General features: G+C 42.6%; 1 protein-coding gene across 1 annotated transcript; it reads left to right on the top strand.

Moving 5' to 3' along the window:
* Positions 1-38,439: 38,439 nt before the first annotated feature.
* Positions 38,440-47,775, top strand: LOC308094393 (Krueppel-like factor 6). The gene is made up of 4 exons (XM_080441019.1): positions 38,440-38,805; positions 42,255-42,921; positions 44,061-44,184; positions 44,819-47,775. The coding sequence occupies exons 1-4, from the start codon at positions 38,704-38,706 to the stop codon at positions 44,868-44,870; spliced, it is 945 nt and encodes a 314-aa protein (XP_080297145.1). The 5' UTR covers positions 38,440-38,703; the 3' UTR covers positions 44,871-47,775.
* The last annotated feature ends 24,314 nt before the right edge of the window (positions 47,776-72,089 follow it).

Raw genomic sequence — 72,089 nt, 5'->3', positions numbered from 1 at the left:
TCTCTCCGCAGTCCTGGGTAAATAAAGCGAAAACGTGCATATAAAGGAAAATGATAACAGACATTGAAAGGAGAGATCGAAAGAGGAGACAATTGGGAACGAAAGACAGATAGAGTGAGGAAGACAAAGAGAGAGCTTGACATGGTGGTGGTGGGGGGGGGGGGGTCGGGAGAGCAAACACTAACACTACAAAATGTGTGAATGGGTCCGTTTCAAAGAACCTTTGCAAAGAAAACGGGCCCATTTGACTCTGTGAACCGTGAAGAACAGCATCTGCCTCATTTGCTCTGAACCGACACGCTGTATGGCGTCCAATAAGAAGGTTACAGTGCAAATACAGTACGGACAAAAGAGAAGAGGAAAACTCAGTAGGCTGTGATAATGCTCTCTAATTTCATTTTACTGTTTTTTTAAACAGAGCTACAGTAGAATGTCTTCAAATGGATGTGGTTCCCATGTTCGTGCAGCACACTCTAATGCCCTCGTGTAGAGGAGACAGGTGGTAGGAAAGCTTAGAGGGAGATAGTGTAGTGGAGACAGACAGTAGGGATGCTGAGAGGGAGACATTGTAAAGGTGGCTCTCCAGCTGCACCGATGTCGGCGGCGGTAAGAGTTGGAAAGCGGCTGTTGCCGAAAATCTGCTGTTGAATGGGCGGTGGGTACACTGTCGCGTCTGGTTGCAAGTTGTAGAGAAGCGTTGAATAGCAGCGGGTTTGTTGTTGAAAAAGACATCAAGCCATAGGCATTTTAGCACCATAGTAGCCGTCTGTCGGTGTCGGCTCTCAGGTGCATTCGGCAACTTTTTTCCCACCTTCCAACCGACTGATCTCCCGACTTCATTCGACTGCCAGTCTGTAGTAATAGTAGTAGTCTGTTTGGTGGAGAGCTACTTTAAGAGAGACAGACAGTATGGATGCTGAGAGGAAGACAGTGTAGGCAGGGGTGTAAGAACGATGCACATAATGCAGTTGCATTGGGGCCAGTGACAGTTGAGGCCGGCTCTGTGCTGCTCGTCAAAAAGAAAAAGAAAAAACCTCCATGGACGTTTAAGAAATGTTTTTTAATTCCAAGAGCTAACAAAGATGCTGATTGTTGAGAACAACTGCATCACTGGGGAAGTCTGCACGTTTTCAATGCTTTTCTTAGCAATCCCCGGTGACAGTGTTATCTTCTAAAGTGAAGCTGGTTAAAAGGGACAGCGCTCTTTCCTTGCCATACTATCCATCGGGAATGCGTGTGCGTGCCAGCTGTGCACAATTGCGCTGTGGGGGGGACCCACATTGCATCCATCCCGCATTGGGGCCTGAGAGGGAGAAAGTGTAGGAGAGACAGACAGTAGGAAATCTGAGAGGCATTTTCTCAATGTGTTTCATAATCTATGTTTATGTCATGAATAGAATAGGCCTTAGTTCACAGCAAGTCATTCTTCAGCAAATTAATTAAAGATGTATTTTTCCTCGATACACATGGCCACAAAATGTTTTGAGTCATTTACCCTAAAAACACACACGTGCACCACGTGTGGAAAACAATACAATCTCTGCATGGTCCTTTTACAGTGCGTTGTGTGATCACGCGCCAGGCTGTTATCACGCCACCACAAACAGCACACGCCCTCTCTGACTCTCTTCGTGTTAAAACCAACCCCATAATGAATGAATGTGTATGACAGGTCATTAGCGAGGGTCTCTGGAACCATCGTCCCAGCGGGGGTTTGTGTGCGTTTCCGAGCACCCAGCGGAAGGATCCAGAGCTCCCCTGAGGCCTGGATGACAGTGATATCGGTGTATAGGATAACCACCCAGTGACACTGACTGACAGACGGCACCACAGGGCATGGTGGTATATGGCAGATAGGGGAGTCAGCCCTGTTGCATGATGGGAAACTACAGCAGGGGTAATGTCTTAAACCGTGAATCACTGCTGGCTTCTTGCTTGGGATACTTTGTGTTTGTATGGTATTGTATGTATTATATGTAATACTGATGAATACTGTATGAATGAGTACAATGGACCACACAGGAAACAAGGCCCCTGGGGCTTTTTGTGTCATAGTTTTAGCATAATCTTAGAGTTTACTACCTGTACTGTTAACAATCGTGTTAATAAGGTAATCAATAAATCAATCGATAAAATTTCATTGTATCTTTGTCTACTTTGGATCATATTTTATTCTCTTCTTTACTGTGGCATATCTGAAGATAGTTGTTTGTTTGTTTGTCTGTCTGTCTGTCTGTCTGTCTGCATACTGCATCTATCTATAAAAAAAACATTGCCATCCTAGAAGCCAGTTTGTGGTCAGTGGCTACGTGTGTTTCTTTCCCAAAGCTGTGTCGCATCCTGTGACATCAATATTATCCTGCCAGAACAACAGCTGTTTCAGGGCGGCTTGTTAAGAAACACTGTGGAAACTGTTTCCTATTGATTTCTGGCTTGTAGGATTGAACGATGTACAAATATCGCCCCTGGAGTTTCACCCTCCTTTGGGCTTGTCCAATGTATCCGCCTGCATTTAGCTTAACTCAATTATTATGTGAACAGAGCTTTCAGAGCACTGATGCAATAAAAAAGGCTATAGTGTCCCTCGAAAACACACACACCCATACACATTGCTTAAAGAGGCCCCATTTCTGAATCCTTGCAGCTATTTCTGATAGCACCGCGCTCTGGTGCGTTGTCCTAATAAACCGTTCAACAAAACATCAAACGAAGGGTCACACTCAGAAATAAAAAGTCAATTGAATGAGGCATATGGAGTAATAAAAGAGAAAATGACTTTTTATTTCTGAGTGCGACCCTTCCTTCGCTTGATGTTTTGTTGAATCCTTGCAGTTGAAAAAAACAAAACACAATTCTGGGGAAACAGGTTTGGTCGGCCACTGCTTTGATTAGATCTACTATGAATGAAAGCAGACATTGAAATGACTGGGAAATCCAAAGATCTTTTGGTTGTATTGACTCAGACGCCCACATGTGACCAAATTACTTCAGTTGGAAATGAGCAGAGAATCCAAAGTCCCCCAGGGCAAAGAGATGACAAGTTGGTGCAGATCTCAGCGAGGCCGTAAAAAAGGAATCAATCGTCCCATGTTGATGCAACCTCACCTGCACAGACATTTTCCCAGGTTGCTGCAGTGACAGTAATTAACTCCCGAAGCACAGTTCACACACAGCAACAGCACCTTTATGTGCTCTAAGGAATGTGAATGTTAACACGTCCTTTTAATAAGCAACTGCACCTCGGTAAAAGTGTTGTTTTTGTAAAAAAAAATGTGTGAAAGACAGGGGCAGAAATTTTCCCCGGGAATGAAGAAGATGATGAAATAATAACTCATTTTAACCCACAGGTGGATTTTCTTACTGAAATAAATAAATAAGAAATGAAATTCGGTACAAATTTAGATTACGTTTTCCTGGCACTGTTTCCAGGTTTGTATGCAACGGCAGGAGGAAGATGGTGATGCTTGTGACTCATACTGCCTTGGGCCAGACTTTCCTTTTTTGGCGAAATATCACAGAACAATCCAGCGTGCTTTATAACATCTAAATTCAAGACACTGGAGAGCAATTAGAGGTATTGATTGGGTGCCAGAGTCTAAAGTGATACGCCCGCAAAACAAAATCAAGTTTCATTCCGCTTGATTCAGTGTAGCTTGGAACTGGGGTATTATTAGGGGCTTATAAAAGGTTGTCTCGGGTGAATGGAAGAGCTCACCTCATATGATGTATTTTACTGGTGAAATTGCTTTGATTTGAGTGGTGAATGTGTGTACAGAAGGAACTTAACATCAATGAAAACAAATTGCCACAATACGAAAAGACATGCAGTGCGTATATGATGATAGAATGAGAGAAGAGATAAATAGAAAGATAGAACAATACACAAATCGATGGATGGAGAAATAACAGGTACCCAAGTCTCACACCACCAGAGGCAGTCAGGTCTGTAGCTTTACACAGTATGTCCTCTGTAGACTCAAAGTACTCCCTCCCTTGTTACCGCTGGCTAAAACTTTCCGCAAAAAAGCCATGAAACTATGTGACTATCAGGCAGTGGTGGAAGAAGTATTCAAATTGTTTACTTAAATTAAAGTATCAATACTGCAGTGAAGAAATACTCTGTTACAAGTAAAAGTTCGGTATTCAAACTTGAATACTAAGTTGAGTAATACTTGAGTAATACTTGAGTAAAAGTATAAAAGTATTGGCATCAAAATATACTTAAAGTACCAAAAGTAAAAGTACTCATTATGCAGAATGTCCCATTTCACAAGTTTTCAAATGTATAAAATATGTACAAATCTTTTGAAAGTAGCAGATCTATAAGCTCACAACGCGTTGCATCACGACGTGTAGCAAGCTTGTAGATCGTCTATTTTTAAATAGCCTAAGTTTAAATAGGGCTGAAGTGGTTAATGCATGTTTTGTAACTATAATCACAATCCACAAAGTAACTAGTAACTCAAATTGTCAAATAATTGTAATGGAGTAAAAAGTACAATATTTGCCTCTATGCAACGTAGTGGAGTAGAGGTAAAGGATGTGGAGTAGAAGTATTGAAATTTGGAAATACTCCAGTTAAGTAAAAAATACTTCAAAAATGTACTTTCCACCACTGCTATCAGGGAATGAGAATGTGCATGCAAGCACACAGCAGCCCCTCACAGCACATGATGCAGACATCACTGGCTCACAGCCTCACCACAAAGTAGACCATCCCACCGTGGTTGAGGATCAGCTGATGAGGTCAGGGTTAGGTTGGTCCACGAGACGTATACGAGACGTATTTGTATGAGAATCAAAGCTTTCCAGTCAGCCAGCCACCCACAGGAGCCAGCCTCATCACTCCACAACATGTGAACTCACCAACATGGTATGCATGGAAGGCAGGGCTTCTACACCGTGTCTAACGTTGTTTGAGGGTTTTATTTTTACAGCGTGGCACCTAATGCGGCGAGCTGCCTAGAGGAGGGTCTGTGAGTGCATGCGAGCGAGCGTGCGTGTGTGCGCGCGTGCGTCTGGATCTGGGTCTCTGGGTCTGTGGGTCTCTCTCTGTCCCCGGCTAATCTTGCAAACGAATGGACAGATCAGCGCCAGATTTCTTGTGCACGCTGACAGTAGGCCAGGAAAGTAAATCCCCCAAATATTTTTTTCACATATTGTGAATATTCTTCATATTTAGCTAATTCATAATCTCAGATTACCATCACTCCGTATTTGGGCAAGACTAATGTCATCAATACTGTTTGTCAAGTCAATAACATGACTTGACAATCATAGTTCGGGAAGCCACACAGATATTGGGACAGTCTTTTTTTAGGGGAGGGGGTGGCAATGTGGAGGCAACGTGCAATTATGAGAACAAAAACGGGTTTACGGCATGGCTCTGTAGGACGCTAGCCGTCTGTAAGAGGGTCGGTCTTTGTGTCTGAGTTTCCCTGTGTTAGTTGAATTAGGGACGCTCCAACTTGACATGATCTGGAAATGTCCAAAGCCGTTCCTTCCTTATATTATTATTTCAAATACTTTTAAAAATAGTGAAAACATTTTCTCTACTTTTGCGCGACACTCGTGTATGATGAAGTACGGCATTAAGTTATGAAAAAAATAAAAACGTTGAAATATGGAGATACAAGGTTTCTGCCCGACAGCAACGATATAATAAGCTAAACATCACGGGTTATCACACTGGAGAGAGTCACATCTTGGCCATTGGTTCTGCATGCGGACACAGTGCATTAAATGTATTGGATGTAGCAGTCCCCTGTTTCGACCCACTGGAGCTCATATCGTCAACGCAAAGTGACATAATCATAGTCTATAAATGGAATGTAGGTAGCAATGTGGGTTCAGCTTTTTAGGCTCACCCAAGAGCTAGTTGTTGCCTAGTTTGAGAAGCCTACGTCAAATCAAGGCAAAGCTGTCACGTCCCCTCATGTCTGTATGTGTGACTTGACCTATAGAGGCCTACAGTTTGTTTTATGTAATAAGTCACATAGCAGAACTTATGCACTGATGGGTGATTTCTGACACCTTCTCTCTGGTCTCACAGTCTTTTCATGTGATGTCCTGACAGCATAAGTTACTGTCAATAATGTATGATGCTATGCATTTATGCATTATCGTTGTGTGATGATTGTACTGTATATCTAGTTTCAGACTGACTGCGAAGTGTCTCATGCTGGAAACAAATTGAACTAAACCGAATTGAATTGATATTAACTGAATTCAGCTCAGTTTCAATGAACATGGAATTGCACATAATTGACTTTCGCTGAACCTTAATTTGGTTGAATCTCCCCACACTTCATCTCTGAGCGATCTGCGCCAAGCGCGACTACGTGCACACGCGTCAAGAGGGGATGGAGGGCGCCGGCGTGTGTGTGTGTGTGTGTGTGTGTGTGTGTGTGTGTGTGTGTGTGTGTGTGTGTGTGTGTGTGTGTGTGTGTGTGTGTGTGTGTGTGTGTGTGTGTGTGTGTGTGTGTGTGTGTGTGTGTGTGTGTGACGGTTGTTGAGGGACGGTGAGAAGGGATGACAGCACCAGCATAATGGCCCCGGAGCGCTCCTCTCTCAGCTCTGCTCAGCTCATCTCAGTACAAGTGAGGCAGACATGAATTAGCTCGCTTCGCAAGTCTACACAGGAAAACCGGTTCTCGCTATCTGAAGTCAGGGCACAGTGGACCCCCGCCTCTCTTACACACACACACACACACACACACACGTTTGTATTACTATACTTGTGGGGACATCAACATTTGAGAACGTTGATTTTATTAATGCAATTGCAAAAAATAAAATAAACTAAAGAACCGTAAAAAACCCTGATCGTAAAACCTAAAATAGTCGATCTACAAGCTCACAACGCGTCGCAGCGGAACACATTGTGAGCTTTTAGATACAGTATGTTAATGTCGGTGCGTGACACCGATGCGACATAACTCTAACCCTAACACACCTAAACCTAAAATATAACCTGAATCTTTTACTAAATGTAAGCCTATCGCTAAAAAAAAAGGTTTTAACTTTAGGACAACCATTTTTCTTGTGAGGACCAGGAAAATGGTCCTCGCAATGTGTATTTCTCAAATTCTACTATGCTTGTGGGGACGTTTGGCCCGCACACGCACGCACGCACGCACACACACACACACACACACACACACACACACACACACACACACACACACACACACACACACACACACACACACACACACACACACACACACACACACACACACACACACACACACACACACACACACACACACACACACACACACACACACACACACACACACACACACACGCACCCCCACCAACCCTGAGGTGACAAGTTGATTTGTTTCAGGCAATCCAGATGACCTGGTTTGGTGAATACCATTGCTGACATATCCCCCTGTGTCCTGGTAGAGAGAGTGCATTTTGTCATGTTGTGCAGCAGGATAAGGGTTTAATGAGGTAACGCACACGACAGATTTGCAACGTTTTATAAGCTGATCTGCAGATAGGAGAAGTCATTCACAATGTTCTGTTATTTAAAGTCTTATGTAAAGCAGGGGTTGTCAAACATTTTCATGTCAAGAACCCCAGATTAAATTATGTATTTGGTCACGGACTCCCATCTGAAAACATTTTGTGCCAGGGAGGGAAGCCCTGCACAAGATTTGTGTTGGGAAAATGCTTCAAAGATATTCCAAATTTGTGCATTTTTTTCCTGAAAATACCAGGTGTACAAGCTCACAACGCGTCATATCGCGAAGCTTTGCGAGCTTGTAGATCTGCTATTTTCAAATAGTACAGTATATTATCGGGTTAAAGTGTTTAAACTAATTTTGCTGGGGACCCCATGGAACCCCCTCAAGGTCCCCGGACCCCACTTTGAGAACAGCCGAAGTGAAGTGTATCAGGGATGTACTGTAAAGGGAATGCACGTACAATAGCATATACTGTATAAATATTCTGGTGTAGGCTACTACCAAACTGCCAGTTGTCAATAATATGTCTCCGCACAATAAATATTGAATGTAAGGCATATTGTAGTGATATAGTCGACTCTACTGTCTGTTATGTTTATTGCAGTCTTTCCACTGTACTGTACTGTACTGCACTGTATGTGAGGTCCATTTGCTCTGGCACTGTGCATGTCAGTGTGCACTATGAAATTCGGTAAGTTGTCAAAGTGTCTGCACTAATGAATGTTGAATGTATACATGTACCATGATATGCCGAGCCTAGTAGCCTACTGTTCATAACATGTCTTGCACTGTCCCGCGTTGTGAGATTCTGTTGTCCGTGTGCTGCAGTATGTCAGTGAGTTGTAGTAGGGAAGTCTGTAAGCTTTTGGTATGTCTCTGCAGCAGTTATAGTGACACTGTTCTTGTGCAATTTGTTTGAGCTTTGCACCAATTAAGGCGCGGGGGAAATAGCTTGCTTTTAGCTTGAAAATACACGCTCATAACGCGTTGCAACTCATTGTGAGCTTGTAGATAAGCTATGTTCGCTGTCTATTCTAACTCAAGTGTCACTCTATCCAAACACATGCTTTATTGTACCTGCCAAATAAAGCCATAACCAGTTCTGAGTGAGTGAGTGCGATTCTGATGAGAAGCTGTATCGCTGCTCTGCAATATAGCATCTAAAATAGGCATGCAGCCAATCACAACAGTGTGAAGCAAACAGTACAATAGGGGAGCCATCATCACTGCTGGCTTATTGAGCCAAATCTCCAAATCTCAGGCATGTCGCAAAAGCAGTGGCATGTCAGCTCCTGCTCGGTGCCCCTTACCAACTGTTTTCTCTCTCTCTCTTTCCCCCCCCACAGCAACACCTCGTATAGAGTTTCTCAGGCACAAGTGGGCACAGTCAGACAGGCCCGCGTATTACGCCATCTCTAATGAGTGGTGCTGGAAATGGGCCATGGGAAAAACAAATGTAACCAAAAAAAAAAAGAAAACACATCTCACTTGGCCTTGAGGGAACCCTGCTGGCTAGCTTTAGCTGGCGTAGCTATAGCCAGCTACCACGGCGAGCTAATCACAGACACATGGTGGAGGATACTTAGTTACGACCGCAATTCCCTGGCACGGAATTTGGCTCTTTTCTTGACATTTTTGAACAATGCACACAGTGCATGTGAGGACAGGCGGAGGAGTGAGTAGTAGGTATGGGAGTCATGTTGGACACCTTCCCACGTTCATGGTTGATTGAGAGTCTTCATGTTTGCGCGTATGACGTATCCTAATGGTGGATTTGAGAGGGATTTAGTGCAGAGTGTGTGTGTGTGTGTGTGTGTGTGTGTGTGTGTGTGTGTGTGTGAGTGTGTGAGTGTGTGAGTGTGTGTGTGTGTGTGTATGTGTGTGTGAGAAAGCTTTATTTACCAGGCTTCGCCTTGGCGCTACACCAACCCCACCCATAGCTTTACCTGGAATCCACTTCACACTGTTGGCACATCTCCTCGTAATTTGTCACATACCTGTCCCACATTATTACAAGAGCTACAGTTACACGTGTTGTTGTTGTTTCATAAGATCACAAATAGATGGTAAGTCAGTGGTTCCCAAACAGTGTGCCGAGGCACACTGGTGTGCCATGAGACAAGTACAGGTGTGCCTTGGGATTTTGTGACAACCACACATTATTATTGCATATTGTGCGTACTTTGTGCGCACTCATTTCCCAATAATAGTCACATTCTAGACCCATACAGGTGAACCCTTTTCATTCTCTTTTTTTTCCCACAAAATAATTGTTGTAGATCCGTTATTGCGCTATGAATACAGGTTTCCCATTGGTGTACTTTTGGCACAATAAACCGTTTTAAAACCCCCGATGTAAGTGACACGTTTGATCATGGTCAAGCTGACAAAATGACATAATAACCATAACCACAGGGACATGACAGCTAAATTTGCACTCAGACACTGTTATGGGATATGGAGGTATGTGAAGTCGTCAGATTTGACCTCCAGCCTACATTACTGCAGTGTTAGAAAGCTTAACAGCCTGGACACAATCCAGCCACAATGCATATTTATGACATGATCTAATTGGAGCTCCCCACTGGAATGCATTGAAGTTCTGTGTTGTATAGTGACTATACCCCATGGCTACACTAGGTTTTGGTTAGCAACATAATATTTTGAACAGAAGGAAAGGGCGTCTACACAAGAATGCTATGAATGGCACTGGGTATCACATGGGAGGGCCACATCAGAAACATGGACCTCTACGTGGACCTACCAGGGGTCGCAGACAAGGTCAGATAGAGAAGGATGAGGCTGGCTGGGCACTGCATCAGGCACCCGGAACTGTTAGCGAGCAGACTGACACCCCAGAGCCAACCCAGGGCAAAGGAAAGGAAAGAGGCGCACCACCTATGTATGTAGACACACTGCGGTGCAACAGCAGAGCTAACAACACAGCAGAGCTCAAGACCCTGATGTTAGACAGGAGGGTGTGGAGGGCAGCGATTCAGGAGTCCCAAGTTGGTGAATTGAGGGTGAAATGTGCTGTTAATCACTGATTTCATAACACTAACCATGTTATAAAAGCAATAATACACTCAAGGCTATGAGCATTTAAGGCATTGTTCTTCTCGGTGTGCCAATAATAGCCATAGCCATCATCACAGTGTATACCACGGCCGATCTCGTCTGATTGCTTAAGCGAGAAAAATAGTTTTAAGAGTGATGCACAAGTTGAGATGTATGTGAAGCAAAAGAAGAGAATAAATTGTGCCTGGAAACACATTTACTGTAAATAATTACATTCATGGGTGAGAGGCATTCATTTATGGCAGACTCAGAGAATAATGCAGCTTTGTTGTTGTTGTTTTTTTAGCTGGCAGTTTGAGAGACTCTTTACATCGCAATACAATGATTCTCCTTCATAATGTTTACATAACTGCCTGTAATACTATAGAAACAGGAGAAACACAACACTCTGACAATGGCTGGCACTGTAAATCGCCGTGCTATTTATTACACACCTTTGATAATTTACACTTGACACACGTGAAATTGAATAATGCTACCAGAGGATGAGCGCAGCGGGATTCAGAGGATAGCAGAGATGCTCCTGTTATGAGTAACAGGCTGCTCATTGTTGAGACCTTGTACTCAATGCGTGCGTGCGTGCGCGCGCGCGCGCGTGTGTGTGTGTGTGTGTGTGTGTGTGTGTGTGTGTGTGTGAATTCACGTAGTCTATGTTTGTGTGTGAGCTGTATGTTTATTTGCAGAGCAGGTGTCAACTCAGTGTGTGCATGTGTGCCTGGGGAATGCGCATTTTTGTGGTTAGCTCTGTCCATCAGCCTACGACTGCGTGCACATGAACCTGTGCATGTGCAGTGCACATTCGTGCATGTGTGTGTGTGTGTGTGTGTGTGTGTGTGTGTGTGTGTGTGTGTGACTGTGTGCGTGTATGTGTGTGTGTGTGTGTGTGTGTGTGTGTGCACTTGCGTTGTTGTGTGTATTTATTTCTTTGCATGTGTGTGTCTGCGTGTGTGTTTGTGTGTATGCGCGTGTGTTTGTGTGTGCGTGCGTGTGTCCCTCTGTTTCTGTGTCAGTGTGTGTATCTGAGCCCTAATTGGCCCTTGCTGGCAGAGGCACCTGTGAGGGATGCATTTCCTTCCCAGGCAGAGGGGACACCGTGCCGCCACATTGCCCACACAGATGGACCTCACATCGGGGACCCCTCATCCACCAAGACCCCTGGTCCCTCCGTCAAACCAACAACATATCAGAGCGGGAGCAGTGTTGTTCACACAACAGCCGTTGTAATAAAAGGCCTGCCTCGCTTCTGCGGTGACATTTAGAGTCGTGATGTTTCGTTGGGAGAGAGACAGAAACAGAGCGAGTTTTATTTGTGTATTTGTTTTGGCGGTGGGGGAACAAGCTTATTGTGCCAACAAAGCTTTTTGGAATTTTGGATTTGTGGTTGCGAGTGCGTGCATGTACATGTACATGTGCATGTACATGTGCATGTGCATGTGCGTGTGCGTGTGCGTGCGTGTGCGTGTGCGTGTGCGTGTGTGTCGACGTGCACACGCGCATATGCACGTGTCTGTGTCCATGCACACAAGTATGAGTGTGCCAGAAAAAGTGTCAGTGCAATTACTCAACACCCATGAACAATGCATCTATGTTACTGCAAACATATTTCATGTATCACTCACCAGATGGTTTCCATTCGACATGAATGGAAATCAACCCAACAGCCCGTCTTACTTTTAATCAACCACTTAGACCTGATGGCAACCAGTATGAGCTCTTGTGTCTGCGCTGATCAAGGATCCCCTTATTACGTACACTAGTGTGCACATGGCTGTCACAAGGCATCCAGCAAACCCCACACACACACTAATGGGATTTGTCTACAATTAGCAACAGGAACCTTATGCTGGGAATCATCTTTAGGAAATATATTTTGATGAAGATGCTGTTGCTTGTTCTGTATGGGGTCCAGGTGTTTACTTTAACAGTGCCTAACCTTAACCAAAAGAACAGTGCAAAAACATAACTAAATAATACAGTATGGTTCGAATCTCGGACTTAACGTCAAAATTAAAGTTTTTGTTATTTGTGGTTTGGACAAACATTTGAAATACGACAGCTTTGGCATGAGATCATGCTGGGAATGTCCTTGTGGTTGTATAATCTGTCTGTATTCCTGGTGTTGTGTGTTTTTCTTGCAAATTTGTTGCAAACCACATCCATCCGACAGCCCAAGCTGGTTAAAGCAAACACTAAAAACCAAAACCTAGTTATGATTTTGGAGGTGAGAAGGGCTTGGTGAGGGTGGATGTTTTGTCAACTTTGGCCCACGGCAAACCTTACATACACATTGATCTAATCACTGTTCCATACATACTGTACACATAGCCTCGGTCCCAGCCTCACTTATCTGCGAAAAGAAGAGCCTGGTCACGAGATAAAGCAGCGAGTGTCTAGGAAATCCTGAGTGGATAGGATTTCCGTTTCCCCCGGAAACGATATTTTTTGGAGGGACAGCGAGTGCATTTTCCGGCAGCGGCAGCTTCCGCGGAGCTGCCGCGGAGCTGCCGGCGGCGCCAGCTTTGGGAGTGTGCTGCGTTTGTGTAATGCAGTCCCCACCAATATTATTTACGATTCTGTGCCTATCGGTACATAACTCGCACGGCGCTTAGTCGACTAGCAGACCATCGGCCGGTCGTCGCGGGCACTCGCGCCTGGAGACGCTCGGGCGCGACTCCTTGGCCTCAAGGTCTGCTGAGTCGGCGCGCCTCCGTCATGGTCCAAAACTATACTTTATCGGCGGAAAAAAGAAGTTGACTGCCGCTCCTCCACCGGCAGTTCCGCAACTGCCGCTCCTCCACCGGCAGTTCCGCGGCAGTTCCGCTGCTCCGCCGGCAGCTGCCGCTCCACCGCCGGCAGTCACTGCCGGGAGCTGCCGCTCCTCCACCGGCAGTTCCGCGGCAGTTCCGCGGCTGCTGCCACTGCCGGAGAATGCACTCGCTCCTTCTGATTTTTTGACCAATCACAACACTCGTTTCATTCACGGAGAATGTTAACAGATTTGTAAAGCATCAACGTCATTTCCTTGGGTGATACTTCCGCCAAATTCAACCATTTCCGGTTGTCAACTTCCTAGACAACCAACATCCCAGGTCTTGCCCAGCGTGCTGTACACATCATCTACTTAAGGAAAAATGTTAACCACATTCCAACCAGCATTCGGTAAACATAGAAGATTTCGGTGAAAATAGCCAAAATAACACATATATACAAACTCCCAACGTGTCACGTTATGACACGTTAGCTAGTGTGTCTGCTCTTTTCACTATTTGACATACAATGAAGTATATAGGGTTTAAGTGGTTAAGGAACCGTATGGAGCACAGATCACAAATGACCACATCATCAGTGAAAGTGATAATGACAGAGTAATACAGCCTGAGGGTCTTCCTATCTTGTTCATTAGGTCACAGTTTCACTCTGAAACTGAAAGCACAAAGACCCATACCACCAAGTAGAAACACATGTGACACTTTGTGAGATAGTAGATCAGCTCTTTTCACAGAATGTTTGCCTATTTTCACTGGATGTTCGCCTATTATGATATGCCCGGAATACGGACACTACGGTTCATGTTGTTAACTAACTAACCGTCATTTTTGATTAGTTAGTTAACCACAACGTTTTTGAAGGTTTGTTGTTTCAAATTCCTGATATCCGGTTTCCTAACGTTGTTCCCTCGTTCCCTCTGATCAGATTGACACACCAGTTTTCAAGACTATTTCATCACTTTTGGGTGGAAACCTTGCATGTCCAAAACCTTTTTTATTATTATTTTCAATATTTTCAATTATTTAAAAATAATTGAAAATAGCCAGTGTACAAGCTCACAACGCGTCACATCTTTGTGTAACACGCTTGTATAATGAAGTAGGGAATTTAATTTACAAAAAAAACATAAAAAGGTGAAATATGGAGATATGAGGTTTCTGGCGGACAGCAACGATTTGATGTTATGGAGAGACAAGCATCAGTACAAAGCTGACAGACCGCTGAGCCACTAAGTAGAAGCATATTTCACCCTCCGTCTTTCTTTCTAACAGGAAACCTTAAAGGACTCGGAGAAAGTGCCTTTAAACAGCTTTTCATGTATAGTCAGACAGCCAGTCTCCATTATAAGTGCTGATAAGGGGTTGTGTGGGTACTCTAAAAGTGTGTGTGTGTGTGTGTGTGTGTGTGTGTGTGTGTGTGTGTGTGTGTGTGTGTGTGTGTGTGTGTGTGTGTGTGTGTGTGTGTGTGTGTGTGTGTGTGTGTGTGTGTGTGTGCGTGTGTGTGTGTGTGTGTGTGTGTGTGGTATAGGGTGTATTGTGTTGTCGCTACTGTGCAAATTCCATCACCCGTATCTGCAAGAAGTAAGGTTATCAGGAATACAAATTTAAGGGATGTTTGTCATCACTGACAACACTGTATTTTTCAAGGTACTGGCTTTACATCGATTCCATAAGTAGTTAAGCATCCTCTACACATGAACTTTTAATTCAGGCAGTAAATAGAAAACCACAAAGGTTTGCAGTCGCGTGGTTTCTCTAATCTGCAACATTTTTAGGGTGTTTGATCCAATCAGTTCGCTGCGTTGGATGCAGAGATACAGAGGGAGCAAACCAGGACGAGCGAAAACATATATGTGGTACAGGTTGAATGAATGAGCAGTTTCTGGTTATGTAATGTGGTGTTGAGTTCTGTAAAACAGTGAGTAACCGCGCTCTGGAGTAAGACTAACTACACAGGAATGTCTGTGTGCTCTTTGTGTTCCAGGCTTCTTTGGGGGATTCATAAAGGCTACGGATGAGAGAGAGGGAGAGAGAGGAGAGAGAGAGAGAGAGAGAGAGAGAGAGAGAGAGAGAGAGAGAGAGAGAGAGAGAGAGAGAGAGAGAGAGAGAGAGAGAGAGAGAGAGGGGGGGGGCTTGAGAGTCATGGGGAAGCAGAAAAAGAAAGAAAGAAAGAAAGAGCAAGTGCATGCCTGAGAGAGACAGAGAGACAGACAGACAGACAGACAGACAGACAGACAGACAGACAGACAGACAGACAGACAGACAGACAGACAGACAGGGAGTTACATAATACTCTCTCTCTCTCTCTCTCTCTCTCTCTCTCTCTCTCTCTCTCTCTCTCTCTCTCTCTCTCTCTCTCCCCCTCTCTCTCTCTCGCTCTCTCGCTCTCTCTCTCTCTCTCTCTCTCTCTCTCTCTCTCTCTCTCTCTCTCACTCAGAGAAGTCTGCCAAAGAACTCTCTCTTGGCTCGCCCTGCTACTACGACAACGTACAGAGATTCTCTCATGGAGCAGATTAAAGGCCACTCACACTGCAGCCAAACACAGATGCATGATGGGTCTCTCTCAGCCTCTCTGCCCGCTCACTCGCTCCCACAAACACTGCAATAAAACGCTCTGTAAAACACGAGCCCTGTGTCTACTGATAAGCCCTGAAGATGTGTACTGTATACACCAAGTTGCACTTTCAAAAGATATAGGCTTTTATTTTTTTTGGCGCATTACTCAAAAACTCAAAAAAGTAGGCTATTTATTTCTTAAGAACTGTAAAACATGGCTCTGGATCTGGCTGATAATCTTCAATCAATCAGGTAGTACTTTGCAAAGCTGTGCTTTCGAAGTGAGATTAAGTACTTCACGGTGAAGCCTAATTTATGCTTTGTCACGCACCAAGAACGACCGAGAATAGCAGCCCTACAAGCTTGCAACGCGTGGTGAGCTTGTATATCTGCTCTTCTCGGTGCACGACAGTATGAATTGGGCTTAAGATCCTAACTCTGAGAGTTTAAAAATGGACCTACAGTGTAAGGGCCCATTAGCTGCGCATACACAGACATCTTATTTGTCTTTCACCATTTATCATCTCTTCCATCTAAATCTCCTGATAGACAATGAAATATGGCTCTAACCCTGAAAGAACATTGCAAAGCCCATTTGTAAAGGACCATGTCTAACTAAGCTCTCTCTTTTGTAAGGTTTTTATTTCTCAAGATTTAATTATCTATTTCTGCATCACTGTCTTCCCAGCACAGCTTCTGTTACATGCACCCTGGTCTAAAGCCTGATTAGTTGCGCACACGCACACACGCATGCATGCACGCACACACTCACACACACATTCGCATGCACACACACATTCGCATGCACACACACACACACACACACACACACACACACACACACACACACACACACACACACACACACACACACACACACACACACACACACACACACACACACACACACACACACACACACACACACACACACACACACACACACAGTACTGTACAGACAAAATCACAAGATCAGAGAGGACTCCAGGCTAGCCCTATCAGTACATCAAAGAAGGAGCATGTCTTCACTTTACAATGATGCATTTCTTGTGAATGACCACATCATATTTATTTAGGGTTCCACTGAGCGCTGAAAGCGATGTGATTAGACTCACATGGAAATCATAATTTCATTATATTTCATCAGGGTAACTGCAAGGTTTTAAAGTAAGACAACTTTTTGACCTTTTACGACCATTTTAACACAGCTTAAGCATGAAACGTAACCCCAGAAATAGGCATCAACACCAAAACCGTGTATTAACACTACATTCATGTCAACCACACTGCCTTCTCTCCAGGTATTGTGAGCTGCAGCCTTTGTGGACATTTTTTCAAAATGCCCATAAAACGCTACTATTTAAACAAGCGTTTACAAAGGCACTTGATTGTCTCCGCCAGGCCGAAAGGCATGGCGAGAGAGTATGTTTTGCCCCCTGTCCGTCCGTCCGCGTGTGTGTGTGTGTCCGTGTGTGTGTGTGTCCGTCCTGTCTATGTGTTAGCAGCTAATCTCCGGCACCGTTGGCCCGGTTGCTGCAAAACTGTGCACACACACTCCCTGGATGCCAATTCCGAACCTCTGCCCCACATTTTTCACATGGGCCTGTTATAGCGCCACCTGGAGGCCGATGTGTGCAAAACACATTTTTTCCCATTACTCCTACAGCTTTTAATTAAACGTCATGCAAATCGGTACACAGTATCTCTATAGTCATGTGATCAACCCGGATCTGTTCAATTTCCCATATTCCATCCTCATTGGCTAAGGTTGGCTTCCAAAGTTTGCAGGATTGGTTAGTTTTGAACAAACTGCCTCAAATCATGAACGCAGCTTGCCATTTCCATAAAATTGCACACGCACATTCCCACTAGGCCGAGGAAGAAATGCCACTTAAAACTTTTCAAATCAGCCTCATGGTGGCGCTATAACAGCCCAATTTGCATTTTTAACTATAACTGCACCGATCTGCGTGAAACTTTGCACGCATACTCCATAGAGGCCAAGGAAAAACATTTGCACTGCATTTTTCACATCTGCTTTTTACAGCGCCACCAGGAGGCCGACTTATGTCAATAACATTTTTGGATATTAATCCTTCAGATTTTATCCAAACATCACGCAAATCGGTACACAGTATCTCTATAGTCATGTGATCAAGACGCATCTGTCCGATATTTCATATTCCATCCTGATTGGCTAAGGTTGGCTTCCAAAATTTGCAGGATTGGTCAGTTTTGAACAAAATGTCTCAAATCATGAACGCAGCTTGCGATTTCCGTGAACATTTGCACGCACATTCCCACTAGTAGGCCCTATTGTCTAGGCTCTTTTCGTTCAGTTTCGTTCCCATCAAGTGGATCTAAATAATCTCTGCTTCTTAAAAAAGATCTATTGGTAGTAAGTAAGAAACAAAGGTTTCGCCATCTGTTTTGGCGCATTTCTTTTAAAATCAGTGTTTAAAAGTCGGTACTATTTTCTTAGCAGCGCAGTAATACTTTCAAAGGGGTGGTGCGGTTTTTGGCACGTGATTCCCGTTACAGCCAATGGGGTCGCCTCGTTACTCTCACCATTTCCTGCAACAACAGCCATGGCAACGCTAACGTCCGACGAAAAGAAATCAAAACAAAGAAAATATCCTTCAAAGGCACGTCAAAAGGACTCGAACCGATGCTATATGAATCTTATGTCTGTCCAGAAAGAAGAGGTTCAGGAATTTACACGGACAAGATGGGATATAACTACAACTAGCCATGGATACACGACGGTCGTCTGTCCCGACCGAACTTCAACCAGGTGTTTGCACTTTTACATTTACGGCCCGTACATCTACATAAACGTTCAGATTTCAAATATAAAGTGCTTACCGCATGGCCACTAATGTTACAATTCTGTATGGTCCCGCAGAAGTACCCGTATATTCCGTATTGTTCAATAAAGAGTATTCTTAACCGATCGGTGGCCATTTTCTCATAGATTTATAATGTATCAGTGCAATACACCTCCCATCCGATAGGGTCGCGTGGTTGAAAGGATATGGTGAAAATGGCCACCGATCGGATTATAATGCTTTTTATTGAACAATACGGAAGATACAGGTACTTCTCTGGGCCCGTACATAATTGTAACATCCATGGCCATGGGTAAGCATTTTAAATCTGAAATATGAACGTTTATGTAGATGTACGGGCCGTTAATGGAGAAAGTGCAAACACATGGTTGAATGTTTCAGGGCTACTACAGAATGTGTGTCAACGTTACTTATAAACGTCAACATTGTGTGGATATGGGTTCTTACAAGCCTCCTGAGGACGCTGGGTTTCACGCAACATTCTACCAGCGTGTTATTGACAAAAAGACATTAATGTGATTAATGTGAGAGGAAAACGGCAGAAGGATCAACAGAAACGTCAGCAGGTGAGCCACACACAGGGGGGGGGGGGGGGGTACTCGCATTTTAACATGAGAGACTGAAATAATTTATTGTGTTATCAGATAAAAACATCTATTGAAAATAGCAGATCTACAAGCTCACAACACATCACGTTGTGAAAGTAAAACTAACTCAAAATTCTACTTTGAGTACAGTAGCCTACTTTAGTAAATGTACTTAGTTACTTTACACCACTCGAGCTTGTAGATCTGCTATTTTCAATTGATTTATTTGGGGGGAGACACATTTTAACATGAGACTGAAATCATTTTTTATGTTATCACATGAAAAAAATCTATTGAAAATAGCATATCTATAAGCTCAAAACACATCACGTTGTGAAAGTAAAACTAACTCAAAATTCTACTTTGAGTACAGTAGCCTACTTTAGTAAATGTACTTAGTTACTTTACACCACTGAAAGTACAGGTACTAAAAAAACCTACAGTACTCAAGTAATTGTCCTTTCTTGCTGTCCACCACTGCATCTCACCAGTGCTCATAAAGCCCATAAGCTAATTGGCAATATGGCCAAGTAAGAGATTGTAAACAAAACATGCGTGTCAATATTGGACTGTCAAATATTGATTTGTCATTTTATGATTGTATGGGTGCTATTACTGTATTTTAAACATTCCCGTGTCATTTCATCCATGTTCCATCTCTGTGATAACTCGGACATCTTTACATCGTTAACAGCTAATACACCAGATGTTGTGATTGATAAAGAGTCCAGGGAAGTGTCTGTATTAGATAGCCTGCACCTTTGACTTTAGCCTAGAGGAAGCCTTTATGACCAAGATCATTAAATACCAACCACTCCTACATACCATCTCAGAGCTGGGCTATTAGGTGCAGACTATTTGTTTTTATATTTGGCAGCCTATAGGACATACCCACATACTGGCTGTTAGAGGGTTTCAACAACTTGGGATGCCCAAAAAGGAGGCAAAAAGGTTGGCAAAGTATTGTGCTGTCTCTGTTGTAATTGGCAGCCGCCATACATGGCGGAGACGGTGTTACTTATACCCATAGAGTACTGAGTGACATGCCTATTGTATAATGAAAACATATTCCAGGATTATGTGAATGTAACCTTACTGCACCTATAATATTTGTGTCCCTGTATGTTTCTCCTTTATGTGGACATAAATAAATGGTTAAAATGTGTGTGTGTGTGTGTGTGTGTGTGTGTGTGTGTGTGTGTGTGTGTGTGTGTGTGTGTGTGTGTGTGTGTGTGTGTGTGGAAATGAACCACCCTTCGCTGACCGCTACAAGATCTTCTGTGAGAGTCATCCGCCATGGCTTATAGTTGACCAAGAGGTGCTGAAAATAAACCAGCTACGAAGGATGTTCGTAAACACAGTGAAGAACCATGAGGACCTTGATGCTTCAAACTACAGGTAACTCAAATACCATGTGTGTCTTTGACAGTTCTGGGAAACAAAACAAAAACCTTTATGCTGAAAAGTATATTATAGATGTATTCCCTCACAAAAGAGTATATTTAAACTAAATTGGCTATCATCGTGAATACATCTTTATTTACACACTTGTGCTCATCTTTCCCTAACATTTTATGTTGCAGGCAGGATAAATTGAAGCGGAGGTTGACCCCTGATTTCCCCCAGCTGGTTTTTAACTGCCCTACCAAGTGCAACATCTCTGAACATACATACATGTCCTTCCTAGGTATTTTAGGAAAAAGGTTTGGTGATGCTGCAAGACATACGCATTGAGTCAAGTTGGTGCCCCAAATCCATTAATGGTGTGATCAGTGGTCATCCAGAGGAGATGCAGTCTGCACTTTCATATTTTGTCATATTTGTATACTATTTTGCTGCCGTTGCACTGTCAACCAACATTTCTCTGTTCATACCTGTGAGTGACACAGAAGGCCTGATCTTGTGGGTGGGTGGGAGGGTTGATGTACAAATGACACATGCTGTGACACACTTTGGTATTTTAATAAATATTTTATACCATATGTTGTAATAATTTGGAGCTTTAGTGTATTTATTTTAGTCTAGTCCATTTTTGGCATTATTCCAATCTAAGGGGCTGATTTTCAGCCATTTTGGGCCAAGGAGTGGTGCTTTTCCCCCCTACCTTTCAGTACACAGTAGGTTGTGACATTGTCTATGTATGAAATATAAGCTTTTATCTAAATGTACTATGTGTATGTTTCATTGTGCTGGGCGCCGATCACTTCAGTAGAAGCGTTTTCTTTCTACATTTCATGATAAAAATTCAAATATGAGTACACTAAGGCACCAACACTTGTTTCAGGTGTTAGGTACATGTATTTATGACATTTGAGAAAGATTTTGTGTTGCCAAAAACAATAACACATTTTACAAGCAAAAACAGCAGCACAAGATTTTCGTTTTTTGGTTATTCACTTTTATACACATTTCTGGCTTGTGAAAAAATACTGCAGGATTTTGTGCGGAGAAATTTTAACCCAAAGTCCACAAGGGTATTGTCTATGCAAAAATGCATTGAAAAAGTAGATCCAAGTCGTGGGAACGAAATTCATTTTCTAGGCACTTTTTGGTGGGTCACCACACGGCCTATAGGCCGCGGAAGAAATGCCACCCTTTTCACATTGCCCTGTTATAGTGCCACCAGCAGGTCTACTTTAGCAAAACACATTTTTGCAACAAAATGCCTCAAATCATGAATGCACGCACATTCCCACTAGGCAGAGGAAGAAATGCCACCCTTTTCACATTGGCCTATTATAGCGCCACCAGGAGGCCACAATAACCTACCTGACCTGGCGGAGACCTGTGCTCCGAGGAGCACTTTTTCTAGTTTTATTCTCCATTTATGTAGTTTGTCTACCGTATTACTTTGAGAGTAATTGTACAGTGTAATTTTCTGTTGTTTCTAATTGTTTTAATGCCTTATGTCTAGTTTTTAATCGTACTGTATATACTGTAAAGCACTTTGTTAGATCTCTCTTTGAGAAGTGCTATAAATAAAATAAACTTACTTACTTGCATACTCTCATTATAACAATAACTCTGTTTGAGTGCAAATACAAAAGCAAGATTTTCAATCCCCTCTACTGAAAGAATAAACCATTCTTGAAGCTCTTCATATGCACTTTGAGGCCTTATACTGTATATAGTTGCTGTCGGGCAGAAACCTCTTATCTCCATATTCTAACTTTTTTGTGTTTTTTCGTGAATGAATACCCTACTTGATCATACTACAGCGTCACACAAAAGTATCAAAAGTAGCAGATCCACAAGCTCGAAACGGGGTGTGAAGCGACGCATTCTGAGCTTGTAGGTCTTGAGTTTTGGACATACGACAGGGACGATATACAGTATGTCTTAAGATGGTGTCGCGACCCTCAAACTAGCCCACCTACAAGCTCACAACGCGTCGCTCGTAGATGATGTTCGTAGAAGCTATTTTCGTCGCGCTACACCTTCGTACGACTTGCATCTCCATATTTCAACTTTTTATGTTTTTTCGTAAATGAATAACCTACTTCATCACACAAGAGTGTCGCACATGCAAGAAGTAGTGAAAATTGCAGATCGTCTATTTTCAAAATTTTACTTACTTTCTTTTTTGTTAAAAAAGGAATGGTTTTGGACATACAAGGTTTCCACGCTACGGCGGCGGTATCAAACACATTAAGCAGATCAGTGCATCAGTGGAGTTAATCCTTCAGATGCCTTATTGAACTCGCTCCACTCTGGGCCCCATCAGGTCCTGTGTGCAGCGCGCTGCACGCTGCCGGCTCCATCACATCACATCATTCACTGCCTAATTGGGCTCTCAAGGATAATGGCAACATTTTTGTTTGTGTGTCTGACTGTGTTGTCTTTGTGTGTGTGTGTCTTTGTGTGTGTGTGTGTGTGTGTGTGTGTGTGTGTGTGTGTGTGTGTGTGTGTGTGTGTGTGTGTGTGTGTGCGTGTGCACTCGTGCCTGTGTATGCAAGTTCATACTGGATATTATATACTTGCCTGTGTGAGTCTGTGTCCATGCACATGCGTGCAATTGTGTGTGTGTGTGTGTGTGTGTGTGTGTGTGTGTGTGTGTGTGTGTGTGTGTGTGTGTTTTGTTTGTTTTCAGCTTGATGGCCCCGTTTCCTCAATGTTAATGTCAAGTGAATGAGGCAGCTCTATGACAGGTGTGAGAACAGCTTGGGGTCTGTGTCATTAAGCCTGCCATCGGTGTCACTCTCTCAGCCTGGCACTGGTGCCAAACTGGTCCACCACCCCACCACCACCACCAACACCACCCACCCCGTCCACCCACCACATGCCACATCCCACACTACCTCACACTAAGGTGTAGCGTTTACATCCTGCCGACCTTAAAAGAAAGTGAGAGGTGCGCGTCAGGTGAGAGAGAACGCCGCCGATCGATGCTTTCAAACGTGTCGATGGGAGAGTCACGATGTGTGTTGCCAGATTTTGCGAGAGAAACAAAGCGGCAAAGTGTACGAAAACAAGCCCCAAAAGAAGAGACTATAGGCCACATGATCACACACACAGGGGTCCCCACGAGAAATTAGTTAATATAGCATCAAAATCAGTTTTACCACTTGAACCCTATATACATTGGCTATTTGAAAATAGCCGATTTACAAGCTCACAACGCAATTACAGAAAAACACTGCCCAAAGTCGCTTATAATAAGCGGACATGGTAACCCTGGTCACGATGAGATGGGGGGGATGTTTGGAAGGGAAGCAGGGTTAAGTCGGGGGTAGGGGGGGTAGAGAAAGCAGCGAGGAGGAGAGAACTGGGACAAAGTGACAGACTGCCCTGTAAGCCCTTGGCACCGGCCGTCATGTTGCATTGTGGGTAAATGTAGCATGAGGCGACCGTGCGGGGTGTCGTGGGGGAATGAATCTTTTCCACCGCGGGCTGCGTGGCCCCGGGAAGATTAAGAAGGTAAATGTTACTCAATACTAATTAAGACTTATTGATGCTGATGAATGTTCATTTAAGGCTCCATAAATGTTTCATTCTCATTAGGCGCGGCGAGTGGAGAGAGGGCCCATGGTTTTACCTTGAGCTAATGTATGCGCATGTTAAATAAACGGGGAAACGATTTGTATCAGCATAGATAAGACACGGAAATGTTCTGGGGGAAGTGCTGCAAACGAAATGCAAAATGCATCGATATTTTTTTTTAAATATATATGTATGAGTATAGGCCTACTTAATCTTCTTCTATTCGTGTCATCAAAGCATGCTGATATGACAGTTTCCCATTTCTTTACACAGTCCTTTGCAATATTATTGAACTCTGCAAGATTGAATATCACACTGGTGCTCTGCAGAGTTTTGCAACAAGTTCTTCTTTAGTTGCAGATAGTCCTTCAACATTTAGAGATATAATGGTCGATGCTGCCTTGAAATCGGGCGTTGGCCTCTCTTCCTGCTCTGGACTGATAGGCTACTGGCATTCGTTGAGCTTCTGGACACAAACATCGCTTGTCTTTGGGCTCGGCTTTGGAGTGTTTAGTAGAATTTGCAGGTAATACTAAGTATTACTTGACGGGGATCGCAACCTCCATCATCAACCTGCTACACAATACAATCGTCAGGGTTCATTTTATGAACTCTGCTACACTCACCCTCCTTTGACCCCCCCGGCGGGCACCAATGTAACGCCCGGGATTCGAACCCGGGTCTGCCGCATGTAAAGGAACACTAAAGCCAAACAGCTTATCCACTAGCCTAAAGTAGGAATCCCCACTTGGCCGCGGGAGATATTAGGCTTTTTGGTCTTCTGGCAGAGGCTCTGAGTCACTCTGCTACACTAACATCCTATCACTCCATGGTAAGCTAGCATCCTATCAGTACTGTACATACTGAGTCACCAGGAAGACTAGGGGTCAGAATCCTCCGTGGTGCATCAGTACTGTACATACATACTGCGTTAAAATAGCACCATCTTATCAGTAGGGTGATAATAAAGGCTCCACTGTTTGAGTGCTACCAGTATGCATATGGTATAGGTACAGTATACTGTGTTCATGCATACAGGCTGTACAATGCAACCTACACATAGAAACCCACAGGTAGCTTTGTGCAGGGATGAGGGGTATATACAGTAGTTCAAACAATCATAAATGGATACCATTCTCGTGTTACTGTTTAAAACACACATACACATACTGTATGCAACTCCCACAAGCATCGTCCAAGACGTTTGCACACACATACCAGCCACCCCACACCCCCCCCCACACACACACACACACACATATACAATATCTCACATAGCATACAAAAATACACATAGATTACTTACCCACAAATATTTACATGCACACACACACACGCGCACATGCACACACACACACACACACACACACACACACACACACACACACACACACACACACACACACACACACACACACACACACACACACACACACACACACACACACACACACACACACACACACACACACACACACACACACACACACACACATGCTATGACCAGCACCCAATATAGCCTCCCACAGCTTCAGAATGCCACACTGCCTCTGTCTAAACACAAGATCCACTCAGGCTTCACTGGAGATCTCCAAACAATGTGTGCATACTCTGTGTGTGTGTGTGTGTGTGTGTGTGTGTGTGTGTGTGTGTGTGTGTGTGTGTGTGTGTGTGTGTGTGTGTGTGTGTGTGTGTGTGTGTGTGTGTGTGTGTGTGTGTGTGTGTGTGTGTGTGTGTGTGTATGTGTGTGTGTGTGTGTGTGTGTGTGTGTGTGTGTGTGTGTGTGTGTGTATGTGTGTGTGTGTGTGTGTGTGTGTGCGCGTGTGCGTGCGTGTGTGTGTGTGCACGCGCGCACACAGAGTGGGAGAGACCAACATGACAGCCTGGTAACCAGTGTGTTCTGTGGTGACTGCCTGTTTAAGAACAGGGTGAGTCATCAACGCCCAAGTTCTAACCCTGACATTATAACCTCAGCTGGAGTAAATATGTCTCTATTATTCCAACAGAGCTCTCTCATTGACTGTTTGGAAGGGCTTGATTCATCCGTGGTTGAGAGCACGTGATGACAGGGCGCGCACACTTACTACGTTTCAGAAAAGAAACATGCGTTTTTTCCAACGGTGGGGGGGTGCATTCCACTGAAATCTGTTGACTTTTGGGTTTGTGTGTTTTTTCTTTATGCTCAAGTAGGCTTTTCTCTAAACGTTTTTGTTCTATTTCTTTTTTTACTTCTGGAAATCCCCCCAGGTTTTTCGTTCGTCTATTGTACGATTGTTTGCCTGTGTTCAGATGTGAGGTTGAGGGCAACAATGCGTTCCTATGACATCACCAAATGGCATTGCCATTCATAAGGATTACGTGAAGATTACAGGACGGACTCTTGCCCGTCCTGTAGAATTATCTGAAATGATGTTGGGGGGGGGGGGGGGTTAAAAACATGTAAAAGAGCAACACTGTGCATAACCATCTTCTCTGAACCCTCCCTTACAGTGTAAATGAATGATGTCAGAGCTATGTTTTGCTAGATTATTAGGTGTCGTTGCTTAAACCTCATCAAAAATTGTTTCATAATAAAAAATAACTGGAGGGGAGGCGCTGTTCTCCCTCTGTATGTTGATTGTTTAAATTTAACTCTACAACTTTGACATTAAAGTAGCACTATGTAAATTTTATTTAATGAAAATGTAATTTTGTCCAATCTGTATGGTTTTAGGGTCGAGATTCAACGTATCCCCTGAGCAAGCACAGACAGGCTCTATTAGCTCAATGGTAAAAGCTTTAAGAGCAAAGCTTTAAGAGCAAACATCCACATTTATGGATATAATTTTTTTTTCTATTCTATTGTAATGCACTTTTTTCCAGACTGGTAAAAGTTAACTTTTGTGGAAATCCCCTGTAAGTGAATGCTATGTAGTTTGTGGGGAGGCATTTGTGTGGTTAGCTTTTTTTCTCCTCTCCTCTCCTCTCCTCTCCTCTCCTCTCCTCTCCTCCCCTCCTTCATGTGAGTCACTGAGACAGGATGTGGAATTCCATGGATGGTGGCTGCAGGGACTGCCCGCCTCAGAGAGTCAAGGCTGCAAGAATTCAAAGTCACACACACACACACACACACACACACACACACACACACACACACACACACACACACACACACACACACACACACACACACACACACACACACACACACACGAGCGCGCACATGCATGTGTGTCATGTGCGCGCGCAAACACAAAAAAACACACAGCGGGGTTACAGTGGGAAGGGGTCACGTTCCTGGCTGTATTATGGGATGGTTGTCGTGGTGAGGGGTTTTGGAACTTGAATGAGGGGGGAGGTCTTCTGAGGTCATTTGTTGCTATCATCACATTCACAGCTGCTGCCTGGGCTGAGGGGGGGGGGGGGTGGTAGGCGGAAAAAACTCCCATGATGTATACCCTTAAAGCATGCTGGCCAGAGTGACTGAGGTACGTACAGTTGTGTGAAAGTAAGTAACACACGCACGCACACGAACATACACATACACACATTTGTATTACTATAGTTGTGAGGACATAAATATTTTAGGATAGTACTTTTATAAATGCCAATTTTACCACTTTTTTCCCATTTTTAACGCTTACTCTCAAGTCTGCATTTAATTGCGTGCCGGTGTCATGCACCCAAAAAAACTGTTGATCTACAGGCTCACAACATTGTAGGCTTGTAGATCAGCTATTTCAATCTAACATTTTTAAAACCATAAAACGTTTTCTTTCTTGTGAGGACCAGGAGAATTCTACTATACGTGGGGACATTTGGTCCTCAAAGTATAGTACAAACAAACACATGAGCGCGTGCACGCACACCCGCGCGCACACACGCGCACACACACACACACACACACACACACCTTCACTGAATGAAGAGACCCTCTCCAAGGATCTTGTTGAAACCTATAGCTTACATTGTTACATTTTAGACAGATAGATGATGCTCTTATCCAGAGTGCAACCATAGCATACAGTACCATTAAGTTTGAGTAGCCTACTGTACTGGACAAGCTTTTACTGCACTGGAGGTATAGCTCCATAAAGTCTTTTTAGATTAGGAGATGCACACAGTAAAAATCCTTAGCATTAAAGGACTATGAATCACTTATTGGGGAGCTTATTGAATCACTGTATAGTACCTGACATTACTGCCGACAACTTTACAAAACATACCGTTGTTTGTTGCAGTCTTCGAGGAAGCCAATGGATTCCTTTCATTTCAGGGCAATCTGTTTTTCCTTGTTAAAGTGACGTTATCGCTGTGTGTGTGTGTTGTGTTTTGATGTATTTTAAAGCATGGATTGACTTGAAAGGTCTGGTTGAAAATTGTTCCTGGAGGAAAGATTGGTTTAGGAACAACATTTTAATGTCCTTGATTGTGAGTAAACAATGACGTGTTTGGACCAGAATGGTCCCTAACTCAAGGGTATTGCAAGTGGGAGGTCAAATAATTGACAAATCATGATAACATGAAAAAACAACAAAATACACACACCAGAATGCTGCTCCCATTGTGGGTTATTTCTTTATTGGTAACGTTTTGAGCCGGGAGGCTCTTTCTCAGACCTCCGGCCTCCCGGCTCGAAACGTTACCAATAAAGATATAACGCACGATGGGAGCAGCATTCTGGTGTGTGGATTTTGTTGTTTTTTCATGTTGAGTTTTTGATCCAGCACCCGGCCCAGCAGGACAGGATGTGCGTATGCCTTTTATCACTTTGTGACACGTATCATAGTGGCCCACCCTACTGACCACTAACAAGTCAGATGGGTCCGTTGAGTGGTCAGATGGGTGGGCCGTAAACGCTTTCATGATTTTCAAGTTTTGTTCATTTCAAGTGTAAATGAACAAAACAAGTTCAATTAACCCTTAAGGATCTTACTGTGCAGCACTGAGTAATGAACTGTATACGCGCTGATGAAGGTACAGATTGTGCACAGTAAGGTAGAATAGAGGTGCATGAATAATAAGTGGTGTAAGAGAATGAACATGACCACTGCTATATCCTTAACTGACCTAGCAAATGTCTGCTCCCAATACCTGTTTCCTTAATCTGTTTCTCTCTGGTTTCTGTCTTTCCCATTTGTGTGTGCGTGTGCGTGTGTGTGTGTGCATGCATGTGTGCGTGTGTGTACATGTGTGCGTGCGTGCGTGCGTGCGTGCGTGTGTGTGTGTCTCTGTTTGTGTGAAATTGCCCGTTTCCTTCCTTTCTTTAAGAACAGGATGTGAGGCTTCCTGGTCCATACATCCGAGGTTTTGTGACCTATAATGACCTATGACTGTCCGTTACACAACTATTGATGGAAAGGAATTTGGACAGCTCAACATGCAGTCTATTGAGTTTTACAGTTATTTTATAATATTATTGTAGAAGTCTCCAGCACATGCTGCATGTATCCAGCATTAGCGCTGCAATAATTTCCAAACAATTTTCCCCGAGGGGTGGAACAACAGCATGGCAGAAACTGAAAGAGTCCGTAATCATCGCAGCCACAAAAAAGCGGCCTTTACAATCCCAGCGTGAACATTGGGGGTCAGTGCGCAGCAGCACAGTTGTGTCATCACGCCATCATAAACTTCCCACAGTGCATTTGAGATGGACAGTCATTTAAAACCGCGCTTATCTTCCTAGGAACCTGCCGATTCGACTCATTAAAGCCAAGGCGCTCGCTCTCTCTCTCTCTCTCTCTCTGTAAGTGCTGTGCTGATAATAATGCAGAAGAGCAACCACATTGAGCTGAGCCTGCTTTAAACCAAATGAAATAAATAAATAAATAAAAACTCTGTTGCCTGTGAGGGAAGCCAAAATGTCAGGCACTTGGCGTCTTATAGTGGCCATTTATTAGGCCTGTCCCAGCAATATGGCGCAAGGGGAAAACAGAGGAGAGGAGCTGTTGAACTCAGTCGTTTTTCCTTTCAGTCAGTCAAAAAGTCGTCCAAATTGGCAACACGTTCAAAAGCACGCAGACACGCACAGAGAGACACACACACACACACACACACACACACACACACATCGTTTGGACGGCAGTGAAAAAAACAGTCTAAAACACACTGACCTCAGCACTTACTAATAACAGCTGTGTCCCCCACTAAACGGAAATCAATACCTTATCATATTTCTCTGTCGGGGACGGTAGGATTCAGCCTGAGATTGTGGATGGACACACTTCATGGCTTATTGGTCAACGTAAAGCACAGGCATCTGCTTCTAGTGCCAGAGGTCGGTCATGAGATGGAAATGACTCATACTCAGCTGTGACACGCACACACACATGCACACGAGCGAACACACAATCCCTGTTCAACACCACCCACTGTCCCCCCTCAATTCACCTGTGTGTGTGTGTGTGTGTGTGTGTGTGTGTGTGTGTGTGTGTGTGTGTGTGTGTGTGTGTGTGTGTGTGTGTGTGTGTGTGTGTGTGTGTGTGTGTGTGTGTGTGTGTGTGTGGTGTGTGTGTGTGTGTGTGTGTGTGTGTGTGTGTGTGTGTGTGTACAGTACAGATGTGCATTGCAGAGTGAATGGATGTTAGTGTGAGAAGGCTTATGCACGACCATCTGTACATTTGCACGGGATGTACTGTATGGACTTGTAACTATGGACACACACACACACACACACACACACACACACACACACCCACACACACACATACACAGACACAGACGCAGACACAGTTCCTCTTCATCTCTGATTCTCCCTCACTCTCTTTCTCCAGACCCACACACACACTCTCATAATTTTTTAAGTGTCCGTTAGGGGCCCTGAGTTCAAGGACAAGGGGCTCAACTGCCCCAACACGCACGCACAAAAAGGTGGCGCCATGACTCATGCAATGCATGGCAGATAGAACCATGCCTCATGTAATATGCGGCAGACAAATCCATCATGCCTCATAAAATTGGTGTCAGGCAGAAACCTGGTATCTCTATATTTCAACTTCTTATGTTTTCTCGTAAATGAATGCTCTACTTCATCATACAAGAGTGTTACACAAAAGCAGTGAAAATAGCCAAACTACAAGCAAAGCTCACAACTCGTCGCACTGCAACACGCTGTGAGCTTGTAGATCGACTATTATCCCTATAATTCTTTTAAATATATATAATAATAAAAAGCAACGGTTTTGGGCGGTTTTCACCCGACAGCGACAATATAATATATGGCAGATAGATACGGAAGCTATGCCTCGTGTAATGTACAGCAGATAGATCCATGCCTCATCATGTAATGTACAGCAGATCAGAGCCATGTACAGCAGATAGAGCCATGCCTCGAGTAATGCACAGCAGATACTGTAGATCCGGGACCCATGCCAAAGTCCACCTGAACGCTGGCATTCCTGTATGCTGCAGGATCTTTGCCTTATATGGGTGTCGCATGGTATCAGCGAGTGCCCAGATATGCAGGATTGTTTGTTAGCAGAATTCTGATTATAATGAAGTCATTAATGTTGGTTCGGAGGAGGGGACAACGTGAACGCTTGTCATCCCTACCAGTCTCCCTCCCTCTCCCATCTTTCCTACAGTCTCATTTGAGTGAGTGTGTGTGTGTGTGTGTGTGTGTGTGTGTGTGTGTGTGTGTGTGTGTGTGTGTGTGTGTGTGTGTGTGTGTGTGTGTGTGTGTGTGTGTGTGTGTGTGTGTGTGTGTGTGTGTGCACAGTATAATATTCCTTGTACTGTGTATTCCTTCCCAGCATCTCTCTCCCTCTCTCTCTCTCTCTCTTGCTCTCTCTCATCTACTCTCACTCTCAAAACAGCACAGATGCTATAAAGTATAATTTCTAAAAGGCAAAAAAATTCTGTCATTCCATGTGTCTCCACTTATTTAGAATCACTGTACTGTTTCATGATCTGGTTAGGCTTCATGGGATAACGCATTTAGTCGCAAACTGCCGAGGCTTCTACTTTGAGCCCGGCATGTATACCGTAAAATGAGACTGAGTGTTCTGCAGAGACACTTGTTGACTCTCTGTACAGTGTGTTTGGTAACACTCATACCACTGCAGTCTTATGATTCAAGCTCATCAACGACGGATAGAAACTCAACAACATCGGCATGTGATATTACGAAACCAATTACCTCAGTTGAGCTCTTTCTGGTAAAAACTTCTTTTTTTTTTAAACCTATTTTGAGTGATGCTTTTTCTGGATTCACTCTCCAAATTGTTTTAATAATAATGATACTTTTTAATTGTTCATCTTTTTACATACTGTACTTTTTCCTTGCTCTGAATTCATTTGCATTTTGATGAGCTTCAAGTGACAGATGATTGGAGTGATACGCACTGAATATTTTTGCATAAACACAACTCTGCAGCGAGTGGCAGCCAAAATGGTAATCCCACCAAATGGCACGCATTAAGCGGAATCATCTATCAAACGCATACGAGCGATATTCATCTAATTCCATCTCGATCATCACAATTATGAATCACTATCTGTCATTTCGTTATTTTCATACAAATCCAAATGGTGACAACAAACGTATCTTTTCAGTCCTAATTAAAACCACGGCTTTTCTAATCAGGCACACAGTTTTGCAGCCGAAAACCCACTGAGAAGAGAGCTATTATATGTTGTGTGTGACACTTTGGGACAATTAATTATCACAGAGTGACCAAGTTTGGCATCAGAATCCAAAAGCAGCAGTTGTTGTTATTGTTGGGATATTTGCCAAGTACATTTGCACACATAACTGGAGTTCATCCTCTGTGTTTACCCATCATACCTATTAGGGCTTATTGGAGTTCAAAGTGTTTAGCTGAAAGATGACAATAGCTAAAATATCACAAATACTTGTCTCTGGACACATCAAACATACAGTATGCTGCATTGTAGTGTATCCTGTACACTGTAAAATCCATGCTGTGCTAAATGGACTCTAAGAGAGTGAAAATTTACTCTGGATTCTAATGTGTAGTTTAGACTGAAGGTTTGGTTACCAGAATTGTTTTATTATTTATTTTTTTCTGTAGGGAGTGGATGTTATTTGCAATATCAGGGCTGATTTCAGTTGCTGTGGGAATATAATGTTTCACCAATATAAATAGGAAGATATATGGGTGGGTGGACGACCAAAAGAGAAACAAGAAAAGCACATTTTAGCTTATACAAAGATCAATACAACACCATATATTCGTCCTCTCTACTGTTGCTTGACACTGAATATGAGATACTGCTGTGTGTGTCGGTCTGTACCATGAAACCCTGTAAGTTTATCAATGTTTGTATATAAATGTATGCCTGCACATTTTTAATCTATTCAGCCATTCTTTGAACTATCAAAGACTACAGTTTTTTCCACTCTGCATTTTGACTTCTTTGCACACGCATAAATCCGTCTCCTCAGTTGTGAATTCTATCAAATCATCTGCAGCAGCAACCGTGTTTGGCGGACAACTTTTGTCCATGTTTGAAATGGTGACTTCCTTCAGCAGTGACTGGTGACTCAGGGTAAGAGTATATCAACTCGTGCTGATTGTTCAGCTGCCATATTATCCCAAGAGAAGATACAGTATGGCAGCTGACCAATCAGTGCAACCTTTTTTTTCCACCCTTCTATCAGTTCCCTCAGCCAGCAAGGCTTGGTATGTGACTAGTATGTATGTATGTATGTATGTATGTATGTATGTATGTATGTATGTATGTATGTATGTATGTATGTATGTATGTATGTATATATATATACATACATACACACAAACGTGCACGTGCGTATAGCCATTTATATATACATTTACTATACTGTATATGTGTATGAAATTGCAGCCATCAACGTATGTAATGAATGTGACATATACTCATAAAATACAGAGACATAAAGCAGGCTCCGGCAGCTCAGAGGGACATAGCTTATCAGCACATCATATCATACTGCTCAGGCCTCGTGATTTTGTTGCTATGGCTTCATGCATCCATGGCCCAGCATCCCACATACATCACCACGGACACCAGTCCCTGCATAATGGCAAACCCATGCTGTGCTATACAGGAACCTCTATATCACAGCCACAATCACTTTCAATCAATATTAAATGTATACTTTCGAGGGCAGCAAATGTACAGGGGCGTATGCGAATAAGCATATTACTTATGTTTGGCGACTGTGTTATATCCGTGCCGGACTGACAGTGCGAATTTCCATGACGAAAGACAATATCTTGACATTTTAATTTGTTTTATGAGAGTTACTCGAGTCAGCAAATGAATGTACAGGGATTTGCACCGGTGGCTTTGGTGCAGAAATATATCAAGAAGCTACAGTACGTGTTCACAGTACAACAGCAGGCATGTGACTGTCACAAGGATACCATGTATCCTTTTACATATCGTTGCTGCCGGGTGGAAACCTTGCATGTCCAAAAAGGTTACTTTTTAGGAAATGGAAAAATAATGACTTGTTTTCCAGTGGATCCAATGTAGTTATCAAACTCAAACTCTTTTTAATATACTTTTCATATGGTTCAGTACAAGCTCACAGCTGTGAGCTTGTAAAGCATTCAATTGCTATTTGCTTTCATACCTTCACATCATTTTATAACATAGACACAAATATTTATATACAAATATCAGTGACTGTGTTCCTGCAGCATGTTAAACAGAATTAACATCCAAAAGACAGCTAGAAAGTGAGGTTTCAGGTTGTTACACTGCTAAACTAAACATGCAACGCAATGAACATTGCATATTCCACTGCTTTGTAGGTTCATCATGTCTTTACACAATACAATAACTTGTAATGCAAAATATATTACCTCATGTCACAAGACATGTGACAGACACTAAGCTACAGTATACTGTACATATCGCCCTAAGTGATGCAACCACACACAGTCACTGCATTGATGTTAAAGGCTAGCATGACACATTACTTTGTACACACATTAGCCTAGCCGCCACACAGGCCTAGTCATCTTCCAACGTTCTTTCAGAAAATGTGCAACATGCACACATTATATTCTGAAACGCATGGTATAATTATCAACAGAACCTCTTATACAGTGCAGATGCATAGTGAAAGCCATGCTAAGGACAAAAGCCTAGAAATATGTCATGACATGTTACATACTACTGTGTATAGTAAACATTCAGTGTCCTATAGTGTATATTACTGCAGTGTGGCAATGGTCAGAATAAAAGGCAATTCCACTGCAATCCACATTTAGATTACTTTGCAAAAGTTATGCTCATGATTCCAATACTTCACAGCCATGGAATGATATTAGAGGGTAGACTAATTGACTACCTACTGTACAGTAACCCAATACAGTTGCACATGGCACAAGGACAACAGGACCTTACACAGACTAGTGCAGTGACAGTGCAAAACATGCAGTGGTGCATTGCCATGCACTACCATGACACAGTATGACTATGAAACATGCAATGGTGCATTGCCCGTTCTCATCACTCCAGTTGTCACAACGGCTGATATGAAAGTTCTGTGATCAAGACTTAATTGTGACACACTGTCAAAATACATTACAAAAGGTCAGCACAAAAGGGGCAGCGGAAGACATGAGACTTCACAACATGACTCTCTTTCTTTCTCTCCAACATGATCTTATGCCAAAGCAATTTCAATGTTTGTCCAAACCACAAAAATGTCAAGTCTGAAATACAGACCAGGTTGACTCAACCCATCTGTATTTATAAAAACACCATCAATATAGTTTTGTTACGGTTGGTCACTGTTATTGAAGCCATGATCCCCCCCCCCCTCTCTCTCTCTCTCCATCTTTCTGTCTCTCAATTTGAATTTAAACGTTTAATGGCTCATTAATGGTGGTCAGCCATTGTTGGCAAAGCTATACAATATACATTGAGTAAAGCAAAAATGAGTGTGCATGCCTGTGTGCTCGGGGTGGGTAAATGTTAACATTTTCCAGCTGACCAAGACATGTGTCACAAAAGGCAAATATTGATTAGATTTGAACACATTTACCATGACATACAGTATGTGCATAACCCAATCACCACAGAGGTCTGTCCCTAATGCCTGAGTGTGATGGGGCTGCAGAGAGCTGCAGATACTGTACGATTCTGTCCATCGTGGTGCCGTTAGGACAGAGCTGATGGACCAAACAATGGCGCTCTGTTCTAAATATGTTGTTTGTCACACAGCCGGGTGCTTTGACTTGCACGCTCAATGCTGCTGTTGTTGCGCTCGACTTCAACTTTCTCCCACATCTTATGCAACTGGATGGATATGGAGGCGTTTATTTCACTCACACTATGTATAGAGTTAATGAGCTTACGGATTTTACTGTGTAGTGTGGTGGCTTTGGTGTTGTGGAGTAGTAGCAGTGATTTAAATGAAGAGTGACATAAAATGAGGGAATTACCATTTAAAAAAAGGTGACAGTGTTACAACTTGATTGATAGTGGAGCATTAAACCTACGCATGGCACTTTTTGAAGGATACTAGATTGCTGAAGCACGTGGATGTGAAAATAGTGACACTTCCACAGACTGCATCCTCAATCATTTTTGAACTTTAAACGTAGGGCAGCATATAAGGAACAACTTTTTGTATATATCAACGATATTTACGTACTAGCCCATAATATGGACTATTATGTATATACCGTATCTGAAGTTGAAATATTTGTAATCTTATATTATTATTATTATTTTTAAAGCAATTGATATTGTTGTCAAGACATCAGTTGCTTAAACATTATAATAAAATAAATTGCTAATTAATTCAAAAGTCAAACATGTTGAGTTGACTGTTAATACATACACCCAGGAGCAAAAATGTCATCAGAATTCTATATGTTCCCTGATTAAACAGAAAATGTTTAATGTAGTAGGCTACAATAACGTGCACATACTGTTGTAGCCCTACTTTGCACAGCAACAGTGACTTATGCAAAGCAGAGGAAAGGGGAAATATATTTTTGGACTTGCGCCAGTGTGTATATTTATGACTTGTCATTCTAGAGCGGTGAGAGATATATGGAAATCTTATATTAGAAACTCTCGCCACGCGCAGTGGGTGGCCCAACACTATTTTTGCCTAATTGTGTTGGGCTATTTCTCTTCCACTCTTCCAAACCTCAAGAGGAAAATGTAAGCAAGCAAAAGTGGTCTCATGGCGCTGTGGTGGAATAATAAACAAACGTTGTCTGCAAAGCCAGCTTAATAAAATACAAAGATAGCCACAGGTGATTGAGTGTGCGATACAGTGTCTCTCAAATAAATGCTCTTAAATACATTAATTTTCTCAATCACTCACTCACACACTAGCATGCACGCGCACTCCCATGCATGCGCACGCACTCCCACGCGCGCACACACACACACACACACACACACACACACCATCATCAAACAACAGGAGTGTTATTCCAGCTATTCAGGTGCACATTGCTGCAGCTAACACAATATCCTGAAGCACTGAGTGGATAATCAGCTTTGTGGTTATTTTGAGATACAGATACAGCTTATTAAACGAGTTTCATTAGATCGATCGCAGGCGCTCATTTCTTTCTGTAACAGAGGAGGAAGTCCATCACATTGTGCAGTCTATTCATAGACCAGAAATTCGTCCAAAATATTTCACCACAGTTAGTTGCTGATGCTCCGAAGTGTGCCTTGACCAAACTGCTGTTTAGGTGGAAAACAAGACGCCAACCGTCCCTAACCATCATCACATGCAAAGTATAAGCCCCTGGAGGACGGGAAAAAGATATATCAATTGGTCTATATGAAACAAAATCATGTGCTCTAAGGGGGGTAATCAATGCTGTATCTATTTTGGAGATGTTCGTGCGCATATCTGCACATTCGCCAGCTGTAACCAATACTGCTGCTCGGAGAGAGAACTTGGAACTACACAGAAGTATTCCACCGAAATATGACTTCCTCACACAGAGCGCTCCGAGAGGGGGACGCTTTATATAGCTCTCTAAAAATAGTGTGCGAGCGAGGCTCCAATCACAGCGCGCAGGACGGAACATGCCGCGCGGCGCATTGGCCGCGGCGTGCCCGGTGGGCGGGGCGCCAGGTCACGACGAGCCGGTTGGTCGACGCGGTCGCGCCGTCACGCGATCACGTGGGGGGAGTTTGTCAGTGATTTTGAATCGGGGGAAGTTTACAGTTGCAGACTTTCAGCGACTTCAGTGTTTGGAGTCACAGCGAGCAGAAGCCAGCCCCCCTCCCGTTACGTGTGTGTGTGTGTGTGTGCGTGCATGTATGCGATCCTGGCTGATCCGTGGACGACCGATCTACCCTGGGAAGACTCTCTGCTCTGACGTTAATATCATATACATGCACAAAATAAACCGAAGAGTCAAGTTTCTTTCCAGACGCAAGAGGGACAAGCTTTGAATTGGGCTCTTACTCACACACTGCGTCCAGCAGTGAGATGGATGTCATTCCTATGTGCAGCATCTTCCAGGAGCTCCAGATCGTACATGACACCGGATACTTTTCTGCGTTACCGTCCCTGGAAGAGTATTGGCAGCAGGTAGCTATCATTTTACCCACCCGCCCCCCAGTGTTGCCATGTCGGCTTATTATAAGCGACTTTTGGCTTCTTTTTTCTGTTAAGTTGCTTGTAAAAATTGGAGGTTGCGTCTTTTTTGGGATTGTTTCTAAGTGTATTTATTTTGGGCTTGCGGTGTAATGTTGTTTAAACCAGTGGTTCATTTTCATGTCAAGGACCCCCCAAATTAATATGTATTGTGCCAGCCCCCCCCCCCCCATACAATAATTGTGTTGTTAAAATGTTTTAAAAATATTCCATATTTTTCACATTTTCTCCAAGATTGATTTTTAAAATAGCAGATCTACAAGCTCACAACGCGTGAGCTTGTACATCGGCTATTTTCAATTAGCCGACGCATATCGGTTTAAAGGGCTCATCGTGCAGCCTAGTCGCTTCTTTAGGGCTTGTTTTCATAGACCTGGTTGCTTGTTACTTTCACAAAACATGGCAACACTGCCCCTGCGTTATAAATACCCAACGGAGATATCGCATTTATAGCCTACCGGAGTCGGAATTTGAAGATCGCAAAATATCCAGACATTTCTGAAAACTTGCACGGCAATGACAGCTGCTTGGGAAGCATTGCAAATGAATGGCAAAGTTGTTTGCCTAATCCATGATTGGAATTGATGGATTGCATATTTTATTAGACAGAAATGCAAACAGCACGAGTACACAGTCATTCACTTTAGTCTAAGGATCTCACAAAAAAAAGTCCAGTGGACTTGTTATGCTGTTGCTAAAAATGTGTTGTTTTTAATTGTGCAAATAAATAATAATATATATATATTTTTTTAAAGTCCTTCAAAATCGCTCATTACGCACTATTGATTACCGCGTGATGTTTTAAATGGTCGTGTTTTGCGAGTTAAAACGTGGTTTGAAAAGCTTTTCCTCTGACGTTTTCAGCTGTCAGGGACATTTTTGGTGAAAGGAAGCCAGGGCTGTGTTTGTTGCTGGTTTTGCGTTTGAATGAGTTAAAGTGCGTGTTCTTGCTCGTCTGTGCGCGTCTCTCCCCCCCCCCCCCCCCCTTTCTGTCTCACTCTCGCACACACGGCTAGTGACAGACACTACAGAGAGAGAGAGAGAGACGGACAGACAGACAGACGCACTCACACTGTGTGTGTGTGTGTGTGTGTGTGTGTGTGTGTGGCCAGGTTCCGCGAGAGAAACAAGCAACTAGGTCTAGGAAAACAAGCCCAATAGAAGCAACTTAGGCCACATGAGCACTTTGAACCTATTTACATAGGCTATTTGAAAATTGCTACAAGCTCACAACGCGTGGCGATGTGTTGTGAGCTTGTAGATCTGCTATTTTCAAAAAAATCTTGAAGAAAATGCGAAAAATGTTGAATATTTTTTAAACATTTTAACAACTCAAATCTTGTATGGGGTTCCCTGGCATAAAATATTTTCAGATGGGGGTCTGCAGACAAATTCATTTTAATTTGGGGGTCCTTGACATGAAAATGTTTAAGAACCACTGGTTTAAACTACATTAAGAAACAAGCCCAAAAAAACGCAACCCGCAACTACCAATATTTACAAGCAACTTTAGAGAAACAAGCCCACAGTTGCTTATAATAAGCGGACATGGCAACACTAGTGTATGTGTGTGTACTGTGTATGTGGGAGAGGGAGAGAGTCAGAGAGAGAGAGAGAGAATGAGACTGACAGACTGATTTTGTTCCAAATTGGCTTGACTTGTGCCTTGTAAAGCGGCCATGGATGGATGACGGCTATAACAGTGAAGATTTTTTTTATATACACTGAAACAAAACGTTGCTTGTGTTGTTTGGTCTGAAATCAAATTAAATGAATTGGCAACAGCCCCCCCCCCCCCAGCTCACCCTCAGCAGCAGGCATTTAAACCTCGCCAAGGATGCGTTCTGTTCAACGCCAGTGACAAATTACATTTGCCGTGGGCACACATTCTCCAATAGGCTACAACAACTTTTTGAAATTCCTCAGTGATTTTTTTCTTCTTCTTTTTATGTACAGAATTACATTCCACTACAGGCTGGGGTTCATTACATCATTTTTATTCTTACAACAACAGAGTATGTTCAGCACACAGTGACAGTACATTTTGATTCACCTTATTAGGCTGTCTCATCAGTGTATTGTTGGCCATAACTTTTCACAGATGACTGTGGCGAGGAAGTCCTCTCATGCCACCCCCCCCCCCCTTTCTTAAAAAAAGAAAGAAAGAAAAGCAAGCCCACAAATTCTCTGTGGCTCGTGAAGTATTCATGTCAAGCTTTTTATGGACCCGCATGAACCAGACCCCAAGTCCCCGGTGTGCTATGTTATTTCTAGCTTTGCCTCACGAATGCATTATTAAATCCACATTATGTTGAATAATTGATAGATTTAAAAGATCTACAAGCACTTCCCTAAGCCACGAGAGGGAAGTAGTAGCTTTGTGGCATATGCAAATTTCATGACCTACCCACGCGTGCCGCGCACGCACGCACAGTCGCACACAATTGTGCACTCGTCCAGACACTATACAAACCACGCGCACATCAGTTGGGTTCGATCGAGGAAAGAGCAGCACCCCTGAATGCTCTCGGAACGGAAATGTGGTGTGCCACTGCTTGTAATCTTCTTTCCTGCTCGACCTGGTCCCAGAGGGAACCCCACTCACTCACACTATTGCCTAATTCATACTCCGTCACATGGCGGTGTTGCTTAGCGAGAGCCAAGAGCTCTTTTTGCCAAGCGACACCGGCGCGTGATGGAGCATGAATTGAGCTTAACCCTCTCTCTTGCATAGGACATTGTGTATGTATGGTCTCTTGTTCCTGTAGGCAGAGAGAAAGGGAGGAAGCTGCAGTTCTGTGGTGTTACAACATTTTCCCTTGCTAGTGCTACCGCTGCAAAGTAGGCTATAAACGGAGAACAAACTTTAAAGAAGATTAGAATTTATGCATTTGCATCAAAAGGTTTTTCTGTATTTTATCTAGTTTACGTGTCATCAGGGGACGGGAGGGGAGATTGGAATTCTGTGCATTTCATTAAATAGTTTTTCTTTATTTGATCTAGTTTACGTTTCATCAGGGGAGGGGAGGGGAGGGGTGGGCAGAAGCATTTCCCATAGGTTTCCGGGTATGAGACATGACCATAAACTCAGTCCCATCTCTCTCTCTCTCTCTCTCATATTCATTTTGTATTGTAGTGGAGTATATTCTCCAATGGAAAATGTAATGTGTTTTGCAGATCTCAGGCTCTATAAGTACCCAAAGAATTACAAACTCATTCTCAACTATGTATATCTCCATGTGCTGCTTGCAACTGGAGAATGCAACGTTTTTTTTTTCTCCAGAAATGGTTCTCTTCTGGAAAAGGTGTCAATAGGTCAGATCTCAGGCTGTGTGTTCTGCATAAACTCATGACCTCTGCTGCTCTCTCTTCTTCCCCACCAGACTTGCTTGGAGCTGGAGAGATACCTCCAGAGCGAGCCGTACGTCTCAGCCACAGAGCTGAAGTTCGACGCTCAGGAGGACCTGTGGAGCAAGCTGATGCTCGCCTGCACCGCCGGGGACGGAAAGCCGAGCGAGGCCGACCCCAAGGTGTCCCGTGTTATCAAAAAGGAGGTAGAGGAGGAGGATGAAGAAGAAGAGGAGGACAGTCATCGTCATCAGCGGCGGCACCCTCTCCACCACCACCACCATCACCTGGACGCGGGTGGCTTCCACTCAGACGCCAGTAGCGAGGCGTCCGACAGCTCCGAGGAGCTCTCTCCGACCCTCGACTTCGCCTCCAACCCGCTGAGCGACCTCCTGGGTGGTGTGGGCATGGCAGTCGGCATGGAGGAGGAGCTTGGCTCGGCGGTGCTCATCGGCACCCCACCGTCCTCCCCCGAGGGCGGAAAGGACGCACCTTCAGTGGCCCAAACGTGGGGCAACGGGCTTCAGGCCACGCTAGGGAGCTCGCCAGGGAAAATACGGACTGGGGGTGTGGTTGGCGGAGGGAGGGCCCTGGAAGCGTCGCCGGACGGCAGGAGGCGTGTGCATCGGTGCCACTTCAATGGCTGCCGCAAGGTGTACACCAAGAGCTCACACCTCAAGGCGCACCAGCGTACGCACACAGGTACGGCACAAACAGTAGATTAGCCTTTCACCACTGTTAAAATGTAAAACGTCCAGGTCACAAGAGGGAATATCCAGAAAGTTAAACACTGCCCCGACAGGTTATGAGTTCAGGTAGTTCTTTCAGAAAATGTCTGCTGAAAAAAGGGTTTTTTTTTTTTTCTTTAACAGTTGATGATTGAATCCCTCCAGTGGAAAGAGGGCAGGCTCCGGTTTTAATTTCTTATACAAAGTGCTAAACTCTCCCACATACTTTGAATAGTTTGTCAGGCTGAATGCCCTCAACTGTGACCCAATTCACACAGCAGGAACGTGACTTCATGCCAGAGGGAGGGGAGGGAGATAAAGGGGGAGAGGGAGAGAAAGAGAAAGGAGGATGGGCGTTCCTTTGAGGGCCAGCAAGACCCAAAGGATGAGAGTCCTGAAAACAAATCAACAGTTCTCAAATTTCACCATGGGAAAAAGAAAACTCACTTGTTTATATTTGTACAAACGAATAGACGATGGGAATCTGACATTTATAATCATTTGCAAGGGGCAGGCGGGGGTGTTCAAATGTGAGCTGCTTCCCCTGTCAACTCTGACCTCTGCCAAGCTGTTTACAGCTGTGCTGCACATTAGCAAAGGAAGCCACATTCCTAGCATTCCTTGCTAACCATGTTAGCTACACCGCAAATGGCATTACGGACCATTAGGAATAGTCCTACTTTTTTTCTCCTGGCAGCCTGCAAATTACATAAGAGCCAACTCTGGCTGCATATACAACTCCTTACAGCTGCATACCAGAGCTCTCATGCCCCTTAAGTTAAAGGTTGTTTTTCTTCTTGGTGTACAGTAGCAGACCCAAGCTGCTTAGCACCTGCTCAGACAGGATTTTTCCCTTGAATGTATTATGCCTCCACAGGATCAGAATTGAATTTGTAGGGCAATTCTAGTTTCCTGGAGAGTACAACAAGCAATGACAGGGGACAGGGTAGAATGAAAGACATATGACACAGGTTATGAGAAAAGCTCGAACCCATGACATTGGGTGGAAATCTGTGCCTATGTTGTAAGGGCATCAATGGTATTAACCACAAGGATAACATCTGACACCATATAACGGTAATAATCTTGTGACTTTTTATGTTCTCTCAACAGGTGAGAAGCCTTACAGGTGTTCTTGGGAGGGCTGCGAGTGGCGCTTTGCTCGAAGCGACGAACTCACCAGGCACTTCAGGAAGCACACTGGAGCCAAGCCATTCAAATGTAGTCACTGTGACAGGTAGGGAACACTGTCACGTCTGAGGAGTTTAATCACTGTCTCCCTTAGAAAACGTCCCAACGTTCGGTCATTATCTATCTACTAAGTATAAGGGAACCCTGTAAATGTGTGTAATAGCCAAGAGCCAAGAGTTAATCACTCACATTTTTCTTTTGAAAGGTTGAGTTGGGAACAATGCATCAGACAAGTCAAAGACGGCTAGCCTTTACCGAAAAACTTTAGATATTATTTTTAGGGAAAAGAAATCTCAAATAAAAAAATATTACCTGCAGATAACTCTTCAGTATCTCTAATGAAGTGTAGGTGCGAGGATAATAGCTTTTACAGGTTTTATATCATCTGTCATTTTGTGAGAGATGGTTCCTCATTTTTCTAACACCAGATATCTCAGAATGAATGAAGCTCTTTAATTGGACTCTTCAGACTAGTCCTTCAACTTCAATAATAAATATATGGTTTCAAATTTCATCTTTCGTCCCCTTCCCTGTTCCTTCAATGTCCACTCGATTTCCTGTTCTAGCCACTCACCTCAAGTTGTTGCATTCACTCCAATATATTCAGCTTTATCATTTTACCACTGTTCTCACGGAAACCAATCTTTAACCCTCTCTTGTTTCTGTTTTTCCTCGACTAGGTGTTTCTCCCGCTCAGACCACCTGGCACTGCACATGAAGAGGCACATCTAAGATGGCCACCACCGTGCGTTTCCGGAATTCTGAGGGGATGATGCTGGTGTCCTGGTTGGTAATGTCCCCTGACCTGTGAGATGGAAGTGGGGAGGGAGGTCCAGGGGTTGTCCTGACAGATACCAGGGTTTGGGGCACCGCCGTGTTCCAGTCAAGTCCGTGAAAAAAAAAAGAGCAGGCAATTAATTTTTTGCACCATACTTAGTGCCTCCAACACCTTGCTGTGGAGATTATTCTTGAAAGCTCAGCGTTTAACGAAGGGGGAGATGAGAAACGAAGAAATACATGAAAACTGGAAAGATCAATGGATGGAAAGAGAGCGAAACAGACAGACAGACTTCCCTTCTCGTATGGTGTTTGATGCTTTTTCTTCTGGAGGATGAAGTGGGACTCGCACCCTTGGCTCTCCCTCCAATGACCAGTTTGTTTGCCTGTGCGCATGAGGACTTTTCTGAGTGCCTGCGACTGGATCCTTGTTGCTGGCATACTGGGCGCGATGGAGCTTGCATTGTGGAATGGCGAATGAATGGTGGTGTGACAGGGGGTCGGGTGGGATTTGTACTGTCTCAGTGGGAATGAATGCAAGTAAAAAAAGAAAAAACAAAAAAAAAACACGGTTTTGTCTGTGCTGTTTTGTGGCGCCTTGAGTCTAGTGGCTGGGGTGGGGGAGGGACGGGCGGGCGGTTCAAGGTGGTTGGTGGAGCGGCTTGTCAGATTTGTTAATGAGAGAGCACCTCCTTTCTGCCCGGAGGTGTAACTGCAACTCCTTGTTTAAAGTGCAGGGGAAGTTGTAATGTTTAGTGCAGCTATTAAATGTGCAATGTATTACGTAGCCTGTCTCAAAAAGTACATGCTATAAAAGCTAATTTTGTTGTCCATTGTGTAAGCTCTGTATCTTAAAAGAAGACAAAAAAGGAGGTTGTACACAAACAGTTATTGCCATTATAAGAGAAGTTGCATGGGATCTCGGGATCTGTTGCTCAGCTGTTTGCTTATAGGATGGCAAAAATCCCATTCGAGAGCAGCTACTTACATATTACTCAGTATCATAATATTGTACAAAAACACATAAGGCAGTCATTTTTGTTGTTGTTGTTTTTTTGTTTTGTTTTTAATCGTTGAAATATTGGAGATACCACTATTGCTTGGCAACGGTCTTGATCATGGGGACTATGATTTCTTTATTTTTTCCCTCTCTTTATTCTCGCTTTCTTTTGTTCTCTAAATGCACTGTTGACCTTACTGATGCCTTATGTAAGTGGCCTTGTCCCATATAATAGATCTCTCTCTCTCTCTTACACACCACACACGGGGGCTGCAGATGCAGCAGTGGGTAATTGAATAGCTTTATTAAGGCTCTGATTCATAACCGACGCACCTTTGCCCTCTTGTCTCACAGCACTTTTCTCCAGGCTCCTGAATAATGGGAATAATTCTAATAAATATATATATATATATATATATATATATATATATATATATATATATATATATATATATATATATATATATGAAAAGCTTCACAAGGACTGCCATTTTTACATTTCCGCGCATCATTATTTAATTATATCACATTCACCATTGAGGCTAAATTTATTTCTTCAAAATGACTTTGATCTGAGACAGAAAAGCAGAGCACTTGTGGGTGGGTGGGTGGGTGGTGGTGGGTACAGTAGGTTGGTGACGAAACGATTAAAGCGAAACAATTCAATTTTTTGTAATGTTTTACTACTGTGTAGTACAGCACGGTAGGGATGCACTTCAAGACTGTCCAAAAGGTACAGAGGTTTGGACTATATTATGTTCTGACATGTGGTATGCCTGGCCCTAAAGTGAAGTCATGGCAAATTGAGACTTACTGCAGATAATACTGTAGTGGTCGGGGGGGAGGGGGTCATTCCTTGAACTGTCTGAGGTTAACGCAATTAAAAACGATGTGTCATTGTCACTTTGTCCAGTTTGGGACAGTACATCTGTAATGCTTTTCAATATGATGTTAAGTTAATAACGACATATGCTGTGTGGTTTTATTGACATGTTGTGGTTGAAAAAGTAACCCAGCTGTGTGTCGTCTCAAATTAGGCTCTGTGTGTGTTAAAAATGACACAGCATTTTTAGTGTGCGGCCTGGATTGAGAGGTCATAAAACTATTCTGTTGACGTCTCGTGCTCACTGGTCAATAACAGCCTTGTCACAACCCTCACCTATTGTACAGTTTAATCTGGAATACATTAGAAGAATACACAAAGCCCCCTTCCCCATTTTCCTTTTTACACTGAGAATTATTGAAAAATGCAAAGCTATGTAAATTGTAACTAAGAGAAATTTTGTATAGAAGCTTCTATTTTAAAGGGGTATGGGACCAAAAACTGAAAAATAACATGCAAAGTGCAGTTTATAAAGACAAAAGAATAAAGATAAGTGGCTGAAGAAAGTAGACACACTCCATTCTTATTCATGGTTGCATCCGCCTCAGTCTTTGTATTATGATTTCAATGGAAAATGCTAGAGCATAAAATAAGTTCAAGTGTCAATAGCTTTGATGGGTATATACCTATAGCCTATATTAAAAAAGAAAATGAGGCAAGGTAATCATTTGGAGGAGTGAGGACACTTGAAATGTCAACTGATTGCATTATTTTTGCCCACTAAGTATTACATTTGCCAGTTTCCACATCACGCCTTTGTTTCTCTCGACTTTTCAAATCTATTTGAAAAGGCCCCTTATCTTTAGTTAGAGAATCTTTATTGGATAAAAGAAAAACATTGAGATAAAATATGAGGTTCTATTTTTGTTTGTTTTATGGCATAACAAGATTTTTTCATTTGAAATTGTTTTGTAAAATAGTTTCTGTATGAATGTATTTTTTATTGGAAAAGTCGATAAAAAAAATTATTGGAACTATCTTGTGTTTCTTTTTTTTTTCATTTCTCTTTGTACAATATGATGTCTCTGATACAAAGCTTTGAGAGTTCTAGGTAATTTAAGTTTAGATGTAATCCAAAAGGTCATGAATTCACCTTTGGTCCCAGTCAAACTAATGAAGGTCTCATTAATGCAGAACAAGCAGGTATGGAGGGGGAGGAGGGCTGTTTTGTTCTGCCTTTGGCAAGTAATACTTATTCTTTAATAACGGAGTGCCTGCAGTGCAGTTCGCATATTGATCTTAGCCTGCGAGCATCCAACAAGCGCTGAGTGCATCTGCGACTTGAATTCACAACGCGTGCAGTACTCTAGCTGTAGGAAAGAGGTCACTGTACTGGAGAAACGGATGAAGATCAGTCATAGTCAGCATCAAGCTCTTACACATACACATATATCACAACATGCTCACACACACATATATCAGCTCAGGAGCATTAATTAAAGGTAGGGTAAGTGATATTTTTTCGTTAAAACAAAAAGTATTTTGTTAAAAGGTTAAAATACTATATTCTGATAGTAATCATTGCTATAGAGTGTTTTTTCAGTAACAGATGTCTCCCTGTCTCTCCAGCTCTTTAATAAACAGAAAATAGATTTTTCGGTAGGTGTCAAAATCTCAGCCAATCAGGAGAAAGTACCCATTTTTAAGCTTAATTTGTATAGTGTTCCAGTTCCAATTTTGCATGCTCATTTCTTAGTGTCATCACTTCCAATTTCACTTGTTTAATCTGTATCCTGATTGAGTTCTCTGTCCTGGTTGGATAAAATTGGAAATGAAACTGAAACTGAAACGAAAATGCATTTTCTGTTTAATAAAGAGGTGGAGAGACAAGGAGACTCCTAATACTGAACAAACACTCTATAGCAATGAGTACTATCAGAATATAGAGCTATTTAACAATTATTTTAACCAACGCAAATCACTTACCATACCTTTAATTAAACATAGTTTCTCTTACACTCCAAAGTCAAAAGACCCACACCTATACTAGTATACTATACATCCACAAACGCACGCATGCACACACATACACACACCCTCCCCCATACCGTATCTCTCATGTCCTAAGGGGGAAGGGAGAGGAGAGGTTGCTGCTTGTGAAACCAAGAGGAGAAGAGGGCGAGAGAAGAGGTCATTGACCCAACATGGAGATGCTAGTCCTTCACCCCAAACACCCCACACCGTCTCCTGGAAACCCATACTGAATGACTTCATATAATATACAGCAGGAGGGAGGACAAAAGCCGGAGCACTGCTGGTTTTATAGGTGGATCAGTCAATACAGCTGTATGGGATTTGTTTTTTAAAAGGGAAACTGTCAGTCCAGTGTCCTAAAGTAGCTTTTCTTTAATGACACAGCATTGGGCAGGCACAGGAGAAAAGGCGGTGCTGGGATTTGATCATAATAACCTAACCCATCACCAGTGTTGGGACTAACGTGCTACAAAGTAACTCGCGGTAACTAGTAGTGTAAGAGTTACTCTTTCCAAATCAGTAGCGTTGTTACAGTTACTGAAAATGAAATGGGCTTAAGATGAAAATCGCTGACAATCTAAGAGGATGAAATGTTTATGATCAGACTCCTATTCTCACACTAGCCCAGTCTGTGACCTCCCCCTCCGCTCGCTGCAGTTCCGGTAACCGCGTTTTCCTTCAGATCAGATCTCGTATCAAATGTAAAGATAGTCCCAGTATCTTACAGATGTCTGTAGTTTTAACTGGCCAGAAAAAAATATCGATGGGTTGAAACAACCTTTTAAACCAGGCTTTTGGCCATTTAACATGGCACATTCAGGAACGCACCTCCACGTTGAGCCATCTGCTCCAGTCTAAAGCTAAGCCTGATTTCAAGGTATGTTGTTGAAGACCTGCTTCCTATATGTAGGCTACTAGTTTTCATCATAGTGAGCTATACAATAGATGAAAGTTCAGAGTTGTCGTTTTGTGCCGCAGCAACATAAAAATGTATACATTAATATTAAAGCAAAGAAAGAAACTGTTATGCAGAAGTACTACAGTAACTACAATAATAACTAAGTTACTTTTATAATGCAGTAATGAGCAAAGTAATTAAGTTAATTTTTGAGAGCACTACTTTTTGAGAACTAGTTACTCATTTAAGGAACTTACCCAACACTGTACAGTAGATCTCACACACACACACACACACACACACACACACACACACACACACACACACACACACACACACACACACACACACACGTCGTGTACCGAAAATGTTCCTGTCTCGTTCAAAGAAAGACAAACTTAAATTGTTTCCTCCTTGGCGCTTACATTGGATTTGGAGGGATGTAAAATGCTTACCTCAGGGGGAGGGATGGTTATACAGTTAAGCAGATCGATTCATTATCCATGATCGAGGCTGATGCTCGTTTTTCTCTGTGGACAGGAACAGCACATGCAGTAACACTGCATGTGCTATTAAAATGAGCCCTGCATTGCCCGGCTGGGGTGTGTTATTTTGTGGTAATAATAACATAATATTGTATCTAATGCATATGGGCAGATATATAATGAAAATCCCCTTGCATTATGTATTTAGCCACATGAACCCAAGGGTCCGTATTCTGGGGCAAAAATAGCATGCATTGTGGGCTTGTAGATCGGCTATTTTCGGCTAAGAGATTTGGTGTAGAGGAGGGGGAAAAGGAGAGGACCAAGTATAGAGCCCTGGGGGACTCCAGTCAAACGACATATATAGGGTTTAAGCGGTTAAGGGTACTCAAATAGTGAGACGATGGCATTTCACCAGATGAACTTTCTGGAGGTGTCGTGGGGTTAAATCAGTGACAGTGATACAGTACATCTGTGTTGGGAGGTTGCAACTTGATAAGCCAAATGACATATCCACCATCACTGAAGTAACTTATATCACATCCTGTGTAATGTTAAATGTCTCAGTGATGAGGGAGTGTCTATAGGAGGTTGAAACCAGACCCTGCATTCGTCACCAGATGAACAGCCCTTCCTCAGCATTATCCACCAAAATGGATGGCTCTAATGTGACTACGTAATGATGACAAAAGATGACCTTTGCAATATTTTCACTCGCTTTTGCATTAATGATATTGACAACGTCTGTGTGCTACAGTATGTGCACAGCTGTTTGTTCACCAAGTGTCCTCGCAAGAAACTGAAATCCTAACCAACTGTACTACGAAACCAATGTATTTATATCCATCAACTCGTGTTTATCTAGACTAGAGCTCTGGTTCTCAACATGGGTTCCAGGGGGTACCCAGATGAATGATTGATAGTTAGGAACCAACTAAAAAACCTTACGGGTCTGTTACTCTGAAAATGTACACTCTCAGAGTTAAATTGACACTGAGGATTTTACAGTGTAAAATGCATACGAAAATGATGGTATTTTTTCATCGAGGCATGTGTCATCATTATCGTGTCTCTCTCTCTCCCTCCCTCCCTCTCTCGGATTGTCAAATAAAAACTCTATTAAAGGTTTAATCAACAAATGAAAGAATGAAGAACACACTGTTCACATGGTTTGAGGCTTAGCTGAGCTGCTGGAGCTTGAAAAGTAATACTTAACTGAAAAGAGCATTTGCACATCCAGCTCTGTGCAAAAGTTGTTTAATTCGCTTTCAGACCATAAGCTTGCATTTAATGACTTTTTGCACAGACCTGAGAGTGCCACTGCTCTTTTCAGTTGTAAAGCAAAATGTTAAACAAAAGGAAAAAGGTTTATAAAAGACAAGTTTTTTTGTTTGTTTGTGATATTGCACAAGTGTCTGGGATAGTTGCCCCAACCTTTACACACATCAACAGTGATGGAGTGGTCTGGATGGGGGGGCTTACTATCTGATGGATGGGCATTCCTCACGGTGCTAGGTCTTCCTCCCTGAAACATACCCCATTCCTCCACTCTGGACTGGTCCTACATGTTCTCCTTCCTCCCTCCTCCAACTCTGTCCTCCCTAATTTGTCGTCCTCTAGTAGAAGCTAGGGAGGATGGCCTTGACGTAGGGAAGCCGACCAATGACCCAACGTTGCTGGTTCAATCTCTGACACCGACAGGAGGGTGTCTTCCAGCTGCTATCTGGTGACTGAAGGGTGGCTGATACATCGGTACTACTCTACTACTACAGCAGTGCCCATGCACCGCAAAAATACCCTTGAGCAATGAACCCCCAAACAGAGTGATCTACTTCTTCTTAAACTTCTACCCTTCATCCTACTCCTTCCTCATGGTTCCCAACCCTCCACCCACACCTCCCCTTCTCTTTGCCAGCCTCCCTCTCCAAACACCTCACTCCTGGCTTGTCCTCCTCGGTGATGAACAAGCTCGTTACCAGTGGGGGGTGCTGATAGAAAAGAGAGAGGCCATTATCTATTCCCATCACACTTTGACCTCTGGCAGAGGAATCTACCCCTCCTCTCTCTCTCTCTCTCTCTCTCTCTCTCTCTCTCTCTCTCTCTCTCTCTCTCTCTCTCTCTCTCTCTCTCTCTCTCTCTCTCTCTCTCTCTCTCTCTCTCTCTCTCTCTCTGGCCCCTGCTTACATAACGCTGTCATAGCACAGAGTAACAGGTGGCCGGCTGCCAATGTCTTGTTGGATCAAATCCCACGACAGATAGATAGATGGAGTGTTTCTCTCTGACAGCACTAGAGGACATGAACTCCATCAGAGGGAAGGCTGAGTAGAATGAATCTACCATGGGAACATACTATACTTACCGTAATTTTCGCACTATAAGCCGCACCTGAGTATAAGCCGCAGCAGCTAAATTGAATGATTTGTACATATATAAGCCGCACTGGACTATAAGCCGCGGGTGTTTTAATGTTTAATTTAATTTAGGTCCCCTAGTGGCCGTTAGCTGTAAAAATCCATAGATAAGCCGCACCGTTATATAAGCCGCAGGGTCGAAAAATTGGAAAAAAGTCGCGGCTTATAGTCCGAAATTTACGGTACATTATGTCTCTCTTGTATGAGCAGCATTTATGTAGCACTTCTCTTTCCTAGTCTTACAATGATTCAAAGCGCTTTACAATATACTGTGTCACATTCAACCATTCACACACATTTACACACCGACGGCGAAGGCAGCCATACAAGGTGGCAACCTGCTCATTTGGAGAAGTGACAGGTTTCAAAGGACAATTTGATGCCAAATTAGAAGAGGGCATCGAACCAGGAACCTTATAATTGTTGGTAGAGACCACTCTACCCCCCGAGATACTACCGCCCAAATGAGCACAGGAAGGAACAGTCTAGATAGGAAACATGTAGGACACTCACAGTGTGAGTAAATGTGTGGCTTTGAATTATACTATAATATAATTATGCTCGATTTATTGGTTGTAATGATCACCATGATGCTGCAGTAGATGTACGACCTCTACTGTGAAAGACAGACTGAGAAATGAGTAGTTGAAAAACTCTGCTAACAAGTGGAGAGACGGAGAGGTCAAAATATTACCAAACTATTGTCAATTCACATTTAGACCCGTTAGCTAAGCGCCTGGCCGGCACAATACTTTAATCATCAGACAGAAATGCAAAAAGGTTTTAGTGGTTTTATTTCCAGAGTAATACAACTCTAATCACGTAGATTTGAATCTGAAGAAAGTTCATTAATTGCATGGGGATATGCAAGAAGAGACGGAGAGTGCATATGTACATTATTTGATAGGGTCCATGGACAAGTAAGGGAAAATAATGTGATTTCGCTCTGACACACTGCACATTATGGAGGTAATTTCACGGACTGATACAAATGTTTATCTTCAGCTACTGTATATAGTGATGGTTTCTATGTGGTCGCCGCATCATCCGCATACAATTTGCATTCATCGCACTGAGCACAGGTATGAGGACAGCACAACCACAGCACGTTTAAATGGCCATAAAATGGAAGGCTTGAAAAGCATCAGATGATAGGGGGAGATACATGGAGGGAGTGTGTGTAAATTGAGACAGAGAGCGAGTGAGAGAAAGAAAGTGAGAGACTAGGGAGAGAGAGAGAGAGAGAGAGAGAGAGAGAGAGAGAGAGAGAGAGAGAGAGAGAGAGAGAGAGAGAGAGATTCATGCTCAGGCACCAGCCTACATGCCCATATGGCAGATTCTGCAACACAGCCTGTTTCTCTGGTCTTTTTATTCCCAAAACATCACACCTACATAAAAATATGAGATGAATAATTTGAGAAATGCAGTTCAAATGAAAGAATCCTAAGGGAGCATAGAGAGTGAGAGAGATCGTGAAAGAGAGGAGAGGGTGATATTTGTACACAGACACTAAACGTCATCCAGTAACAAATGCTTGTACTTGCCAATGAGACATGTAATTTAGTTTAAAACAACAGACATCATTAAAGACAAGAAGATAAGTCAAATAATGTTCCCTGCAGCAATGCATGGCAGGTATTGTAATCATTCCCATTTGTTTGTGTTTGTTAATGTGCTTGAGAATGGATGGGCAGATGTTGCTGAACTTGAAGGGAATGTTGGTTGTAATACTGTATACTGTATATAGCTAGTTTAGGTACACAGTCTGAACATCAAAACTGGGCACATCTGCAAGTTGAGTGAGCAGTCATCAGTTTCAAACATAAAAGTGTCCGTAAAAAAAAACAAGAGAGAAAAGAATAGTAGGATAAGGTAGCAAATCTCCCTAAATTAGATTTTTTTTTAATAAACCGTCGCTAGCACCCCCCTCAAAGCAATAATGCAGCCGTTCAGCTGCCATCAGCATCTCTGCCCTCTGTGGTGTGGCAACAGGTAACGTTAGATTGCAAGCTAGATATAACGTTAGTCCTAAATATGTCTACATTTGTTATTGTTTATTTACATTTGTATACATCTGAAAATGTTATGCAACAATATGAACTGACATTTATTGAGTTGTTGATTTGATTTGTTTACATTACTGTGTGTCAGAGCGCTATCCATGGTTCTGACCTCTCTACTTTCCCTTACAAAAGTAACTCAATGGACTGAAAAATCCAACACACTTGGTAAAATATATGATTAATGGTGTGTGTGTGTGTGTGTGTGTGTGTGTGTGTGTGTGTGTGTGTGTGTGTGTGTGTGTGTGTGTGTGTGTGTGTGTGTGTGTGTGTGTGTGTGTGTGTGTGTGTGTGTGTGTGTGCGTGCGTGTTTCTTAACTACACTGGGGCCCATGGTAACTACCTTTGTAACTACTGTACACCACTGACGTGCACATAAGCGACAGCTATAGACACACAGAATGGTAGAGAGAGAGAGAGAGAAGGTTCCATTAGCACTGATTCTTTCCCTCCTTCAACGTGATGCACGTCACGGCCGGTCTTACCTCCGATCAGCATGGACGCCACGTCTCCTCCTCTCTGCTCAGGTGAGACTTGTGCTGCATGTCTGACTGTGGAGGAATTGGAAAGAAGGTGCCCTGTTAGACTTCATCAAGGTCAAGGCAAACATCTCCCCCCATGCACAGATTGCACACTCACAAGATGAGCCAAGAGTCACGATCGCAACCTCACATCAAGAAATGTTTCTGAACACACACACACCCGCACCCGCTCTCTCACACACACACCCACACACACACACTCACGCGCTCTCACGCATCACTCCCTCAAGGTTTTTTGTTTTGTTTTCTTTTTCTCGTGAGGCCCCATGTGAATGCACCTATCACCATGACAACTACCATGTCTTTACTGGTGCAGCCTGTGGGAGCTTTTTAGGCCCAGCCTTTTCTAATTTCACACTGGCTGGATATCTCCATTCAGTAATTACAAGCCCATCCATTCTTATTTTCCCTGTCCAGACAATGTGCCCCAGATATACAAAAAATAAAGTGTCTTTGCTCTGTACACACAAGCACACACACATGCATGCACGCACGCACACCCCCCCCCCCACACACACACACACACACACACACACACACACACACACACACACACACACACACACACACACACACACACACACACACACACACACACACACACACACACACACACACACACACACACACACTCATCGTCAGGCACTTCAACCATGCTCGTACAACACACAAATTCAGGTGCACACGAGCACACACTTAAAGGAGAGTGAGATCTCAAATGTTTTCTCTCATAGACACACACGCGCGCGCGCGCACACACATTCAAAATCCAATTATAGTCCAGGTCCAAGGGTGAGTATCGGTCCCCATTCCTCTTCCAGAAGTTGATCTTTTTGTCAAAAACTTAAAAGCAAATCCTTGACAGTTGTCACAAGAACAAGCAATAAGTCAGAATAACTTGTCATGAAGGCGGAAGAGGGGATTTCGTTTGAGCTGAGGAAAAAATGCCACCAAACCACTGACTCCAGAGGTCAAACGGTGTCAGGTCTAGAGCCTGGGAATCTTGTTCACAGCAGGAGGTAAATGTGTTACATGTTAGCATGGGATTAAGTGTGAGGGTTGAGACCGGTTTATTGAGAAAGCATAGGTTTAGAGCATCATCTTGCAGATACCACCTTTATTATTCACAGAGATGTTTGCATAACTTGGTCACATGCAACCCGCAGATTATGCCTGGGCAAGCTTGTGTGGCTATCTCTCACCATAACTATGCTTGTGAAATGTTATCTTGTTTGCATTACATTTATACTTCAGGAATTCAGCTGACGCTCTCACCAAGAACATTTCTTTAGTTTTGTACCTTTATTTAACCAGGATAGGTCATATTGAGATTAAAAATATCTTTTACAAGGTAGTCCTGGGCAAGACAGGCCGCAGCGCAAGCATGTGCACACAAGCGCACACGCACACACACACACACACACACACACACACACACACACACACACACACACACACACACACACAAACACAGAACACCTTACAACTTATAACATCCAAAAGAACAAAGTGCAGCACAAATGCACAAAAATATTAACCACAGACTTGCCAATGAGTCTGTCTCCAGGTATTTTAAAATGGATTTAAAAGCATTCAAAGAAATCAGATCATGGAGTTTAAAAAGAGTCTGTAATATATTCCAGTCAGGATGCTGAAAACCTAAAAGCCCTCTTCCCAATCTCTGCACACTTTGGTACAGACAATAAAAGTCCTGCGAAGACGAAGAGTAGTACTGTCCATCACTCTTCTGTGAAATATAAATACATAGATAGAATGGGAGCACCCAAGAATTACCTTGTATACCTTAGGAGGAGTGCAACCATAAGCGAACAACTGCTCTGACATCCCATCCTCACTGCCAGTGACATGAGCAAGCGGGCGAGAAAAAACAATTAAGACGGGTTTCAACCTCACGTACCGCGAGCGACAGCACGTTGTGCATATCTGCTTGCTGTGTCTCTATTTGAGCAAGGTTTCGCGACTGTGTTCCACCCCCAAACTATTTTTATTGGTCGAGATCTGCACGCCATTCATGTATTCCATTCCTGGAATACAGCTATTTTGAATGTCAGAAGCTCTATTAAGAGTGAAGGAAATTGGATGTTCAAATGGCATAGTGGATGGACAACACAGTAGCTTCTCTAGCTTACTTTGCTCCTGACATACTTCATATTTATATTTCAGGATCGTTCACGGTATAGTGAGACACTCGTTAGCTCCTTCATTATAGTCGATTTCAGTAGCCTATAGTTCAAAGGACCATCATCAAACAGTGTAGTGAGACCCTCGTTACTAAATATCTATATTTCAGGATGGTTCAAAAGGTCAAACAGTACGTCTAGTGAGACTGTCAGTGGTTGTTGTTACTGAAGGAGACTCTTATTTAATGGACACATTTCTATGCATGCTGTGTATGTGGCATGTAGGCATGCCCTACCGCCCTCCATCATTCTGTCTGTGTGTTGTATGTGATGACAATGTTTTGGGTTTGTGCACATGTAAGGAGCAACGGAATCCTATGATACAGGATAGTGATTGATGATTCTGTGCGCCAATTATGTATGTCTGGAGCAGACTGGGAACACAAATCATTGGGGTACGGTAAGTAGATTCACAGCTACCTCCAAAATTATACAGAAATTAAAGTAGTTATCTCTGCCGGGCCATAGGCCAGGAACAGAGATTATGTTTTTGCCGCTTTTTGCCGCCGTCTGTGTCTGTCTGTGTGTGCATGATTGCAGAGCTATAATCTTGCAAACAATTTGACCGATCAGCAACAAATTTCTCGTGCATGCTGCCAGTATACAAAGGAAGTCACTCAACCCCACAAAAAATGCCTTATACCATGGACACAACACCCAATCAATCCTAAATTGGAATCGCATGTTGAGAGGCCTTTAAAGAGCGCACCACCAAAAGCACACTTCCGACCATAGGCGGCACCACAAATGCGAAACGTTGAACTGTATGTTGCAGAAACACTTTCCCCCAACAGTTTCCTCAGGTCTTGCTGGCTGCAAACCATAACTTACACAGCCCTGTGTAAACCAGCTGGCCTGGCAGAGATATGCACTCTGAGGACCGCCTCTTTCTAGTAACATGCAACTAAATCGCGTCAACCAGCTGATCAGTTGGTCGCTGAAAGTTATACAAAGTACTGTAAAAGGACCAGCATGATAGGGCAAGTGCTCTACCGGGACACTTATTCCATGTAATGTTGAAGGACCTGGCATGTAGAGATGGCCGCTCTGCCTTCTGAGCCATTGCCGCCAAATCAATGACCAAAACTGTGAATAGACAATGTCACAGTGACAGGGGAATGGTTCTCACTATGTTCAGTGCAACGATGAAAATTAAATTAGCATGGCACTAAAGACTGAGCGTTCCTTATTTACAGGGTCACAGGGTTTGTCTGTATGTTCATGTCGCTACGTGCATGATGTCATGGAGCAGAAGCACCTCCGGCAATAAACAAACTCAGCATGAGAGTTCATGAGGAGAGAGAAAATTGCATTGTAGTTGATAATGTATGCATTTAAAAACATATTCATTCATTCATTCATTCAGTTAATCTCTTAGTTATACCACCATTGTTCTGTATGTTAGAGTATATTGATACAATACAACTAGCACACCCACAGTGGTTGGAGGTGATCTCCCCACTCTTCCATTGAGAAAGGTAGACCTTGGTGTCAGGTATAGTACTGCCTGAAACTCATAAGCGCAATATCTCCCCGGTACAAGTTAGGATTGCCTCTTGTCTGAGCAGTAGATATTTGGTCTCCCAGGCCAGACACCCTGGTTCAAATATCGAGGATATAAAACATAGGATTGCAGCTTTAAGTATTTAGAAAGATCAGCATTCCCATCACCACATCGTGATTTGTGTCTTCCTTCACAAACTGCACGCAGAATAACACCCCAAAAAACTTGTAACAGACATGAAAATCTCTGTGATAATACACATTTCAGCTGATCTTCAAAAGCTTCTGTTCCCAAGCTTCTTATGCCTGACTGCAACAAGACTCCCAGGGGACTCTTGTTGCAGCAGGGCGATTTGCTCTGTGTAAACAGTGGCCCGGCTTAGCTGGTGTTTACCCGACAACGCTTTAGGTCATTGCTGCGTCCTCAGTGCCCGCGGGTTAAGGAGATCTCAGCAGTGAAACTGTGTTGACGGCATATCAAAGCTTGGGGGCAGGTGGGAGAGTCGTTGACGTGAGGTCATTTTTGTTGTGCCGGGTGTTGGGTATGAATGGAAAAAGTTGATGGCACAGCTGTGATGCACAAACACAAACTCTCATGACGTCTGTTGTTTCTGTGTTGTGTGGTGGCCAAAGTCAGAGCTCTGCCATTATACAAACCTGAGTTGAGGTAAAATGTAAAATGTGGCCTATCAAATCAAAGTTTATATTTCACAATACAATTCTGCTTGACCAACACACAACAAAGTTGGTCCAGTAGAGCACTGATGCTCAAAGTCTCAGTATTGAGCCTCTCTCTCTCTCTCTCTCTCTCTCTCTCTCTCTCTCTCTCTCTCTCTCTCTCTCTCTCTCTCTCTCTCTCTCTCTCTCTCTCTCTCTCTCTCTCTCTCTCTCTCTCTCTCTCTCTCTCTCTCTCTCTGCTGTCTGTGGTAAGTTGAGGTTTGCACTAACATCACCTTGAGCGCATAACTGCAAAGTGGGATTATGTGGGGTTACGCAAACTGAGCTGGTTGAGTTTCACTTCAGTTTATTCTGAGACAGCTAGACTATCAATGATGGGTGGAGAGAAGCAGAAAAATACAAAAAGGTGAAGGCGAGAAAGAGGAGTCCCATGAGTCCGATAAAAACACCTCAACACCTCAAAAATAACACAACGTAATGTTATTGTGTTTCTGCCAAAATGCCTTCTCATGGATTTTTTCCCTTTTTTTTGTGAACCATTATTTATCCAGGGAAGCTTTGCTGAGCAAGCATGCTCTTTTTCAACAACCCCCTGCTTCATACTCAAACATGCATCCACACCCGGGAGTTGCCCAGTACAAACACAGCCTTCCCACTGGTCACTGAGCAGGGCTACTGGGGCAGCAGGGAGGATTAAAAGCCCTGTTCAAAGGCACCTTGTTGAGCAGTGGCCGAGGGAGGCTTGAGCATTCACTTTATTCAACTTCCACACCAATGTTTTCCAAACCTGCTTGGGAATCAAACCAGTAACTGACAACTCTAGCTCTCAAACCTGGTGTCCCTGGTTTTGGGCATTATTAATGTTCGCCGCGCGACACCATCGTATGACAAAGTATGAAATAACGGTGGTTAATGCTACTACCGCAACCCCATATAAGACTAAGAATAACACAGTGGTGATACTACAATACAGTTGTTGTCAAATGATTTCATAAAAGGGACCCCTTTTATATTCCATTTTTGGATTCATTTTATTCACCATGAAGTCCAAAACATGCATTTCTCTTTGGAACTTGCCCTTTGTCTGTGATTCTGTTCAGAATTAATTTCATGACCGATGACCCACCTCTGGGTCCCAACTCAGTGGTTGAGAAATAATCCCACACAAGAATTAACCGCATGAAACGTTCTGCGAGAATAGCCAATTTACAAGTTTACAAAGTGTTGCAAAGATTGGCTATTTTTGGTGAACACATTTGGTGTAGAGGGATAGAATTTGCAGACCTATAGAGGCATGGGGGAAACCAGTCAACTACCGTAAGTATATTGGGTTTCAACTCTAAATATATTGGTTTTAAGTTCTTAAATGATATCAAAGCAATGTCTTCCATTGCGCTCTTGTCAGAGAGCAATGGAAGACATTGCTTTGAATTAATTTACAGGAAGACCATAGGCTGCTAATGTTTACACCATGGCGTTACAAACCACAACATCAACTACAGTACAGTAATAGTGTAGTGGTCACAATGCACTATGTACTGTATGTGTATCAGAAAAGGCCCCCATTCAAGAACACTAGAAGTCTCTATGTACATCAGGTCAAAAGAGTCAACAAGCATTTCCTATTGTTGTGTAACACAGTGGAAAACAAATGCAGAAAAACTCTTAGAAAGCTAAATGTGAATTTCCCTTTTTCGTAGCTGAGAGGCATTTAGGGGAAGGAGCACTAGCCCCCACAGATATGAATGCCTTAGTCATCAGCCGAACCGGACATCCTTGTCATATGTGGATTTGTAGAGGGCACAACCAAAGTCAGCTCATAATTTGGTTGTTGGATTAATGCATGGGAATGGATAGTGGTTGGTCTCTGTGGAAAACCTTTAAAACCTAAAGTCAACATTGATTGCACCAACAAATATTGAAACAAAGTTTGAGTTTAGATTTTGTAAAATAACAAAAAAAACTATCTATCACATATGCTGTATATAATATTTTCCATGTGTTTCACTCATGTCCAGGCCATGCTTCCTCCCTTAACCCATTATGTTTGAGGTTTTAACTTAGTTTTAAAACTTTATTTTTGTGATTTCTTAGACAAAGATTGACAGATATAAAAAAATTAAACAAACACTGCAACTAAAAACCTCACCTTACATGTATAGCTTACAAAGTTATGTGATTGCCCTCATGAAGCAGTTTGGATAATTTGTATGGGAGAGAGAGAATCTAATATGGTTTCTGGATATTTGTTTTGTCTCAGAGGGTCTTAATGAGCTGTGGGCTTTAACAGAGCCAGTTCTGCAATACTTTCCTTTATTGCAGCTCATTGTTTAATATGCTTGTTATGTTCTCAGCACTTTGTACGTCTGTTAAGAAAAGCACTTTACAAATAGCTACAGTATTATTATGATTAACTCACAGCTGAATTATTTGACCTGCATAAACTCTCTTTTCATAATTAATTTCCCTTTAATCGGTAGATATTGAGAAAGTTGATCTATGACTGTAATTATTAGTATTATTATCAATTCACAGTTGTAGGGGTTGTATCCATGTACTGCAACTTGTTTTAATCTGTTGTAATGCATTTCTGTGTCTAGTTTGTGACTGACTGACTGACTGACTGACTGACTGACTGACTGAATGAATGAATGAATTGACAACAAAAGGCTGTATCACATTCAAAGGGATACAATGATTTTTTAATGTTCTACAGTGTAAACACAAAAAAGTCAGCAGGCTTATTTCCATTGTGATCCTCCAACACAACATAGATAGACATGACAAGACAATACAATACAATGCAGTTAAAATAGGACAGACAGGGGTGCCTGGTGGCTCAACCAGTTAGTGCACTAGGTTTAAATCCGACTCCTGCATGGCACCTTGTCTTGCATGTCTCCACTCCCTCCCTGCCCTTGATTTCCTGTGTCTCTACTTTCCAATAAATAATATGCTGGGGGGAAAAACTACAAAAAACTGGACAGAAGGACACATATTTAACTTCAAGACAAGGTTAATAGTAATATGTGATAGTAATATTAATATGTATTGAGATAACACCTAACCATTAACATTATTGTTCTATTTTAGATGGTTTATTGTTTTTTATCATTTGCTGGATCTTCTGATTCCTTACTGCTGTAACAATCTAATCGCCCACCAGGGATTAATACAGTATACACAGTATACACAGGATATATATACTTACAGTTATGTAATCTATTTGATCTTCAAAGTACCACATTCCAAGCCTCACCAATGGTATGAAATGATATACTCTTTCAGTCTCCTAAGTGGGTGCCATCTTTCCCTTCATCACTTAGTTAGAGTGATCACCTGCTATTCTGGTGACACAACTGCCCCCTCCCATATACAGTATATATGTGTGTGTGTGTGTGTGTGTGTGTGTGTGTGTGTGTGTGTGTATATATATATATATATACATACATACATACACACACACACACACACACACACACACACACACACACACACACACACACACACACACACACACACACACACACACACACACACACACACACACACACACACACACACACACACACACACGCACACACACACACACACGTTAATTATTGTCCTACTTGATCAAAAGTAGCAGATCTACAAGCTCGAAACACGAAACACGACGCGAAGCGACACACTTTGAGCTTGTAGATCTGCTACTTTTTCTATTTTTGAATTTGAATCCCGAAAAGTAACAGTTTTGGACTATTTTGGATATGAGGTTTGAGCCTGATAGAGACAATATATACATATACGTATATAAATATATATATACTGTATATATATATAATGATTTAGTTATTAAAGACAAAATGTATGTTTTACTGACTGAGGTGTCTTTATAAGTGAATAAAATAAAATTGTTCATGAAATCTCCACTCCAATGTCGACGTGTTTCTCATCCAAAGACCCCCCTGCGCTCACTGCACCTAACCCTCCAAATATTTGCCCCCCAACCCCCTTCTCTCATGTCAAAGCAGTGTAAGCAACATGTCATTTTCAGGTCTTTTGATCACAGAGCTATTCTCAGAGAACCTCCAGAGGTTTGCCACTGTGTGTGTGTGTGTGTGTGTGTGTGTGTGTGTGTGTGTGTGTGTGTGTGTGTGTGTGTGTGTGTGTGTGTGTGTGTGTGTGTGTGTGTGTGTGTGTGTGTGTGCGTGCGTGCGTGCGTGCGTGCGTGCGTGCGTGCGTGTGAGAGAGAGAGGGGTATGGTATCATGGGGGTGTATTGCTCTGGTGCACAGATAACCTTTTTATTTATTTATTTTTCTCTTTTGACTTTTCAGGCCTCAGTTTTGAGGCTGTGAAAAGGAATAATAAAACAGCTGTCTGCTAATTGGCGAGAGGGAATGATGGAGCACACCGTGGAGGTAGGGGAAGAAATGATAAGAATGAAGGGGGGGAAACACAGAGAACCACCGCCATACACACACACACACACACACACACACACACACACACACACACACACACACACACACACACACACACACACACACACACACACACACACACACACACACACACACACACACACACACACACACACACACACACAGAAGGGAGGGAGTTAAGGGTATTCTTCTGTTGTAGAACAGTCCCTGGTCGACTACTTTTACAATTTCATAGTTAAATGTTTTATCTGTTACTTCGCAGTCACAGAAAGATAATGTGAGTGTGTGCTTAATCATTTAACATATACTTACTGTAAATGTGTTAAAGAAATTAAATAATGTATTTTCGTGAACATAGTCCACAAACAGTAAAAAAACTGAAAAATCACGTAATCAAGTAGACTTGCCAAAACAAATAGGCCTCATGTCCTGAATGCCATAGTTGTCCAAAATACAGTTAAAACAGGTTTCCATTTCTGTCCATGTCTATTTATTGTTTTGTATACATTCTGAAAGCTTTTGCTTTTGCTTCATAAAGTTGAAACTATATAATGCTCAATGTTCATCGCGATGATGAATTGTGTTGACCAAAGCAAAGACTTATTTTAACACCTTTGGACAGCAATGGATTTCCATGACTTTCTGGTTATGAGCTATATTTGTTTTTGGAAAATACTTAGTTAGTTAGTAGGAGAAATGCATTGTTGTGTCTTGTACCTTTCATATATAGGCTATGTTGACGATAAGATGAAAGTAAAAATTATTCTTTAAAATTGAGCTGAGCTGGTATTTTGTGAGAGTCTAACTTACGTATCGTGACATAATTTCCTAGTGAAACAGGACAGGGAGGCGGGACATAACCCTGAGGCAGAACTGCGCTCAGCCAATCACAACAATGGGGGTTAGATTGAACCTCAGAGATTTGCAACCTCCAGAGCGGACATCCACTATTTGCATGTCTTCAAGCCACCTCCATACCCGAGATCTCATCTCGGGTATGGCAGCGCCTGCCTGGAGGTTACCTCGGACCACAAAGTAAAGAGTATCAAACAACACACATTCTCACTCCCAACTCATCACATACTGACACTTGGTCAATACCCTTTTGCATCACAGGTCAATGTACTATACCTCTTTAGCTTGATTTTTCAACATAATCCGCGCCACATGATTTTCGATACATTGAAAACAATTAGAAACTTCAGACGACACAAGCAGACTATGAGGAGCTCCCAAGCAAGGTGCCAGCCTAGCGAGTGTCCGCCTCACACGAGCAGCGCGATGTCTGCACGCTTCTACCATCTCAGTTGCATACCGAGAATAGATAAAGCTGTAAAGTTTATGTTGATACATTGCCTGTAAAGCATTGGTTCTCAAAGTGGGGTCCGGGCAAAAGTAGTTAATATAGCGTCACAATCATTTTAACCACTTTAACCATATTTTATACTTTGGCTATTCAAAAATAGCAGATCTATAAGCTCATAGCGAGGCACAGAGCTTGTAGATCTGCTCTGCTATGCTAAATCTTGAACATTTTTGAAAATATTTGACTATATACATTTTTAAAGCGAACATTTTTAACTCAAATCTTAGCTTCTGGAGGTCCCCTGGCACAAAACATTTTCAGATGGGGGTCCGCGTCCAAATACATGAAGCATAGCATTAGTTCATGCTATCTCCAAGAGCGGAGCTTTAACGCCAAGCTTAACTGTATTCCATTTGTTGCAATAAATGGTTAAATCTACTTTGATGTGAGTTTTTCTGATTGAAATATCAATTTGGGGGTCCTTGACACAAAAAAAGTTTGAGAACCACAGCTGTAAAGGACCTGCTGTGGACAGTAAAGCATCCAACCATGATTTACCATTGTATGGTCTTTGTAAAGATCAGACTCTACCTAAAACAGCTTCCGTAGGTGATTGATGAGCAGTAGGCCACGGATTAGCATAAAGCATGTAACACACACTACACACTACAATACAGGTACACATTCAGCTACACGTGCACACCGACAGCATTGAAGGAAAGACAAATGGCACCAATTTACAGTGTAATAACAATAGCTTATTCATTTATATACACACTTTGCTCATCTATTGGCCCTTCATTTGTCTTATAACATTTTTTTTTTTTTTTAATATTATTCATTTATGTTATAAATCACTGAATATTAAAAACATTGATAATATGCATAATAATGTGTTATTCATTTTGGTGGAGAATACTAGTATTTCTAAGTATTGTGATAACACAGGGCTGTCCAGGAGGTCAGTACAAGCATAACCACTTTAGGGGGAAATGGGCTCAGTGTTACAAAGAATAAATCCGAGTTGGGTTAATTAAAATAAAGCGATTTAGTGTTCCGTTTCATGAGTTCAATCTTAAGTCCAGTTCCTGAGATAATATTGCTCAAGGCCAGTTATCATACCGCCTTCAACACCATCTCTCTGAGTATGCCGTGAGGGGGAGGGGGGGTACATGAATACATACATGAATGTGCCTGCTACGTGCAAAAATATAGGCCCTAATATCAATACATTTCAATTCATACAGAGAATATTTAGCCTGGGACAACAAAGAAGCATACAAAATATTCACTGTTGTAATATTCTTGTTGTTTTGTTTTATCACTCTGCGCTGAGAAACTATGAAAATGCGAACGCACAGTGGATATGCAATCTATGGTTTGCGTTACTTTGTTAAATAAACACCCCAAGGGCCTGTACTATGAACCAAGTTCAACATATACAGGATATATTTTCATGATCTGGTTTCATGAACCCTGAAAATCGACAATCCCGCTAAGCGGTCACACAATGGTGGTTATCAACTCAATAAATCAAGGCAGGATTTACCAATCTAGCTATGTGCACATTCACATAAAAAGGGCTGTGTTTGCAACACATGGCCAATTGAATGAAGAGCAATGCAGCAGCATATTAAACAATATGAAGAATTTAAACAGATACATGCTAAAAAGGTCCAATAAAATAAGTGAAGGATAAACAAAAATACCTTGTAGATTAGAGCAGAATGATCTGACAGTTTACATTTGTGTATTCAATTAAATTCATGAGTTGTATGTATTCTTATGGCGTGTATGATAATTTTAAGAACTATAATTTTGCAGAACTCTTAACCAGTATTTGAGGAAACCACTGGACTGCACTTTTACACAGTGCCTTTGTCCAAAGTAGGTGGAGCGTGCTGTTGAGGCATTTTGACGCGATGCTTTCAACGTATTTCACATTCATCCATTCACACGGCAAAGGAAACCATGCATCATTGTCTTTCTCAAGGACACTTCGGCACGCAGTCAGGACCCGGGGATTGAACCAGAAACCTTCCAGTAAAAAGTGAACCACCATCGTAACCCAGGGTTCAACTTCAAGTTACCTCGCTGAACCCCAAATCAAGCTTCGTAGTAGTACATGAATTATGCCCACTGCCTCAAACACCAGAAGACTTTCACTCGAAAGACAAGGAATGGTGCGTAATGAGCATAATGAGTGCACGCGTATGGATGGCCACAGCAGCAATAGGCACGTGATTGGAAATGCACAAATAAACACGCACGCCTAGCCTATAATTTATTTCAGGAACCTAAATATACAGGAAAATATAAATGAGAATAAAACAGTGGCTCTTAGGATATTGTAGAGGTCCCTCTAAACTTCTCAAAGGAGGCTTTCAGGGGAGCTCATGTCCCTATCATGGGATCCGAGCTCCCTGTAGCTTCCCCCTAATTCACACTGTTTTGTTACAGCTGCTGTACGTACGTTCACAGTATGGTTTCATGAACCATGCAAGCTGTGAGCTGGCCTTTCTAGGAAGTACCGCAAGTTCACATTACTGTGTTAAACAGGTCTGATAATATCCTCTGGGGTGGTAGTAGGCATGTTTTGTGCTTAGACTAAATGTTATTTATTTATGGTGTACTGGTTGACTGATAACACAGGCATATTGGCAGAAATGGTCACGTTCACATTTATGATTAAAATGGGACTAACTCTTTGGGAACTAGCCCACTGGTTGCAAAATTATTACATTTCATTTATCTGATGTGGAAAAGCTAGTGTTGTGTAATGAAAATTATGTAAATGTGGCATTTATACCACCCATGCATACAACTGTCTTGTGTCAAGGGGAAATTAGCTTTGCCCAGTATAAATCTGTTAATGAGAACCATGGGTTCACACATTAGTGCACAGAAGTTCATGGAACTGTTATATAGCTTAGTATTTTTTACCATGATTATTATTATTTATTTTTTTAGAACTGCAATCCTTATAAATGTCATGTTCTACCTGGGACTCTAACTCAGGAAGCTTCTACCGCTCTACCAAGAGGAAATCCCCACTTATCCAGGGGATGTATTGCGCTTATGACCTGACATTCAGGCAATACTACTTGTCAACCAGTAGATGTTCTACCCGACACCAGGGTCTTTCTCAATGGAAGAGTAGACCACCTCCAACCACTGCAGATGTGCTAGTTATATTGTATTAAAACTCTACCATACAGGTTGGGTTAACATAACGTTTTATTCATTTAAGTAAGTTGCGGATTGCAGGTGAAATTAGTATTGAATGATAGTATAAATGGCAATCAGTTCCATGTTTAAAAAAAGAAAAAGAAAATTGTGATGATGATGATAATGATGGCTGATGGGTTTAGTGCAAACAGACATATTTAAGTTTTAAAAAGTTTTCTATTCTCTTTTTATTTTCTTCCATCAATAATTTTCTAGTTTTCAACCAGTGGTCATAGCCTAGGCTACTTATTTATTTAGCTATTCAGATCTATTAAGGCGCCTAATTAACTTGACTTTGAATAATCATCATTTAAAATAATTTAAATGATGTCTAAATCCCAGTTTGTACAATTGTACAAAAAGCTATTTCACTCATATTAAATATTTCATTGGCATCTCTGCTGGTTCACCTAAGGTTACCTGGAACATCCTCCAGTTTCTTTTCGCTGGATGAAAGATGATGTGTGCAGGTGGGGTTGGATGATGTCGGTGCAGCGAAGAGCTTGGCGCAGTGCGTGGGCGCAGCTCAGCTCAGCTTGGCCCGGTACAGGGCGAGGAGGCAAGGGCAAACAGGTCGGGCTGGGAATGGAGGAGCATACAGCGGACAGCGGAGGTGTTGTGGTCATACAGACGTTCCAGCTGCACCGGGGTCTACTGCGAGGCCATGTCATGTTCTGAGAGAGCAGGACCATGGTCTGCAAAGGGCAGAGAACAGGTTGTTGGACACACATTCTTTAGTATTAGGAAAAAAAGACAGGGTCTTATAATGTTGTGGCTTCCCTGTGCATTCTATATGGACGGTAAGATAGGTGAGCAGTTTGTGAGTGAAGTGCAGTGATGGACGAAATACTTTTTTTTTTGCTTTACTTATGCTTAAGTAAAAGTATCAATACCACATGTAAAAATACTCTGTTACAAGTAAAAGTTCGGTATTCAGAATTTACTTAAGTAAAAGTACAAAAGTATTGCCATCAAAGTGCACTGTACCAAAAGTAAAGGTACTCATTGTGCAAAATGTCCCATTTCAAGTTTTCAAAATGTATAAAAATGAAAATAGCAGATCTACAAGCTCGTAGCTTGAAGATTAGGGACTGGTAGTACTACTACTACTAGTAGTAGTACTACTAGTAGTAGTACTACTACTACTAGTAGTAGTAGTAGTAGTAGTAGTAGTAGTAGTAGTAGTAGTAGTAGTATTACTACTAGTAGTAGTACTACTAATAGTAGTAGTAGTAGTAGTAGTACCACTAGTAGTAGTGCACTACTAGTAGAAGTAGTAGTAGTAGCAGCAGTAGTACTAGTAGCAGTAGTATTAGTCGTACTCCTTTTTTGAGTGTGTTAGGGGATGGTCTATTACTTTGCTGTCTGGTTTTGGTTTGTTTTTTGTATTTTCATAGAAAAAGCAAAAAGGCAAAACATGGTGATAATATTGTATGTAAAGTAACAGACAGTACCCGTCACGCTGAACTTGTCACCAATAAGAAATAATTGGAAAAAAAATATGTAATGGGAGAATTGCTTTCCTTCATCGTTATACATTGGGTAACAATGATGTGCATAACAATGATGAGCTAAGAATGAACTGAATGACCTGAATACTGGTGCTCCACAGGGCTGAATGTTGAGTACCCTCTATTCACTGTGTACCGATCTACGTCTACACCACAAACACCATCACAAGATACTCTGATGATGACACAACAGTGATTGGGGCTGATCTCTGAGGGCGATGAGACAGCATACAGGAAAGAGGTGCAGAACTTGGTGGAGTGGTGTTCAATAAACAGTCTAAGGGCACGGTCACACGTGCGAGTCAGAAATGTCAGCGTCCCATTCACTTCCATTCTATGGGAGAAAGTAGGTGGAGCGTGCTGTTGAGGCATTTTGACGCGATGCTTTGAACGTGTCCTGGGCGTTGAGTTCATTCAACATTGGCAAACTTTGACCGGGCGTCAGCCGCGTCAAGCAATTGAACTGAAGCACTGTGGTTGACAAACAAAATGTACAAACAAAAACAAAAAATGTATTATGCTATATGTACAACAATGGGGGGTGGGGTCGTCTGTCTAACGGGAAAAAGGTACTACCTCCTTTTTTGGCCTCCAGAAAGGTGAAATTTCAGGGCTGTTTTAAATGAGCCCAGCTCCAATGAGGTCCACTCCAACATTTAAGTCAAATGAACTACATACCAGAAACACAGAACTGCCCACAACCCGCAAGACGACACAGGACATTGACGCGTCTGACGCCTCGGCATGCGGTGGATACAAGGCTTCTGACGCAGATATGACACCGTACTTTAGATCAGCAAAACAAAAGAGCTCATCGACTTTGTCGACTCCTGTGCATAGAAAACAAAATCTGCCTTGTTCCACCTACTGTGCACATGTGTCACTGTCAATAATGGGCTATTTTACTGTCCATCAGGACCTTATTTCACTGGTAAATTCTAAAACAATCTGTCCATTTCATCGTAAATAGTCCACTTGGTGAAGACCGTAAGGTATGTAAGTCGAAGTTTCAAGTCAACTTTTCCACCAGATTTTGTTCTGTGGGAACGTTTCACCCTTCTTTTGTGCCTCTACAGTGTAAGTGTATTAAGCTTGTATTTTTGCATTTTCGTATGTGAAAATTTCAATTTAACAATTCTCACCATAACCAGAGATCTCTCTTCTCTCTATCCCTATATCCCCCTCTCTCTCTCTCACTCTCACACACACACACACACACACACACACACACACACACACACACACACACACACACACACACACACACACACACACACACACACACACACACACACGATTTCATACGGACAATAAAATGTCACGAGAGAAAAAAAAGGCATTCCACACCATTTCTTTCTTAGATCAAATGACACATGTCATGGTCACTCATTCTTTCTGTGTCTCTCCCACTCTCTCTCTCTTTCTCTCTCTCTCTCCCCATGCACTAATAATAAGCTATCATCTGGCAGACCACAAATGCACTGCTCATGGCCATAATCTTGTTGTCATCTGTCTAGCGTTGCGGATGATGTGCAGACACTCAAAGCCGTTTGGAAAGGGGGGCTGAAATCCCACAGCCCCAACGTAATTGGATTTTGAATGTGGTGTGTGTGTGTGTGTGTGTGAGTGTACTGCGAGGCAGAACACAAATGGATTTCATACAGCATGTTCATGAACACATTCATGTCTCTCTCACGCACGCACGCACGCACGCACGCACGCACGCACGCACGCACGCACACACGCACACACACACACACACACACACACACACACACACACACACACACACACACACACACACACACACATACACAGTGGACAAAGTACTCAACCCCAGTAGTGTAGTCAACTTATAGATTATAGATGCCTCCTGTCAAATATTACTCAACTACAAGTGAAAGTTGCTCTGTAAAATGAGTACTTGAGTTTGCGTTTAAAAAGTATTGAAAAGTACATGCTTTTTAAAAAATATTTTGAAAGTATTCAAAAGCACAAATTACAAAGCATATTTTCTTTTTTAATATCAATGCAATTGCAATTTTGACATAAAATAGGCAAAGATTTT

This window comes from Gymnoscopelus braueri, assembly GCF_963280865.1.
Source record: "Gymnoscopelus braueri genome assembly, chromosome: 10".
Taxonomy (NCBI): Eukaryota; Metazoa; Chordata; class Actinopteri; order Myctophiformes; family Myctophidae; genus Gymnoscopelus; species Gymnoscopelus braueri.
The sequence above is the reverse complement of the archived record's forward strand: the minus strand, read 5'-3'. Positions and strand labels throughout refer to the sequence as shown.

What these genes read in the sequence shown, in the direction of transcription:
- LOC308094393 (XM_080441019.1), top strand. Translation starts at nt 38,704, where the DNA reads ATGGATGTCATTCCTATGTGCAGCATCTTCCAGGAGCTCCAGATCGTA. An exon ending in TGGAAGAGTATTGGCAGCAG is followed by an intron (nt 38,806 to 42,254) that starts GTAGCTATCATT and finishes CTTCCCCACCAG; the next exon opens with ACTTGCTTGGAGCTGGAGAG. An exon ending in GCACCAGCGTACGCACACAG is followed by an intron (nt 42,922 to 44,060) that starts GTACGGCACAAA and finishes TTCTCTCAACAG; the next exon opens with GTGAGAAGCCTTACAGGTGT.